The sequence below is a fragment of the Amblyomma mixtum genome, chromosome 4 (genome assembly GCF_055824585.1).
Source record: "Amblyomma mixtum isolate Tamu chromosome 4, ASM5582458v1, whole genome shotgun sequence".
Classification (NCBI taxonomy): domain Eukaryota; kingdom Metazoa; phylum Arthropoda; class Arachnida; order Ixodida; family Ixodidae; genus Amblyomma; species Amblyomma mixtum.
Window position 1 is genome coordinate 59,890,029 of NC_143015.1, and position 72,089 is coordinate 59,962,117.

General features: G+C 45.2%; 1 protein-coding gene across 2 annotated transcripts; it reads left to right on the plus strand.

Moving 5' to 3' along the window:
• The first annotated feature begins 35,385 nt into the window (after nt 1-35,385).
• LOC149346573 (uncharacterized) lies at nt 35,386-45,535 on the plus strand. 2 transcript variants are annotated; one of them, XM_089585419.1, is made up of 5 exons: nt 35,386-35,674; nt 36,935-37,042; nt 40,362-40,409; nt 42,679-42,801; nt 45,437-45,535. In XM_089585419.1, the coding sequence occupies exons 2-5, from the start codon at nt 36,983-36,985 to the stop codon at nt 45,524-45,526; spliced, it is 321 nt and encodes a 106-aa protein (XP_089441545.1). In that variant the 5' UTR covers nt 35,386-35,674; nt 36,935-36,982; the 3' UTR covers nt 45,527-45,535. The 2 variants fall into 2 exon arrangements, with proteins under 2 accessions (XP_089441545.1, XP_089441543.1); XM_089585417.1 differs by lacking the exon at nt 45,437-45,535 and having other exon boundaries at nt 42,679-42,907.
• The last annotated feature ends 26,554 nt before the right edge of the window (nt 45,536-72,089 follow it).

Below are 72,089 nucleotides of genomic sequence, written 5' to 3' on the forward strand. Positions count from 1 at the left end.
GTTCAGGTGTCCACCGAGATGACAGAGAATTACTGCGCCATTTCCTTTCCTCAAAAAGCGTTGCGTTCAAAGGGCAAGGCATCGCGCCGAACGGGTGGTGGCGTTCCGTGGACTCTTGGCAGCGCTACAACGCGCTGTCGCGTTCCACTCCTAAAGGCGGAGCTTAAGCGTCATTAATTAGCAGTTAATTAGTATGCAGGGATTAATCAGTAATTAACAATTAGTGATTTTCCATCACTTAGTAATTAGTACTCAATTATATGTGACACCACCAGTGCCACAGAAACAGCGAAGGTGGTGCGGAAAACGCTTCCGCCTCTACCCACTTTAGACAGTCAAAGTGCCCCCTGAATTTTTCTCTCTCTTCTTTCACACCCACCTTCCTCCCTACCATTACGGCGCGGTTAAGGTTTCCACCGAGATATGTGCGATAGATACTGCGCCATCTCCTTTCCTCAAAAACCAATTACTAATCGACATCATCGCGGTAACTGAACTTTCTGCGCACTACGGTATGGCAGCATCCAGTGCATTTCAGATCAACTGGTTGCAAGTGGTATAAAGCTGTCCGCAGTTATTGCTATATAACGCCGTTGAAAAGAAATTATACACTGAGAGTACTCCGAAGCTGAAAATAAAATTAAAATTGGTGTTTTAAGAAGAGAAATGGCGCAGTATCTGTCTCACATCTAGGCACCCACCGAGATCACCCCTAAATCCTTAACAAAGGAGACAGCCTTCTTTCCACAACGCAGATCAGAGATTTTCGCCACTTTCCCGATTCAATCTCTTGGAGGAAAACTGCTCTCTGCGAGCTCCTCTTTATTTCTTCGAGCGAAATGAGCGGGCAGCCTTTCTCAGCGCATGTAACGAACCATAAAAATTGAGGGCGGAGGGAGGTCTTTGTCTAAAGCGCGTATTGCGAAAGCGTTTTCCGCACCACTTTGAGGCCCTCTGTACCACTGGTGGCGTCACACGAAATTAATTGCTAATTACTAATTATTACAAATGACTAAATAATGACTAACTACTGATTGATGACTAATTAATAATTAACTGCTAATTAATGCCGCTTAAATTTCGCCTTGAGGAGTGGAACGCGACACCTTGTTGTAACGCTGCCAGGGAGTCTACAGAACGCCATCACCCGTTTGGCGCAATGCCTTGCCGGTTGGAAACACGTTTGACCGCAATGCTTTTTGAGGAAAGGAAATGGCACAGTAATTCTCTGTTATCTCGGTGGACACCCGAACCGTACTGTACAGGAAGGCGGGAAGTGAGAGTGAAAGAAGAGATGAGGGTGCCGTGAAAAAGAGAATCAAAATTGTGTTTGAGGAAAGTAAATTACGCAGTAACTGTCTCGCATATATCGGTGGACACACGTCATCCGTTTGTCGACGTCAGCGGTGCTCGTCGATGAGTCACCCCAGGCGTTGGATGTAACGCCGCTGGACGGACGAGAGAATGCGCCATTAAAGGCTCTCGCCTTAAAAAGAGTACGCAAGCAACAGTGCGCCCGCAGGGTAATACATAGCCCGCCCACACCTTGAAACAAATAGCACTTCATGAACCTGGGGCCGTATTGGCACTCGCAGCCTATGAAGACGGCACAGTGGGGGCCGCCGCCACTATCCGAACTAATTCGCCTGCAGAGCGGAAGGAGCCGCCGTCGCACTTGCTCTGGCCCACTCAAACATTGAAAAAACGTAACCGAAATTTGCACATGTTCGTAGACCGCGTACCGCCACTACCTAAAGGGCGTGGCAACATCAGCAACACATCGTATTCTTGCCACAGTCACCTCTCTCGACCGAACGGTCACTCTGTCGTGGGTCCCTGGGAATGCCTCGATCCCCGGTAATGAGCAACGTTACTAGTAACGTTGGTAATGAGCGCGTTCATGTGCTGGCCCGAGAACTCTCCTCCCGGGCCCCGGATGATCAGGCACCCAACCCTGCGAAAGAGGCCCCATCGGTTCTCTCTACATATCAAATCACCACATTCTACAAACTCCGCCGCATGGCACTGCCACCACCCCAGAGTACCTTGTTACCCTTATCCAGCGCCGCAAGGCGACAATTATAGACAGGCTGCTTCATTTCCCCCCGCCGTCTCTCATGCTTTCACCACACCTTTCCTCCTGATTGTAACACCTGTGGCGTGCCCAGATCCACACTTTTCCACTACCTTTGGGAATGTCCTTCCCCAAAGGCAGTACCCCTCATCCCCAATCCCAATCATTCTTGCTGGGGGGCTTCTTTACGGAGCGCTCAGCCCGCCGGCCAGATATGGTTGGTGGATCGGGCTTTACGTGAAGCACAAACCCGTGGTTTCCTGGACCAGTAGGGGACTACCCTGGAAGAAAATTTTTGTGCGTGCGCGTAATAAAGTTGTTTCCATCCATCCGTCTTTCTAGCTGTCTATTTTTCGTTGTCCTTTTCGCGTCTATCCGGTCCTTGTCAGTGATCACTCATACAGGCTATACACGCAGCTTTCAAGCGTCTAGACCATTGGACAGCGGCACCGGGTGTTCGGCGACCGTACCTCGCCATTGGCTTAATTTGGAAGCAATAAGCAGCCACTTATGAGGTACATCGCTGTGCTCTCTTAACAAACATAAGGCAACCGAGCCTGACCACGGCTGCCGTTTGACGCGATATGCGGCGAATAGTGAGGCCTGGTCGCCAACCATCCAATGGCCGGATCGCTTAACACAGCCGCGAGTATATCTGAGTGACCACTGAGAGAGGATTCAATGGAAACAAAATGGACAAGGGAAAATGGACAGCTTGCAGAATACGGTCCTTGGCTCCAACTTTAAGGAAATTCAGATGGATACTCGACTCCGCTATTTGGGCGGGGAACTGAATACGTTGATTCCTCAACGCATTTCTATTAAACCATTATTTGTACTCTCTTTTTCGTCAGGCAGACCTGGAAAGGCTAAAAGCTTAAACTACACTCCCCGAAAGTGCGCCCTACAGATCGTCAACTTCAGCCTCAGCATGTACTTGATTTTTCCTTCCCGAAGAACCATGTATATATCCGTCTGACCTGTTTGATATATCAAGCGACTCACGGCATCGGGAGGTCTGTCGAGTCTGCGTTAAGCAAAGGCCCTCTAACACTTACAGTCAGCCCTAGAGAGTTACATCGCGTTATGAATGCGGAGATTTGCCTATTGCGACGCCAAATTCTGCTCGAATGATGAACGTAGCGTGTAATTAAGGAATAGATGGAGATGTCCAGGTAGCTGCACAACGTTACTCTTTTTTTTGCATGTGGGTAAGAACACTGATCACGTGAAAAAGTTGGCCAGTTGGTGCTGAAGAACTCGTTGCGAAATAGCAAATCGACATAGCAAAATCAAAGGACAGCGAAATGGAAACCACTCGCAACCATAGTTAGCGTACAGTAGTCGGCATGTGTCCGGTCGGCTCCTTTTCGCTATCTGTTGTTTTTTTTTTGCTCTAGATGCAGTTTAGTAACTGAGTAAGAAGGTCATCATGCCTTATTATTGAAACGATCTCCGCAGAACACCTAAACTATGCCACAAAATAGGTGAAAGATCCGAATGGCTTCAGGCTAACAGCATCCCCGTTGAAACGCTTTTGCGATCGGAGCTACCAGCCTCATTATTTTTTGTTCATCGTTATTTTCATATACATATATTCGAGTGCCAAAACAGATTTTTTTTTGGCGTTGGTCATTTATGCATATCGCTGCGCATGAATTTTCGGTTGTACAAATTTTCATTTCTGAAATTCTATCTCCTGACGTCTGCTCTGCTTTGAGCTACAAAAATTTGGAGTGCTAACCTGCAGGGATTGACAAACCGCGGCGTGATAACAGGAGCTCAGCGACAACGAAACATTTGGAGGAATCGCGAATGCATCCAGTGAGAACTTTCACCCGAACGGTAGAACGGCACACTAAATGGCATTTGGAGTAGCTTGACTTCCGTGTTCTCTTTAAGAAAACTTCATGTACGTACAAGGATGATGACCCGTACCTGTCTTTGATTCGATAGTTTCTGTAAAAACTTTAAATGTGCATATTGAAAATGGTTCGTCCAACTAGTTACCATCATGGGACCAGTTAAGTTCGCAATGTCAACTCTCGAAAACTTCCACTGGAAGCCACTGGCGTCAGCAGAAAGGCAACGTTTTTGCTCCGTTCAGAACTCTAAATGCAAAAATTCGGGTGGCAGTTTGGATGACTAAAGTGCTGCAAGGCGAAAGCCTTTCCTTGCGCACTGTTTGGCAGTCATTCCTTTTAATTTTTATTTTTGTTGTTTTTGTAATGTTGTATTTTTATTTTTATTTAGTTTTGTTTTTATTTAGCTTTGTTCTTATTTAGTTTTGTTTACTTGTTAATTTTTCTTTATTTTTTGTAGTTTTTTTATTTTGATTGCCTTTTTATTTCTTTGCTTACTTTATTATTTTCTTTTCATTTTCTCATTACTCCGAATCCGCGCAATCTGTCGTCATAACCGTCTCGACCAACCCAAAAGCGTGACACGTCTGCTGACAAGCTTGAACTGACAACCTTCTGTCGACAACGATGAAGCACTAAAGGCTTTCATCTTATGATCAGAAATAACAACGCAATACTTTTTGAAACGCCGTAGGTTTTACAACGCATATTATATATATCCTGCGGGGAACTTTCAACATCTACAAACATGAATAAAAAGTTATCTGTATAGACTAAACGGAACTAATTTTCCCAACCACGACCTCATTTAGCTACAAAGCTAAAGAAAATGATATTCAAAATCTAGATCTGATGGCACTGAAAGAAGAAAAACGACCTAAGGGAAAGGAATAGACGAAACAATATAAAGCGCCGGCGTGCAGGCTTCAAGGTAACAAAGCGAAATTAAAATACTGCGCTCTAATTTAACTTGAATGAAATTGAAGGAGTATAAGAAAATTTGAGCGGAAGGTACATCTGCTCAAAGCCTGGCGAATTTTGTACACAAAAGCTGGCAACGCACTTGCGAGGACCTGTGGAAAAATACAAATCGGTTGCTCCGCGACTGCGATTGGCGGGGGATAGGCGCCAAAATGGAGAACCGCTCTTTGTTTCCATCACTACTGAAACTTGTGCGGAGGATTTGTTGTAATCTTGCATTCTATATATTTCCTCAGAGAAACTGCGATTAGTAATTCACCAGTGGCGCAGAATATTGAAAAAAAAAAACAGGAATGTTTTATGCGTAGGACACGGCTACCTGTGACTTCCTTCTGGCCTCATACGGCGACGTGGCTGAGAAGATATGAAAATGTCATGAATCGTCAAGGGCTGGCGCCGCGCGATTGTTGGCGTCAGGTCTCATTACAACGGTGCGGCAAAGCGTTTATCGAGCCGGCAGAAACCCGACTTATAATCATCGCTGCTTCCTTCCGTCTTCTGTTCTATGCAGTACGTACTTTATCTTTGATTTTACATCTATTAGATTTCTTTTTTATTTTTCCTTCTCACGCATGGAATACCTTTCACATTTTCTATTCCTTCTGGCTTCGATTTATTCACTCAGCCATCGGCACGCCACCGTCATTTTATTGTTGCTGAGAGTAACGGGCGCGGTTTTAAATTTCCCGCACCTTTGGCACCTTTCGGCGTGCATGGAGTTCCAATCAATACAGTGAGCGTTTCTCTTGAAGGTGTCAGGGGAACAAAGTAAAAGGTCGGACTGACTTGGACGTCTCCTGTCGGCGCCTGCTGCCACAAGCGAACAGCACTTAAATGGCTGCGAAGCTAGCATCGACCTGAGCCTCAGGACTCATATGTAGGGACGTGTCAGTTATGGCTTGAGGGTTTTATAGGTTTGTACCTCCAGTTGGGAATTCAAAGTCTAGTTCGTTCAACTGCCTTCTTTATATTTTGAGCGAAACCGTAGTTTGTGGCCCTGAAAAAAGTACTTGACTTCAAGGCTTTCTGTTCATAAATGTTCTTCTTTCCGCTTATCCAGCTCAAATGAGCTCGCGGTTTTAAGTCCGTGTCTTCTACCTCTTCATATGTTGGCCTGCCTTCATTTACAGCCATGGTCCCAGTTGTATAAATCTTCGTTGCCACATTACAAGCATATGTGCTGCTTTGTGGGCTGTTATATTTCAGAATGTTTAGAGGGGACGCGTAACTGATAAGCTTTGAAAAATTTCTTTGCAGTTCTAAATGAGGATATTTCTTGTGTTGGGACGGCATATTTAAGTGTATTTAAATTGTTAAATGGAAAACGATAGCCACGTCAATGGCAAAGATGTAAACAAAATGTCTCGCAAGGGTGGTTTGTTTTCACGAAGAACAGAAAGAAACAATAAACTCTAATTTTCCTCCAACACGTTAAACCTTTGCAATAGCAATATTTCTAGCCTCCAATAAACAAAAAAGAAAGAATGCGGGCGAAAAAACACGTCAAATCTGCGGTGATAAGACAGCCTTTTTTTTTCTATATTTAACAATACCTCTTGTCGAATGCCCTACATTGGCCAAGATTGCCTTGGTGGCGCTTTTTAGGATCGACACGACCTTGTAGTGATAAAGTTGAAAAGAAATGTAGATTTAGCCTGGGGTGTAAGTGAGAAAACGACGGGGCTCCAGCGAGTTGGAAATTATTCGCCGCGCCGCGTAGTCACTCAGTTCGCTTGCATTCGAAAGAGCCTGAAAACGACGAAGGCCGCACGAGGCACGTGCAAGTGGCACCGCCGTAGTCTTGGACAGTCCACATCTTTTGGAATTTCAGATGCAGCTCTCGAACAGGAAATGACTTCTTCGAGCTCCGTGTTGTTTTCGAGCTTCTCTTGTTCCATCTTTCCGCTTGCAGCATTGTTGACTCCTTCATTCAAACAATGCCTATTCCTGGCGCTCAGGGCGAAAAAAGAACCTAGAGAATAGTAGTTATCCTAGTTGTACTTTCGGGTCGGATTTTGGACGAGTATTTATAGCTAATGTGTAAATGGCAGGTAATGTGAGACGCTATTAATACCATTAATTGGAAGAAAACATTGAGCATGTCACCTTTCCTCTCTGCCGTGATGCCACTAGAAAGGAAACAGTCGCAGAAACATGCAAAATTTTGAATTTAAGCCTTCATTAAAATCTGAATTTTTTGGTGGTAATTTCTCTGTTTGGAAAGAAATGCTGTAAGCTGGTGTCCAAACTCGCCATCCGGCTTTCCTCCCATTCCAGCAGTGGAATGACCATTCACCTTCAACTTAACATTTTAACTTTCACTGTCCTTAGAGCATTTCATATTGTGCTTCTATTTAAGACATGCATTCCTTGCTGCTATCCTCGTTAGCTTCGTACGATTGATTATCGCTTAATTGCAGACAGTACGAACTAATGTAGTCTTGAGCACTAATTCTTATCAGCTGCCGAGCGAAGCAAATCATTGGCAGTGAAAAAAAAAAGTTCATTATTAAGAGAACCTGAAGTGCACAATGGAACGGAACTAAATTGGAGAAACGAATCTGAAATAAAAGCACATTCTTGAGGTCCCCATTCCAAGGGCACGAAACCAGCCATGATTTTTAAATGTGTTAAGTAAGCACGACGTTTCCTAATTAAAAACTTCAACTCCGGAGCGGAAAGAATGTAAAGCTATTTCTCTACGAGGCGACGTTGGCAATCGTTTGGAGTATGAGAAAAGTACATGAGATTAATCAGTCTGTTACCAGAAAGAGGCCTCCTATTAGTGAGGCACATCAGCACTAGACGCACATGCAGAAATTATAAAATAGAGTCACAGCAGTGAGGCCGCCTTTCAAATGAAGTTTGTTCCTTTTGTGGTCCACGTTTTCTATAGCCTCTGTTGCTAGTGGCTCCTAATGAACTTTGGGAATTCTCTTTAAAATTTTTTCATGTACTTGTGGAAATGAAACATACACATGAAAATATGTAGTCTTTTCGAAGTTCACAGTTTTCTCTCATCCGATAAGCAGATAAGCAGATTCAATAATCATGATCTGAAACCGTTTCGTCCAATGATCTCCACCTTTTACTTTTTGTGCTAGCAAAAAACTCAACCTCTCCGCTTCTGGATTCTGATGAGAGCTGCTGTGGCGCTATTCGCGCAGAAGACAATGGCTCTATGGCGCAATCGAAGACTGCTTGAAATTGAAATAGATAATGTGCGCTTCAACTGCTAGCAAAGTGACCTTGTTGAACGCAGAGATATCATCATCATCATAATCCTGACTACATCCACTGCAGGAAAAAGGCCTCTCTCATGCGTCTCTAATTAGCCCTGCCCTTTGCCAGCTGCGGTCCCCGTACCCCCGCAAACTTCTTTATCTCACCCACCCCCCTGACATTCTGACGCTTCCTGCTACCCTTAAGGACCAGAGCTTATCTTCTGTTCTCATTACATGCCCTGCCCAAGCCCATTTCTTTCTCATTTCAAAAAAGATGTCATTTACCCACGTTTGTTTCCTTACCTACTCCGCCCGCTTCCGATCTCTGAACATTACACCTATCATTTTTTTTTCCATACCTAGCTGCGTTGTGCTCAACTTAAGCTGAATCCTTTTTGTCAGCCTCCACGCTTCTGCCCCATAGGTGACTACTGGTAAGATACTGCTGTTATACGCTTTTCTCTTGAGGGCAAACTGCGCTTCATGATCTGGGGGAACCTGCCATGTGCGCTCCACCCCATTCTTAATATTCTAGTTATTTCCCTCTCATGTTCCGGATCAGCAGTCACTATTTGCGCAAAGTAGACGTACTTCTTTACCACTTCCAGCACCTCGCTACCAGCTACTGTGTCATTTCCTATCCCGAAAGTCTAATTTTCGCTATTAAGGCATGACGCAAATGTTCGTCGCTCTGCGTTTCAGGTGGTGTCAAGCTATTTCTACTTGCACATACCATGCAGTTGCTAGTCAAGTTGGAGGCCAGTTCGCGTTAGGGATTCAAATTCAAATTGAATTCTGAGGCAAACAAAATACGACGCGCTGTGCGCTGTGTCTCTCCGTTTCTTCTTCTTGCTCTGTGTGTCTCAGATCGTTCTGTTCGGTTCATCATCCTGCCACACGCAGTTTTTTTTGTATATCTCTGTTAATGAAAAAGAAATCAAGCCTCTATGTCTAAATAAAGCGCACATGACACTTGTTACTGCTTTTAATCCCTGCTGTAAGTTGCGGTCGCTTGCATCCGGCTTGCAGCGTTCGCTTTGACCTGTCTACTTTCTGGGTCGCAAACCAACACTGGTTGGTGTGGAACAGCGGGGATTGGTCGCAACCGATATCGTTCTTTGTGGACGCGGTGGAGTCAATATTCAGGTAACAAGTCAGCTCTGTAGCGTTCTTATTAAACGAAGTCGGAAAGTCAGGGATAGAAGCGTGTTCTAGTGCATGCGCATGAAGGCTGCAATGCGTCCGGATGTCAGTGAATTTTACCATATGATAACGCACCAGTGACGTGAATAATTTTAAGACCACGATTGCGTTTTAGGTAAGTTTCCAATGGTAGGTTTAGAACGCATAGGCTTGAACAATGCTGCTGTTCGGCTGTCTTACAGTGACATACGGTTCACTTGTCTTTTATATTTAATTTTCACGCTATCAATGAACCGTAGTCCTTGGTGAAAGCACTAAATCGCAGCACAATAAGAATAATTTTTGTTTGCAAGAAATCCGCGATCACAACGCCCCTTTCTCTCCATGAAATCGATGTCAACTATAAAAGTGGGCGAAAGAGATGCGTTTCTTGTGGAGAAATTTTGTCTGCAATACTGTTTTCCGTGCCGCGAGAGTAGAGGAGCGTTGTCCAACTTCCTTGCTTCGGCTTTGTGTACAGGAAGCTAAAATATGATGCACTGCGCTATATTACTTTGACTAATAATTGCGACGCGAAGCTAGTGATTAGTAGCTGTCTTCCGTATGATAATCTATACTTTAGAACACCGAACATACTATATCGCACAGCCAGGGCTTTGCACACATCAATAAAAGTTTCTTCTTTCTCTCTGTCCCTGCGTCAAGAAAAAAACAATAAAACTATACGTTTTTCTATGCCTCCGCGTAAACTGCGCCTTCCCGTTAAATAGTGGCATGTTTCTCTCTTTTCGTTCACGTAGAACGGCCCTCTGGCATGCCTATTAATATATATGAGGGTTTCTTCTTACAGGCCCCTCAAAGCCGATTCCAAGCGATGGAAAAGAATTCATTTGAAAGCACAACACCATGCCTAAATAATATTCATTGTTCAATGGTCACGGGATCTTGTGCTGTCTTATGCAAGAGGTCTTTTTCTAGGAATTTTCCCGAGTGCAACATTTACAGGTGAACGCCGCAGCTTTTTGCCTACGTTTTTAGGAACCAGTTATTGCCCTAATGCGCGCAGAAACAGTGCACGCATTATCTTCATCGCCACAGTTCACTTTCCCCTTGGCATGATGATGGCGTATCTAGCTTTGTTACGATGAAGCTGTTACAAACGATTGTTGCAGGTAATAAAAGCCTTCAATATAGTTAGCCGGACAACCCCGTCACACTATGCGCCTTAGACGTGTTGGACAGGTAGCTGGCAATGCAGCTCATTATAGCAATAACGTATCCGTGCACCTTGGTACAACGACGGAACTTGTAGCTCGCTTATGAAAGCCTTCCTTGGACAAGGGATGGCCTTTGTGTGTGCGCTGCTTGGTCCCGAAAGGGAAGAACAAGCTCTCCGTGAGCGCTGTTTCTCAAGCCCGTTGAAGGCGTCCTAAAAGCAAGACGTGATGGAGTGGTGCTTACCGTGTTGGATCGCGATGCTCCTGCTGCTCGTCATTGTAGTCTTTGTTCGTGGAGACAACAAAGACAGAATCGTTTGTTTCCGGAAAGCCTTTGTTTCTACGATTCAGGTGGCTGTCTTCATTATTTGTAAATTTTGTGATGTGAATATTGACAATACTGCAAATGAAATTTTCTAGCATTGATATGTCGCTTGTTTATGATTTGTTAAAGTATATATTAAAATGTATGCCGAGAGGAGCATATGAATGACATGGTGTTCTGCGACACTTATGATTATGCTTTATGGACTAAAGGAACTTAAGTGAGCCTTTCGTCAAAATAGTGAGATCTTCTGATTCGGCTACGGCAGTTCCAAATAGCGAAAGTAAAAGAGATATACGACTTGCGCAGAATTATTTGTATCAAAAATGTTAAAATATGATTTCCAAGAAATTTCCTCTGGATATGTGAACCGCCATGCACAAGCATCAGCGCTCAAAGACAAAAGGGCAAGAAAGACATCAAAGCAATACTTGATCAGATAGCTATTTGTAATGATTTTTGATCTTACGGAGGTCCGTCAAGGAGGCGATCGATTTGCTCAAAATATTGCCACACTGCTAACCGCTCTAGTGGCGCCGTCGCATGACCAAACTTTATTACCTGGCGTTCGGCTCGCTTTAAGCACGCTAGCGGCAAATCAAGTGCCACATGATGCCGTGCTGCCATGGTATTGAATCACTAGAGTTGTTAGTAAGATGGCAATTTTGTCTTTCTATTTCAATCACCCGTTTTTTAAGAATTTCGGGTAGAGCGCGCTGAAACTACAGTTAATTTTACCCCTTTCTCTACAATACGCTTAGACATGGCGACTGCTTACAATCACTATTGATAACCTTGGGGCTATTGTTTTGTCTCGATGAAACATTTTTTCAGTGATGTGGTATTTATTTCCTCAAGGAAATAAACACTGTAAAACAATGATGTGGGCCGTGCCTTGAAGTTTCATTACAGACAGAAATTTTCTTCAAAAAATGCCGCTGCCATGAGGTGCAAAGTTCGTTTTCGGTTTCAACCTGGATATACCCAGAGTAGATGCGTAAGGAACGCTTCCGCTTTCTCAGACTGTCATTCCGAACATCCAAGTGGAAAAGCAAGCCTGCGACGTGAAGCCAGGTATAAGTGACGTCGCAAGAATTTTTTTGCTCATAAAAGTTAATCCAATGGCGCACATACCGAGTACCTAGGTATAAGGCGTCATAAGTAAGGCGTCAGTTGGAATGGTTTTCATCGACATTCCAACTGAACTAGTATCAAAGTTTGGGAACTAAAGCACGCGTCAGTAACATTAACTGGAAATGAAACGCATGGACCGTGGAAGAACCAGCTCGTCACAAGTTTTGAGAGGCCACGCCGCGGTGGCTCAGTGGCTACGGCGCTCGGCTGCTCACCGACATTCCAACTGAACTAGTATCATAGTTTGGGAACTAAAGCACGCGTCAGTAACATTAACTGGAAATGAAACGCATGGACCGTGGAAGAACCAGCTCGTCACAAGTTTTGAGAGGCCACGCCGCGGTGGCTCAGTGGCTACGGCGCTCGGCTGCTGACCTGAAACGATCCCGGCCGTGGCGGCTGAATTTCGATGAAAGCAAAATTCTAGAGGCCCGTGTTCTGTGCGATGTCAGTGCACGTTAAAGAACCCCAGATGGTCGAAATTTCCGGAGCCCTTCACAGCGGCGCCCCTCATAGCCTCCGTTGCTTTGCGACGTTAAACCGCAATAAATTAAACCAAACAAAACAAGTTGTGAAAGCGATGCCCGCGCTTATTGTAGCATCACTAGCAGTCGTAGCTTCGCACACTGCATTCCTCCCTAATGCCCTAGGACGACTGTGTCAGTCTCTGTACAAACGCATTGTGTTGCAAGCTGTGTACTGTCCAATGCTACGCTCTCTGAGTGCGTAGTGTTTTCGCATGCTATCACTCAGTCTGTGTCGGCGCCCACTATGTACAATCTCTAGTTCCACGTTGGCTTTTACCACTACTGGGAAGCCAAGAGCTCCTCAGTCCCAGAGCCCTCAACGGATAAGCCTCTGCGGAATAGCGCGCAACTTCTAAATAATAACACCATTCTACGTGATGCCCAGACCTTCTACTGAGCGTCGGCTCCTTCTGTCTGTTTAATTAATGAAGGTGGCAGTCCAGTGAATGCCGCGACATTCTGTTACCTAAAGTCTTCTTCGCTGGGTTGCCGAAACCCAACCATTACTGCACACAGCCAAAGAGAACTTGGGGTAGGTCATTAATAATAACCCCTATCTGTGCCACAGTGTTTACCCCCTGGATAAATTCATTCTGGTGCATAGCGCTCTGGATTCCGAGAAGGAAATTACCGAGGTCTTAGGAGCTAATTACCTCGCGTTCTTCTCTGCTTCATTGGGAAGAGCTGCGCTTGGAGCTTACACTCGCCGTAGCAATAGTTCTACGTGCTAAGCCACATGGCTAGCTGAGAAGGGCCGTGCCTGCCAGGTGAATCTACCAGGCATGCTTAACAGCGAGTGGAGACTCGACGCTCTATACACGTTAACGCTTTTGGGAAGTTTCGTCTCCCAGTCATAAGCTGTTTTTTGTTAATTGTACGGTCCATCGTTCTGTAACTTCCCGAACTCGACCTAACGTACTTACCATGTCCACAGTGGCCCTGAGAAGAGACGACCACCCTGAAGTTGGCCGTTTGACTTCGAACGAAAGCAACAGTCGGCTAGACGTACACATGCATTTAGCAACCATTCTTACACACCCATGATAATTAGAATATTTGGACAACCACAGAAGTAACCCAACATGGACGTGATATTCCTCGGTTATGTTGTGACACGTAGCTTCTTAAAGGCTAGCCTGCCTTAACGCCTCTGCAGAGATAGGTCCACCATTGGAGCCGTCCGTCAGCCTTTGTGATGTACTGTCGGCGGAAGACAGGTATATAGGACTCGAAATTGCGTGGCTCGCTGCTCCTGTGGCTCCTTTCGGTGTTCGCGCCGATAGATGACAGGCGAGAGAGGAACGGGTCGTACACAGAAATGTATGAGGCGTCATCGTGAAGACACCAGCATATCAGTAAGTCAGCCGGTGACATTATCACTAGGGGTGTGCGAATATTCGAAATTTTCGAATATAATTCGAATATTATATTGTTAGTATTCGAATTCGATTCGAAATCTAAGTATTCGTGTTGTCTCGAATATTCGACCCGACGCGAATATTCGTATCTAGCCGAATATTCAATGTGAGCACCGGCGTTCATTTCGGTCCGCAAGCCCTATTGACAGACATAACAACAAGGCGGCGCCCAGAGCAATGCGCATTCCTTCCTCCAAGGGCCATGCCGTAGCTGACTGCGCTGGTGAGCTTCTTTGTGGCTATACCTGCGAAGCTGGTATAGTCAGAGCTGTGCACGAAGTACCTCGCAATACGTGCCAGTTCAGTGCCAAGTGAGAGGGCATTTTCTGTGGCTGGAGGAGTCGTATCAGCCAGAAGGGAATTACTTCTGCCTGACCATGTGGAGCAGCGGGTTTTCCTTCACGACAACCTTTCATGCTCATCCCAGCAACGCGCGTTCGTGCTGATGGCAAGCTAGCCTTAATCGATGCTGTGTACCAGTCATCTTCTCTTATATTTCCACTCTTCTAAGAATAATGTTCGAGACTGATACTTTTTGTGCAGGAACACACACCTTTTGTGTTCATTTAATCATCGATAGTTGAACTGTGATGTTCTTCGGTGCTCAAATAAATGTTTTCTAGTGGTTAAATGCGTCTGTCCTTGATTATTCAATATTCGATTCGATATTCGGAGCAAAGTATTCGTATTCGATTCGTATTCGAAGAATTTGATATTCGCACACCCCTAATTATCACCGATATGCAACCTGCCTTGGTTTAAGCGAGTAAACACGCTTTTCACAGAGTAATAAATGAAAACGATAACTGTTCTCAACCTTGGGTCCATTAACCATTATGAAAGCATTTCTTTCAGCTGCCATTACTAGACTCAGACAGAAGGACATAGGCAGAGATATGACCTTGATTAACGGCGAGATGCGTTGTGTGTGTCGGACCAGAATTTGTTTGATGGTGGATCAAAGATTCAGACCTTATGTGCAGAGTGTTTGTAGGAGCAAAGCGCAGGTGCAGCAGTGGATAGCTAACAAGAATTTGACGATTAGCGTATGTCTCTTTTGCTCCTATAAGCGGCACGGTTTCAATCTACCTTTGAATTTTCTTTACTTTCCTTCCTTGTGCTTAGCTTCAATACCAACAAACTCTCTGCGGCCCCCGTGTCCACTGGCCCACCGGCCCCAGAGTCGCAACTCCTTCAGCCAAAAGAGAGACCGTCGAAAATACATGCACGGGGAACCTCGGACCACCCACTCGGACCACCCACAAGTCTGTGGGCGGTAGTCCTCACGCTGTCTCCATGAGAGCCACGTGACACTCATGCTGTGGAAGCCATGAAAAACGCTTTAAATATTGAGCTGAGCACACTAAAAAGATAAAACCTGCAGGAGGAGCATTCACTTCGCACACAAGAAGCATGCGGCCCCACCTAGAGATCAAAAATTGCTCTAGTCCTAGCAATTGTTATCTCCACACAAAGAGCATACCTTGAACCGAAAATACAATTGAATGTTCCGAGAACAATGTGCACATTCGGCACGAGATTACGATTTGGAGTAGAGGAATTACTACGCTTTCTTTTCTTATTCGCGGCTCATAGTTCAATCCGCTGACGACACTATGTGATCACAAGCGCTATCGTGCGCCAGTCAACCATGGCCGGCCATGATCCCGGCAACTAAGGCGCAACATGTTCAGACGCAAGAAGGCGTCTATTTCTTCTGCATTAATTAGCGTCAACTAGCAACAAAATACGCCACGGATACGAGCTTGCCCGGCTCACTGGCAGGGTGAAGAGCGAGAATTCGCCCACGCTAGGGTAGGGGACGTTCTAAGGCGGCATGGGACGAGACCGTGGTGCATGATCACGTGAGGCTTCGTACCGTTGGCGAAGAAGTGGGCTGCGCTTAAACGTGGGCGCAAGTTCACTTTTTCTGTTCGAAGACGAAAAGATCCCTCTTCCCCCTTGCCGAAACCGAGACACTGTCTGTGGTGCTTAGTTCTGCTGATACGCAGAAGCCCTGCCTGTACGCTGTAGGGTACCTAGGGAGAATGGGACGTCGCGGGGAGACAAACCTAATTGGAAAGTTGTCATCACCAGTTACAGTCTGACTATATCCACTACAGGACAAAAGCCTCTCCCATATCTTTCTATTCACCCTGTCTTGGGCGAGCTTAGGCCACGCTATCACTGCAAACTCCTTTATCTGATCCGTCCACCTAACTTTCTGCCACCCCCTGCTAGGCTTGCCTTGCCATGAAATTTACTTTGTTCCCTTAAAGAAAATCTGTTACCCTACCTTTGCATTACATGGCCTGCCCAAGCCTATTTCTGTTTCATGATCGCAACTAGTTTATTATTTACTCGCTTTTGTTCCCTGAAACAATCAGCCCTCCTCCTGCCTCTTGACGTTATACCTATCATTTTCCGTTCCATAGTTTGTTGCATTGTCCACAATTTAAATTCAACTATTTCCTTCGGCCTGCATGTTTTGCCGAATAGGTGAGGGCTGGAAAGCTAAAGGTTATATGCTTTTCTCTTTAGCAATATCGATAAAGAGCCAATCAACATCTAAGTCTCGTCTCTGTCCCTGTCTTTTTTCCCTTTTTTGTTGCGATGCCGTACCTCCAAATTTGTACCAACACGCCCAATTTGCCACATGAATCTCAGCGAATCTTCTTAATTGGGGGCCAGCCAATTTTTATTAACCATTATTACTATGCATGGAACATTTCCGTAACCTCAATATTCGGAAGAAGTATATATACCTGCTGAAAATCCGGTTTATTTCTCGCTCGCGCAGTGTTTGTAGTGATATTGTTGCATGATGGCAAGCTGATGACCACGGAATATGAAGGATGGTGATGGCATGATTATAATGGCGGTGTTGGCCTGGCGCGAGCGCTCCCGCCCGCGCCACTGCACAGTGCGTCGCCTTCGTGACAATACCCGCGGCCGCCTAGAGGTCTCACGATGCCGGGTAGTGTCACGATCGAGACGAAGCTGGCAGTCGCTGAGTACGGAGTTCTAGCGCTAGGCCAGCGGCCAATAAATCATCTCTCTGCCATTCATCGCTCCTCATTCTTCGGCTGGGCGCCACGTCGCGGTGGCTCAGTGGTTACGGCGCTCGGCTGCTGGCCCGAAAGACGCAGGTTCGATCCCGACCGCGGCGGCTGGTTTTCGATGGAGGCGAAATTCTAGAGGCCCGTGTAATGTGTGGTACAAGTGCACGTTAAAGAACCCCAGGTGGTCGAAATTTCCGGAGCCCTTCACTACAGCGTCTCTCATAGCCTGAGTTGCTTTTTGACGTTAAACCCCAATAAAACCAAAACCAAAAGCCACATAACAATATATGTTGCGTCACATCTCAAAAATGGCTGATTACACCACACTTGTGGTCAACTTAGAGTACCTGTTGCATTTACAACTTATGTTGTTTCTCACAGAGGCTCATAATGGTGTGTGAAAGATCCTAGGCGTGTAGCAGTGAAAGGGATAACCTTCCGTTCTCCTTACACGTTGAGACAATTTAATCTGTATCAGCATATTCCCCGAACTAAGGGTCGCACTTACTCCCTCAGAGTTTCGTGCTGTTTGTAAATCTTTGGTGAGATTGTTCTTTTGCGGCCAGCTTTAGAGAACGTCCGACAAGCTTCAATAATATCTTTCATTCCCAAACGTTCTTAAGTTTTCTGCTGGATAAAAAGCGACGGACGATTTCTTGAAGTGTGGGCCACATCGCCATCTCTCCGGTAAAGAAAGATTTAGATGACTGGAGCCACATTAGCAACAAGATTGTAATCAGTAACCCCACTAAAACTTTTTATATGCGTGGAACCTTACACTCAGCCCCTGGCGGTTTGCGCCTGCGCCTACAACGCCCACTCGCATGTAACCCCTTTGAAGCGTATTGTAGTCGTGTCTGAAGCCACCATCTCCTGTGCGTATTTTTCATGACGTTAAACTGCAGGCGATGTCACGCACAGCAGCGCGAAGTAACAGACATGCCTTGTTCTTCAACTGCTGCTCACCTTTCTGTAGTTGCAACGAATACGCATTATCACAAGTTTTTTGGGTGGTCTCCGAGAGATGTTAAGATATGTTTTCTGGAATGAAAGTGAAAGGGACGCCAGGAAATGTGGCAGTTTATATTTGCTATTTCGAAAGCCCAGCTGGTGGCGAGGTCCGCACTCGGCGTTTTGAGATACTTCATAGGGATGCCTACATCGGCTGTACGAGATGGAATATAGTTTTGTCTTCTCTTCTTATTTTTATTATAATAAATATGCGAGGAATGAATTATCACTTTCTTGCACTTTTGCATTGTTTAGCACCCCTCATTTTATCGCTGCCCTTCCTGTGGTTCTGAAAAGGATGTTACGCACCAGGGAAAAAACCCACTCGGGATTTTGCTTGGAAAACCGTGTTCTAAAGCTTTCTTGCAGCACGCACAAATATACGTTGAAAATAGCTATGTGAATAAAACATAACAATCATTTCAATCAATATTATCATAGGATACGTTCTCCGTGCGTCAAAGATATATAAATTCAGCTAAGGCCATGAAACCTGCATGCTGTCTCCATCCTTCGTGTTCGCTGTGGTGTTTGCATCATCTACGCCTTTTTTCATGCAATCATTTGATGAATGCAAACAACATATAGCATGATTTATCTTCGAGGCTTTCCAAAAAAAAAACAGTTAAGTCTATAACACCTAAAAAGCGGATATACTGAAGTAAATGTTATCCATGAGAGGGCATTGCGCAGGATTATAACGCGGGACAACGAAGCTAATCGGCTTACAAAAAGCGGATTGGACTCCTATTCCGCAGATCTTAAAATACCGTCCACGCATAAATGTTTCCTAAGCGGCGACAGTTGCTGGAAGCCTTTTAGCTACACATAAGAAATAATAAACTTAATTTCAGTCCCTGTGTCTGCGCTAATATTTTATGCAATTTTCGTGCACCTTCGAGAAAAAAATACGCATGGCGATTTGGCATTCCTAAGCACGAAATACTGTGCGAAAGCATAGTTCTTTCCGGTGGACAACCCCGCCACATATCTGAAAGCACGATTGAGGTGCCCACAGATCATGAGGACCAGTTATGCGCGTCTTCAATTTTTTTCATAGTCAGTGCTCGTGTACCCAATTACACTGGCCGCCTGGTCTCCGGAGCCGTGTTTCTGTCACAACGCATGGAGGGTACATCTGTCCCTACTATCCATTGTTCAGAGTGGGAATATTAGGTTCATAGTAGTATTAGTTCATGAAGAAGATGTGCAATGCACAGCCCGGTAGTGTGTTGCACTTCAACAAGAGGCGTGTTCGAGCATGCGCTTAGAACGGAGGCAGTCTAAATCTGGTGAAGAGGAAACTAGACGTAGGTAAAATCCAGATGCATGCGTTTAGAGACACAGATACCAATGTCATTTGTAATGTGGGCAACATAGCTAAAGTATCTGAAGAGTTATACACAAATATCCCCAGTAGCCAATGTAATCAGAACGTTAACGATAGAGAGAGAGAGTAGAGCCCAGCAATGAGACATCCCCCCAGGAGTGAAAGAGAAAGTAAATAAAGCCTCAGGAGCAATGGAAATTAGGAAAGCAACTGGTGCTGATCAGCAAAACTAGATCTGTTGACAGGCGGACGGGAGATTGCGCTACAGAAACTAGCCACAGCATATACCCAGTGCCTTCTGACGTGATTTAAACACTAGCCTAGACCGCTGCCATATGATGCCTAGCTTAGAACGCAGTCTTTCCGTTATCTTCTTTCCCAGCTATTCTTTTGTCGCACCTACCTTAGTTATTCAGATATTACAATCATTGTTCCCTCCGCTTGGTTATGTGCTTTTCAATGTGTGTGCCCACCTTTATTTCTTATACCTCTCGATGCTTGTCTAGCATGCTGTAGCAAGTGACTGAAGGAGAACCCACGCCGGCCGTGTTTTGTCTGGCGTGCAAGTAGGACATCACATTTACCAGTCACTGCGGTAGCGCCTGCTTTCATGGCAGAGATCTGTCTTCGTAATCATCCACAATTAATTAAAAAAAAAACAAGTTTTTTGAACTGCCCAAAATAAATGCACCCATGCCGTGTTTAAAGAGGAGTTCCTTTTTTTTTACCGTCGCTTATTAATGACACAAACATAGGAATGTCTGCCTCATGAATAGCTTATTATTATCTTTTGAGCCTAAGGTTTGGTTTGCTTTATTGGGCTTTAACGTCCCGAAGAAACTCAGGCTATGAGGGACGCCGTAGTGAAGGGCTCCGGAAATTTCGACCACCTGGGGTTCTTTAACGTGCACTGACATCGCACATCACACAGGCCTCTAGAATTTCGCCTTCATCGAAATTCAGCCGCCGCGGCCGGGATCGAACCCGCGTCTTTCGGGTCAGCAGCCGAGCGCCGTAACCACTGTGCCACCGCGGCAGGCTTTGAGCCTGAGGTTAAGATAACTTGGGATATAGCACTTCTCGTTTGATTTCGTGGCCTCTTATTTTTATTAGATTGTTTTGTCTAGCTCAGGGATAAAAGTGTCGATAGTGGCGCTATCTGGTTACCCAGAATAGCAAATTACGCTTTTTCAGTGTTCACGAAAATAAATGTGAAATTTAGCAAAATTATGGGGTGAGAGCTCCGAGGAAACACTGATATAAAAGCAGGTAATCCAAAGAAGGAAAGAGCAGTTGTTGCTCCGGATCTGTGGGCTGTATTTCAGCACACGCTTTGGTGAGGCTTATGAAACCAAAGCACAAATCAGTTGTGCAAGTTCAGGCGCTAGTGCGAATACGGAAAAGCAAAAGCGCACATTCAGTGCCCTCTATTTCCTCTCCCTCTACCGTCTTATAACTGGGCACATTGGTCGTAGCACATGCGACAGAAACAGACCTTATTGCGCAGGTAGACGGAGCAAACAAGATTGTCTTTGCTAGCATAATATTACAAAACGGCCAGTCTCTGGCTTATGCCTCAGTTTACTTCCGTACGTATCATTTTGATCGCTTCATGGGGACGCTGCTTTTATTATTCTTGGGGTGGGAAATCCAGTGATAGGAAGAAAAAGCGCTGTAAAACGTGAGGAATATTGGAAACGTATTCAAGCACAATAAAGCGTGGCACGCCTTTTGAATGTTTTAAAAACAAAGACAGCTGCAGGTCATTTTTTTTTGCACGCGGCTTGCATTGCCTCGAGCCCGTTATGGTAAGGGATAAAGGCTGATGTCAAACGAAACGCAACTGCATGCATGGACAGCGCCCCTTTTCGCTGCAATTTGCGACCATATGCACACATTACGTCACTAGGCGGCGGTTACTTGACTTATGGTCCTGAAGCTTTCTGAAGCATGCTTTTTACTCGTTCTGTGCTCAAGAGACTATCGCAAAGTAAGTCTACAGTTGCAAGAAGCGACGTAGTACTCCATAAGCGCAAGAAATGCCTATCACTGCTCTGCTCAAGGCAGGACGAAAGTGAACAAACAAAATGCGCAAGGCACTCAAGAAATGATGGTCAAAATTCTCAGAAGGGACGCCACCTTTAGTTACCACCCGCGAAGTGTCGGCATAGAATGGCCAGGTGCCGATGCGGAATTTCACAACAGGTAGAAAAAAAGACCTCGGCAGTGCATGCTACAAATGTGACAATGTCATGCACAGTGCGCACAAGAAGACTTTACGCGAAGGTCTGTGCTTCTTTTCTTTCCTTGTTTTCCTCTGACACGCTGTAAAACATAAGGGACATCATGAAAATTTTCTCTACACTTCAACAGTCGTCAGTGTGCTGCCCTCCGAAAACTTTGCTGCGCTGGTCGTGATTAACCAAACGTCACAAGTAAAGCCGGACGCCTGCAAAGCCTTCAGCAGCAACGAGCAGGTCTAGCGCGACCAGGCAAGTCAAAGCTCGTCGTTCTCACGTCCCCTTTATGGTAGCGTCGCACAAGAGAATGGTAACCATAGCCGGGTGTTTAGTTCTTTGTAGGAATGCCTAGCCTATTTTATGTAGGGATGTTTTTTTTATCCTTAATTCAACGCGGGCACCCTTATGTATGCGTTAGTAGAAAAATCTAGTTCTATTACAGATTTTCACTTTTTTCATGATGTGTGCTCTAATTTAGGTTCGATTCTGTAGTGATAGGAATCCGCAGATAGGAAAAAAAAGTTTGTAGTGGCGATTCCAGTGGCTGTGCTTGATATAATTTTCAAACACGCGAAACTGGAAATGCCACACCCCTTTAACTGTGTCCAGATCTGGAGTGGGGAAATGTTCAGCCTTTTTGAAGCCTCATTAAAAAAAAATGGCGATAACCCTACGCTAGCTGCTTCACGCTAACGCTGTTTCTTGCGGCTATACACGAGAACATGTTAGATACCGGCACCGGCAGGGAATGCGTCACATGCGTCACAAATGCTGGAGTTCATGACAACCACGAGTATAGACCTAGTTTCTTGCACCGTAGCTTTACAGAGTTTTGTCTATGCGCATTTATTGTGGAATCACTGTTTGAAGTCAGCATGGTATAAACGTAAATATTATAAAGGTTTCAGGGTCAATATGAGCCACGCATGGAAAAAAATTCCAATTACGAGAGCACATCGTATCTGCCGTCAAGGTTTCATTTCCTAATCCTTTGTTTTGTAGGATATGTGATTACCAGGTCAAATACAAAATACTAGATTTTAGACATGCAACGCTCGCGTAAACAGGAATCGGCCCCACCACCTAAGTAGTCGATATTGACGAAGTATCTGCGTCGTCGGAACAAATCAAGAGAATCAATCACTATGGAATACTTTAGTGAAGATACCAAAGCGGTACCATTCGCTTCCCGCTTCCTTTTCTTTATCTCCTCACGAACCAGAAAAATGTATCCGCCCTTAGAGTTCTTAAGTCCAGTGGATCGCTCTCGAATTTGTGTGAAGTTAGGCCTCCAAGGAATCAGTGGGGAAGCAAACTGCACGCGTTTCTTTTACTGCATAAGCAATGCCATTGCCACGCCATCAAATTGCCAGTCCGGATGGCCGAAGCCATCCAGCCTCCGTCACCGTCGATCCATCGCCCCAACCCACCCCTGAACACCACGTTCACCCTCCGGGAGCGCCGTCCTCCAGTAACGCACCAAATCTGCCGAAATCACCGGCGCAGTCAAATTCAAAGGCACAGTTCAAATACAAGTAAAGACACAGCAGCACCACCTACGAGCCACCTTGCAAACCCACAGCACTACTAGAGAGCCGCCCAATCTGCTTCCCTCCCGAGCAGCTTCCTGCCTCTCTGCACCCTTCGGCCTCGCATGCCAGCGAAATGGATAAGCGCAGCTTTCAGGCAATGGGATGCGGCAAGAGAGAAAAATGTGAAACAGGAAACCATCATTACAAAAGCGCATTTTGTTTAGACAGTTAATCGTATCGGACCGTCTGTGAGTCTGTAACTTTCCTTTCCACAGTAAAGCGATTTCTTCCTCCAGCTTTGCTCCTCGCCAGCGCCGAGTGCTCGGTTGACCTGGTATTCATCGGCAATGGTAGTCTTTCCGTCATGCCACACTGTCTTACTTTATCGCAATACACAACTTCGAGGGAAGATGGTCCTTTCAGGAGTCGTGCACTTGGGTAAGAAGGCGATGCCCAAGTAGCCGAGTTAGTTTCAGCCTGCGCGTGGCTGGACCTTCTCCACCGTCAGGCTGCAATCGAGCGCCGCTTCGTGCTTTTTCTCCCACCGTGCGGAACACTGAGAGCAGTAGAACATACCAAACCGTCTAGAGTGGTATGACCGCCAGCATCGAAGCAGGGGCGGAAAGGCAACGGGAACGAATGCGATGGCGGAAGTCATAGAAAACCCATCGAGTGTTTCTTTTTGTTCTGATCTGCTTTTTACCACAGAGAGATTGGAAAGCAGAGAAGAGCTTCGCGCAAAGTCAGAAGTATAAACACAAGCGAAGATAGCACAGGAAAAAATGATAACCGAGTAGACTTCGACGATGCCGATGCTTTCTCGCGGGCTCCGGGGTAGAGAGCAACATTGGTTCGTAATCGAAGAGCACAGTTACCTCGCAAGACTCTACGGCAGCGTTCATGCTTTTATGCGTAGCATATTGCAATTACTCAGTTCAGCCCTTGGGCGCGGCCGGGCAGCCACCAAACCACGTGACGGGACGTCACGACAGCCGGAGGAAAAAACCGTAGGTAAAGATGATGGCAATTCTTGGTGAGAATTGCGAACACAGTAAAAAAAGAAAAAAAAGAAGAGAAAAGAGAAGAAAACAAAGAAAAATGAATGCCACCGCCCCGTTTCAAAGGGGGCGCTACGTCACGGAGGAAAAGCTGCTGAGAAAATCGAGTGCCGCCAAGCAATACCTCGTGCAAAAAGACCGCGCAATATGCAACGCATTCTTGGCTTAACCAAGCTAAGCCTGGGCATCTTTTTTTGTTTCTTTCGTACCTTACCTACCGTTCTTATGGAGAACGTGTGGGGGTGTATTTCGATCCCGGCCGCGGCGTTTGAATTTCTTCGGAGGAGAAATTCGAGGCCCGTGTACTGTGCGATGTCGGTGCACGTTAAAGAACCCCAGGTGGTCGAAATTTCCGGAGCCCTCCACTACGGCGTCTCTCATAGCCTCAGTCGCATTGGGACGTTAAACCCCATAAACCAACCAAACCAACCAACCGTATTTCTGCGGATATCGTATTGTTTTTTTTTTGTTTTTTTACTGCTCGAATCCTAATAAAAAAAGGGGGATGAAAATGCTTTTTACCTCATTTTTTCTCATTGTTCCTTTGTTCCTTTATTTTTCTTTCCCTTGGTTTTAGGGGACGTGCTGAATTCGTCGCGGCAGCAGAAGTGGCAAAAGAAAGACAAAGTAGCTGGGTGACGGAGTGAGTGACACTCCTTGTTTTGTTTCTAAGCACGAACTGTCTATGCAGGCGGTGTTTCTCTATTTCTACTGCCTGTGGGATGGGAAAACTATACTTCCTGTACGTTTTCCCCCAACACTCAGCATCCTAGACCTTAAGGCACGAAAGAGCTGCGAGACAGAAGACACTAGAAAAAGCAAACTGCACGTTACAGTGTTCAAATCATCGTGCTCTTCTGTATTCGCCACTAAAAATTTGCAGAACTTTGCCTGTGTTGTGTTCAGTAAAGAATGAAACATGTGACCGATTGAGGTATTAAAAGACAAGAAAGGCTGAGAAGGAGGATCACGATTACAGAATTAGTCTGCGATGCACCTCAGGGAAGGTAAACAAAATGCAATACAAGCTGGTCTTTTTTTACGATGCTTCTCCCGTAGTACCATGAACCAAACTCCGTCGCTGAATAATTGCGGGCCGACAGGCGACCATCTCTAGCATTGCTAGCAGCCGACACTCGTTTCCTTCTCGTGACACATAAATTGCTCTATGCTTAAAGTTGAAAAGAATTCTGAAGGTTCAAAAATAAGGAACGGCTTGTAATCGAAGCAAGATGAGGGCGTTGACGCCAACCTGAATGTAGCCATTCACGGCTGTTACAATTCACGGCTGTTACACACCGCAAGATAAAACAGAACACCGGCTTTTGGTTCATTGCTAAAAGAGGGTCAAGAAGACTCGGTATTTTGCCTCTGCCCAAACAGAGAAACAAAGATCGATAGCTGTGGAAAAAGAATGACAAGTGTTTACAATTGAATTTTTACTTGCCCGCCGCGGTGCCTCAGTGGTTATAGGGCTCGGCTTTTGACCCGAAAGACGCGGGTTTGATCCCGGCCGCGGGGGTTGAATTTCTTTGGAGGAGAAATTCTAGAGGCCCGTGTGCAGTGCGATGTCAGTTCGCGATAAAGAGCCCCTGGTGGTCGAAATTTCCGGAGCCCTCCACTACGGCGTCTCTCATAGCCTGAGTCGCTTTGGGACGTTAAACCCCATAAACCAAACCAAACCAAACCAAACCAAATTTTTACTTAACGCGGTCGCAGTCATAGGCCGTGCTGCAAGAAACCCTATGACACAAAGCAGAGAGCTCATTGATGCAGGACATTCGCACAGATTGCATAAGTGGGGCGCCAAGCACGTGCTACTCATCTTTTACTACTACGTGAAGCCCTTGCTAATAACAATGCTTTCCCACGACCTTCCCTAACAAGGATATGGTGCTTTCGCCAACGAAGCCATCAACGTCCAACCTTCTCATCAAACAGGCTGAGAAGAGATGAAAGCAGAAGCTGCTGTCTTTTGCCGTTCCAGGTTTTTCTACCTCGCTTCCATATAGTACAGCTATTGAGAAAGATTACGTCCCACTTAGGAATTTCCTGAGGGGTTCCCTGTAGTATAGAGCATTTGTTGTTGATAACAGTCGTTTTTCCGTTAACGTAAAGAGCTGAAGCAATATTTGAATATATCATGCTTTCTTCCGAATAGTGTGCTTAGGTTCTCTTATTGTGAAAACTACGCTTCTTAGCCTGGCAAACAGAGAGAATGCTTGTTTTTCTAATCCCGTGGGAAGACTCCTGAACTGTTTGCACACTGTTTCAGAGTCACAGCTTGAAAAAAAATTAAAAGATTGGAAATACCCGGATGGAGAACCTTTCGTTGGAGACAACATAATCTCCTCCTTAGTGTATTATTGTACAAAGCTATTCCTACTTCCTATACTGAGGCGATTCGTTTAGAAAAACCGGCAATGATCAGACCACTTTACATGCCGGAATATTCTCCTTGCACTTGACAATATTTGCTAACAATACATCACTTCTATTCAAATCAAATTTAAAAAGCATAAACCAGCGCTGGATGCACAACCACGGCCTTGTGATTTTCCTAGCACTGCTTCATGCTTTCTGTGTCAGGCCTGTTTGCGGAAATTGTCAGCGCAAGAAATGAAAAGTTTCGCAGGGAAGCTTGTCATGCACCAGCACAGGCTTACGCTGTGGCGACGAAGCGATGTTGGAAGAAGAGCGTACAAAACTACAAAACCGAAAGACAGCTACGCAAAAAGCACGGCTCAATATATCGAGCCAGTTCTTGTACCGCGGTGAGGCAGACCCAGCTGCGAAACGATTTATTGAAACCATCGCGACAACAGTTTTCCTTAAAGTCGCGTTACCTCCGGGCTATTTCTTCTTATATCCCAAGGAGCGCAAAATTTCCCCATACTTTCACTTCGTCCAGGTTTGTGCGAACGCGTTTCGCTAATTTCCAGAAGAACAAAATTGTGTTTTTTAACCAACGGAGGTTTTGTTTTATTTTCTGACAAAGAGGCACGCAAAGAGAACTCATTTTAAAGGCAAAAAACAAGTAACAAGTGAAGGCGGGCTAGTGGGTGGTTGACAATGGAGTGCATATTGCAACCGCGCAAAACGACGCAGGACGAAGAGAGGAAAGCACAGGACAAGACGCGTCTTGACCGCGTCTTGTCCTGTGCTTTCCTCTCTTCGTCCTGCGTCGTTTTGCGCGGTTGCAATATGCACTCCATTAAAAAAACAAGACAGAGAGTGAAATTTTCACAATACCATGTGAGTTTTACTATCGTTCGGAGTAATTCCTCTCATGCATGCCGTACTATACGTGAGAACACTTGCTATTTTTTTGGGAGGGGGGTGAAATGTCACATGGTCTCAAGAAAAAGCCTTTGTGAGTCTCCTATGCGCTCAAAGCACGCAGGTTCGAGCGGGGAAAGGTGGCTGTTGCGCTAATGGCCACTATTACCAGTTCTTAATCTCATTACATATGATTTCCTTCAAGAGCCTGAGAGCGGCGTCACATGAGTAGTAGCTACAAAGGTCACGCTCAGCACGTGTTAACGCAAGAAAATATGACTGGTATGGTTTTCGGCGAAGTTGAGCAAGCGACTGCTGCGCTGTCGTTGGGTAAGTGGTTCAAATATAGCAGCAGGGCAGAGAAAACAAACTGTCCGGGCACGTGCTAGGAAAACACAAAAAACCAGGCCGAGTGCCGTGAAATATGCGGATTGGCGCGACTGCATTGGCTGCAGGGCTGAATAAACAGCGGAAACATTTGTGAAATAAGCAGAAGCGGGCAATGCTGCGAATAAGTGAGAGGCGTAGTCAACACGTTTTAGCATTCAGAGAAAAGTCACTGCTGTCGTATGAAGATAACTGAATGAATCGGTGTTTTGAGCTCATTCAAGAGCACTCCTATGCTGAGAGTGATGCGGCAGTCAAATGGGCTGTGTGTATTCTAATTTTGACCTGACGAGAGGTTTGCATGCTAAGAATTGTAAATTTTCTGGGCCGCGGCGAAGGTAACACCGCAAATGTTCAAGCTTTTTATTAAACCGGAAATTTGAACTAATACGTGGCTTTGGCTTCTAAAAAAAGATGATAAGATCTCCGTTGCGCCTGTAGCGGCACAGTTACGCAGCGTAACATTTGCGCTTGGATGTGAAAGTAAAGTGTTTATTTATACCGCTGCTTTCTTCAGGTAATAACACAGCGAATTCGAAGAATCTGGTTCGAACATCTCGAAGTACTCAGCTTTCGGTTTTAATAGTTTGCCGGCAAATCCCCAATACACCATGTCGCTTTGGGACGTTAAACTCCCAGAATCCACTATTGATAAACTACTTTACCAACCTGCTGTTTAGCACATCTAGCCAGTATTCGACTGACTGCACTGCTGACAATCTGGTCTACTAATTCAAAAACTATATTTTACAAATTCTTGACGGTCTTATGTGAACCACCACGAATAGAGCGTTCTTCAGCGACAAGTCATGTTCCCTGCTTAGAGACTGCAAGGAAGAAATTGTGCGTTGAGATCAAGTATCCAAAATTTCAATGAATGAAGAATACCAGAAAAGAAAAGTATTGAACGAAAGTGCACCAATGGCATGTAGTGATCCTGAAAGAATTTCCAAATCTAGCCAACTTAGGAAAGATCAAAACAAGGAGCGCCTCAGAACTCGTGACACTTTCGAAATTGAATTTTGCGGCTTGGCAGATACATAGAGCTTCTACGTTTTCGCAGCGTGCACTGAACGAGCTGGCTCTGAGAAGATTGCCATTTTTGCTTTTCTTCTTGTTTTATACTCACTAGAGCGCGGTGTAAAACTTTTTCTCTTAGATTGACGTCCCCCGCTTGTTTCTTTCTTAAAGGTCGCAGCCTCCTACCCAGCTGTGGATTTGAAATACGTGGGGCGGTTTCCCAGAAACAGAATGTCGTAAAGTTTACCACACAGTATGACACACTTGAATTGCGTCCAGCGTTTCCGTTCTGCATTTTATTATATTCCCCTCGAAGAATGGCCGGACCACAATTGTACACGATCCGCTGCATCAGAACATGTCTCCTTCTTGCGGTCGAGGTGATAGCGAAAATTATTGTACTGCCCAGAGTAGGAAGGCGGTGGGGGCAGCAAAACATAAAATAGCCAGAAAAAATCGTTTCAAACCTTGGATGATATATTCGTGGCGAGGCAGTTTTAACCGCTGAACTGAAAAAGAAATGCGGCATAATTGAAAAGCAGGTAATGGTCGCGAATCCTTGAAGCATTTTGCTTGCCGTGCAATGTCAGTCGCTTCATACACGTTCATATGAGACGCACCGGAACGCTGGTCTTCGCCAGATTGACTTTTTATCATTAGAGGAAGGAACAGGAAATGATTATATTTAGACCCAAGTTAAATAATTCCAATGAAGAAAAAGAGGTCGCTGTAGATGAGGAGTCTGCTAGGCGATGCGACACAAGCCAAAAGCTCTATGTGAAAAGCGATTGTTGCGAAATTAAGGGCGATTGACACGTTTACAGCTTAAGGTCATCGCTATCATCATCAGTAAGGGGTTAATTGGAGAGTCATGGTAGAGGATTTTGTTCTACAGTGGGCATGGTTTGTGTGCTTCTACTACTGCTGATGAGGGTGTTGAGTGCTTTAGGTAGAGGATTGGAGATGGGGCCTGATGGCTAGTGGCTCACCCAAGGCGATCGAGCTTAGGGCGTCCCCCGCAGAAAACCGGCGCATACAGTGTAGCCTAATCTGGATACTGTGACAGTGCGCCAGATTTGCGGTGTGCTTGCTGGAAGCACTGCGAAGGCGTTCAATCTCGCGATAAAGTGTTCCCGGTAACTATGGTCAACATGGGCTGTTGCTTGGTTTGCGGGGATACACACGGTAACATTCTAAATGCTACTGGCCGACCAAGAAGAGAGTAATACTGCTCCAGAGGAAAATTTCGACTGTATTACTCGTGAAAATCGCACGCGTGCAACTTCATGCCTTAGTGATAAAAATACAAAATTGATTTCGTGGAACCTCAAGCATAAATGAGATCACAATGCAGGCAGTATTGTACAATTTAGAGGCTGCCGGCCGAATTCTTCGCTAAATGGTAATTTATTTTCATCAGACTAAACTTCACAGGGCGCGTGAGATGATATCCGTAGAGAGGATATCGTTTTCTGAAAAGTGATTCCCGCAAGAACCGGAAAGAAAAACGTGTCCTTGTGCCGAACCTGTACCTCTTGAGCGAATGCAAGAGCTGGTTAGGCCAGGCAAATATTAATCGCAAAATGAAAGAAGTCAGGGAAAATGTACTCCCGCGTATACCAGCGCCCATCCGCTCGCATGAGGTCGTGTCTTACCCATTTTTCACTAGAAATGTGCACAAGCAAATGTTTCAAATTTCGAAGTTGAGAAGACTGGTATGTAGTATATAGCCCGACCGAGTGCATTTTGCACTGTACTTGTAGTTCCGGAAACAACCTGAGGTTATTTACGATCATCGTGCACTACTAGTAGAATATTTCAGAATGTTTGGTTACCCCGGAGTGGAAAAAGGGGAATAATTTTCACGACTTCCTACACTGCGGCTAACATGCATTCACATGTTTCATTCCTTAGCATCCTGGTCGATCTGCAGGGGTGCATATCATTCGTTTCGCTTTTTGTGTTTATGGTCACTATGGTCTCGTTGTGTGATATGAACTGATGCTGCCCATAAACAGTGACTGGCTGTGAATTGCAGGTCTTTCTCAGTCGATGTAGCAACACTAACATTTTTGTCTTGACGCGTCAACATGAGCCTGCTGTTTCAGGCGAAGTTGTTTTCTCAAACAAAGACGTTTTAACCGCTACTATTACTGTTAGACTCACCGAGCAGCTAACTTCCCCTGAAAGGAGGACCTTTCGACCTGCTTGCTCAACTGCATAGGAACGTCTCGCATTATGCGTTTATACAATATTCCTCAAGCACACTGCAATACGAAGCGGTCGGTTGTCCGCCGCTGCCGGTCATCACGTCGAAATAGTGCAGTACGAGAAATCGATGAACTAATCGTGGGCAAGGGGCAGCTGCAGGAATCCGCAATTGCTGGCGTCAAGTTTCCTTCACTGATACGAGTTTTTACGCAGTTTTCTGGCCTATTTGTGTACTGTTTTCGCCAACAGTGACATATTTTTTCAATCCTACAACTGTTGCAAATCAATGGAGCTTGACGGAGTGTTCTTCTTTAGCAGTTCATTAGGAGACTCCCTTAGACGGCAATGTTTCTTTTTCCTCTGGGTAAGTTTGAGGAACTGAACACTCTAGTGCCTAGGACCCTTAAGCTGCTATTTCAAAAAGCCTTAATTCTATCAAACCTTGCTCCTGATCTATGGCTGTGAAATTTTTCGACTTTTCTGTTTTCGTAAGTTTAAGAGCCGTAGATATGAAGCCAACCGTACAAAAATAAGACCCAGAAAGTTCAATAATTACAACATCGGCTGAGCATCTGCTTACCACGAATATTTCAACTAAAAGCCGACGCCGTGGTAGCGTTCCCAAAGCTTTTAGACTTTGTCAGGATGCTGCTCATCCATTTACACACTCTTAGCAGGCGGTGGCTCTTTCTACGGTCCTGACACAGATAAGATGGCGTCAAGAATGCAAGCTTCCCTCCTAAGCTTGCAATAGTACCAACCATACTCCACATTCGCCAAGAGATGATGTTTGGTTTGACTACAATTAAAGCTGGTCAGCGCCCCGCCTCACTCTTGACTGTATTCACATTGTTGGGTTTTGCCGTTGACTATGCTTTTTCCGAAGCTCAGCTCACGAGCACGCCCAATATCGGCTACTGAGTGCGGCTGATCCGACGGTGCCGCGTCTTACATGGCAATGAAGCACATGCGTCGAGCGACCCCCACTATGAGTCGCAATGAATGCATGCATGCGGCTACTGGCACGTGAGAAGGGGACTATCTAGACACGTGATACTGTTGGAACACCACCACCTGCTGTGACTCTCAAGCGTCCAACGAAGTACTACAGAGAGCTTAGCTTGCCCGACATCGTTATGAGCCCAAAGAAAGATGAAGCACCCATATGGGAGCACGAGGTGCGCTCATCCCTATTGAAAAAACTCTGCGTGAGTTTGCACGAGAACAGTGATTTTTGTACGATCACGTTCATTTTGCATACGAATGCGCAGAAATTGTGCGTTACCTGTACGCATTCTGTGCGTCCTGTGTGTACATATGCGCGTACTGTGAGCTGATAGACGTTCACGCACACTCTTTGCGTGTAAAAAATCGTGGACTCTCGTGGAGAACTCTCTGTACGTGGACATCTGCGTGCTGAGAGGGGCTTGCCGAAGCTGTGCGTGCTTATGTGCATACTGAGCAAGCTCAGTGAGGCTGCGTGTGGCCATGTGTGCGTTTGCTTGCTTAGTAGCAACTTGTCGAGACTGTAAAGGCCCATTTAGGGTGAAAGCAAACAAAGTTCGAGCATTCAGTTAATGATTACTTCTCAATAATGAGCAATAAGCTCACATTTTGCTGTTTTATAATTTTCGTCTTGGCGTAAGTACCCATTAATCATTTTCAACTTCAGCAAACAAATAACCAAAAAATTATCTTTTAGTGCAAAATGGTTCCCTTCGATACTGCAGGGACCTGTACATGACAACATGCACACTGAGCAAGAACTTGTCAACATTGCAAGTTCATTGTAAAATAATGTAAAAAACAAGCTGCTAATGACTCTTACAGCATCCTTCAGTTCTTCCTTTAACCAATTCTGAAAGTTACAGATATCTTATAGATGCATGATGAAAGCCATCCAGAGCACTTATGTTGTTGCCCGTCATGCAGACAGCCATATTTCGAAATCAGAAGCAACACAACCATTTGTTGCTTGCACTCGAAAGGAGTCAATCAATGGAATAACTCTGAAAGGGCAACAGTGTTTGTTAGGTGCAACAAACAAGCTTGGGGATATAATCAGGTTCAATCAAACATGACGTGCAGAAAGCGAATTGTGAGCTGTAACAGGAATGTTACGAGGCAATTTCCAAAACCACTTCCAAAGCAATTTCCAAAGTCATTAGCATAAATTTACATACACGTAAAAAGGCCATGTAAGCCTACACGAAAAGAGTTTTGAATTCACAGTTGGTGTCAAAAGTTCAGAAATTAGTGCCCTCTCTCAATTTCAGTGACAAATCACAGATCGATTAATTAATTCCCAGTATGGCTCCAGAACAAATCCAATGAATCTCAAATGTGCGAAGTATACATACCACACATGTTGCCTGATTAGCACCAGCATTGCATGATGCATGACGAAGTATCACACTCTTCATTCTTCTTCAATCTGTTTTGAAATTTGCACTACCACAAAGACCATCTGGATGGACTATGATTCCATCATATTGCTGAGAGTCACATTCGGAGACCAAGAGCAACACAACAGTGTGCTGCACATGAGTGGATATAATGCACTGGGACAACTGTGCACAGTAAGGAACGCTTGTAAGGCGTCAGGTATTTGCTTGGGGAATGTAATCAAGTTCAGTCATGTTTCATGTGTAGAAAGGAAGATAAAAGTTGTAGCAGAACTATGAAATCCAACATACAATACTGAACTTCCCCAGGTGATCTACACACACATAAAAAGCACGAAAGGATAAGCTCAGCGGTACTGTTAAGTTTGATGCCCTTTGAGGTTTGACTTGCGCGTCTGTATGCAACCATCAGATACCATCTTGAAGTTACCAGAATGCCCAAAACAACTTTGTTGAACTGTTCTACTCTAAACTGAAATACTTTTCCTGAAAACATTTTTTTTTTGCGACATGCTGTGTAGCTAATTATAAAATAAAGAAAAGAAGCTGATAAAATTTTCTCATCTCAAACATACTGATAAGTACACAAATCTGAGTGCTTTCAAGAGAGGTGACGCACCCGGTATTCAGTGTCCAGAAGCATACATAATGCTGCAGAATCCTATAGCAAGAAAATTTCTTTTAGTTGACAGATGGCTATGTCTGGTTACAAAGTCAATACCATGTAAGGCGCATATCCTAACCTGCAATTACATGAAGCTGCACGTGCTTCATAGGCTGTAACTCCGCCAATAACTGCTACATATTTCCCACCTCTAGCACGAGTGCGGAATCAATATACAGCATGGAAACAGCAGTTTTGTTGCTTTAGCTTCTTTACTATGCTGTTTAGGCAAGAGACGAGTTGAAATATTTGCATGGGCAGTTCTCGATTGAAGTAACGTAAAAAACATCCGCACTCCTTTCTGCTGAAGCGACTGGTGGACCACTTTTGCATGTCGCATCTCGTATGACTTGCTAAGGGTCCAGACTGACACACGCACTTGGTCAAACCTTCACAGAAAACACTCTTCGCTTTTGCTATAAGCTCCGGCCACAGGCAGTAAGTGTCCCGTCACCGTTCACATCGCAAAAGAAGGCAGCGCTCGCAGGCGGGCAGTTTGAGCTGACAGCGACAGGCGTTGCAGGCACACCGCCGACTAAGTTTCCAAGGAAGCCACACTGTAGAAGGGCGCCGTCTTGTAATCGAAACACACCACAGAAACAATGGCCACTGTCACTGCTTATGAGCCAGGCATTTTTGCAACGAAGTTAGCAGTGCAATAGGCCGAAAGGTTCGACTCATCAAACGACGGCACCGCACTGCTGACCTCATTATCGTTGTCGACCAGACATCCATAACACATATGCCCCGACGGATCGCTTAACTACCACTCTTGGATGAGAGCGCGCCCACCGGCAGCACACACCGGTAATCCTTCTTCTTTTGCGATTCCAGCACAGTAACAGCGGCGCGCAAGACCGCCCAGCAGCAGCACAAGAAAACAAGCGAAGCTCACGGCGGTGATCTCAGAAACCATGCCGCATGTCGGATAGGCTTTGGATTTGACGCGCTAGACCATGCCCACTCACGCACGCACTCACGCACGCACAAATGTACCGACACGCATATTAATGCGTCCATGCGTCACAAATTTCTCAAGTTTTTAATGCTAATATGTGCACAAGAACTTAATTATTTTTGTAACGAAAGTTTCATTTGGTTTTAGTCCTTTGCTATCGCACTGCCCAAAAGCATAGAGCCCGAAAGAAACGACCTGGAGGAATGCCTGGAGGCGATGCCTTTCTAAACGGGCCGAAGGAAGCCGGAACTGGCCGAAGCGCTAGCCAACGAACGCAGCGTCTGGGGAGGGACAGCATGGCGGTGAGAGTTACTACGTTTGTCGTGGTCCTTTGTGGTGCCGAGGGCATGAACCGTCGCTGGCATGAGCATTTGTCACTCTTCCGATATGTGATGTGCCGACAGCAGTGAAATTCGCTGGTGCGATGTACGAAAACGTGGTAAGGTGCTGAGTAAACCTGTGTTTATAGCGTGCGTCAGCGGGCTCGACGGATAGCGCGTCGTCCTTTGCGCGCCTTCACTGGAAACGCTATGCTGACGGTGGGGCTCATTTCCTCCATGGCGGAGCAGCTGGTGGGAGACCACTACCCGGGTGACATCTCGCATCTTGGGGGTAAGTTAATTTTCTTCGAACCTGTTCATTATTTCAAAGCCTTTGCGCACAGCTGGCCACGTCAACACAGCTAGTACAGAGACGCGTAAACGCAGTGCCTATCGCGGCAGCACGCAGCGCTGAAAGGTTGTTTGCTGGCGGCACACGGGCATGAATGCGCGTGTAGTGTCAGTGGTCACACGGTCATGGTCAGTATGCCATGCAAATATGCACAGCTGATCCGATCGCGGGGTGCACGATATCGGCGCCGTACTGCCGCCGTACTGCCATTCATCTCTCGCCGAGAATGGAATATGTGCCCACCAATAGATCTTCGGCCCGGGCTTTACATTCTCGCCGCATGTTACGCTGTAATTGAAGTAACAGCGCTCGAGCAGTTTAACTACGTAGACTGCGATTCAGCTGTATGCGTTAGGATTGAGCTTCCTCCTCTTTCACTTGTATTTCACTTGAACTTTTATAAATTGTGTATTTAAGGTACGAAGCTGCATATGATCCAGCTGCGTTCGTACTTATAGCCGAGCCAGTGTAGTCGAGCCTTGAATAGCAGAACGGTGAGATAAAAACAAATTGCTCTGAAGTTTTCCGCCTCTATTTTGGCATTCGCTTTTTCATACTTTGGCTCGGAGCTGAAATGGTACAAACAACTGCAAAATGCACACAGGTGCCCTAGCTCCATTTGCCCTAAATCCCGAAGTTGCAGTGAAATTTAAGGGTAATTGAGCCTTTAATATGTACGAAGAATAAACTTGATTGTTTCATGATTGTAACCAATGGCGCAAATAAATCTGACTTTGACTTAAATATGCTGAGGTACCTCTCCAATACCTTATTTGATGTTAAAGGAAAAAGTGTGGTTTTTCTGCAATTGGCACTATTAATTCATCATACCTGTGAGAATGTGAAATCAGTGCTAATCATGCCAGATTTCAAATTGAGGGACGCATGAAGAATTTGAAGCAAACCAGCCTTCTACTGAAAATATCGTTCTGCTGTGGTCTGTTCTTTTGAATGGTGGCATGTATTGTAGAAACGATGCTGGATATCGATATGCAAGTGATGTCTCGTCTGAGGCTAGCTTGTGAATGACTGCCGTGGTTATGAATTTCTTGTTGCCTGGCCCACTTCGAAATGTGGTTAAACAGTTGTGTTCCATTCTGCGACCGGCTCCTTTTTGTGCCTTGCACTTTGCCTTACATGCTTGATTCTAGTCCATTTTTTGCACTGTGCTGCTGTTAAATGTGTCTTTTTACCTTGCAGCAATCTCCACATAGCTTTACCAGCAATGCCTCTTCCAAGCTCTCCAGTATGGCTGTGCCAGCCTTTCACTTGGTGCTAGGATGCCCAGCAAGCAAGCAGGCTTTTGAGGTAAGCACTGAAGACATCTTCCGACACAAGTAGCTTTTATTTTCCTAGTCCACTGCTACTTGTGTGACCCCTCGTTATGTTGATTTTGGCAAGTTAGGTTGCCTATTAAGGGCTCTCTTTTGTTTTTCACCTGCTGCTGTGGCCTACTGCATTGGTGTTCGGCTACTGACCCAAAGACGCGGGATTGAATTGTGGTGGCTTCGTTTCGACAAGGCGAAATGCATATTTGCTCGTGTGTTATGCAGTGTCAGTGCATGTTAAAGAATCTTTGGTGGTCGAAATTTATGCACAGCCCTCCTCTATGAATGGAGCTATTGTTCAACTTTGAGGCATTAAAGGGACACTGATGGCAAGCTGAAGTTGACCTGTGATGATGAAGTTCCGCATCCTAATCACAAAGACGACACTTTTTCTGAAAGTGGAGCTTTATAAGCCAGAGAAAGCAAAACATACAATTTTCATCAGCACCGGCTGATTTTGGAAGTAAATTGCGATGCGCTGACTCCGTTTTTTTTTGGCACAGATTCCAGAGGCTAGGCTGAACTGCCATTCACCTCAGAACGGTTATCATGGAGTCCTTTGTGTAGACTTCATGAGTTCAAATCGAGTGGCGGGAAAATTTTTAAATGTAATTTTTGCGCCAATCATTGTGTTGATGGCCTTTGCGCTGCTGTTAAAACCGGGATAGCAGTATGGTATCCCATAAAACTAGGTTCAGGACTTGCAGGAAGTGGTTTATCACATTCCGCTAGCTTGTGCAAGAAACTACTTCAGGGATATGTGCAGGTGTCTTTAATGTGTTCCTGAGTGAGCACTAATTTGTTAGGGGGAAAGCAGCTTCTAATCTGGCACTACAGTGCCAATGTCGTGAGTGTAAATCATAAGATGACCCATCAGAGTGTACGCCTGATTTCTGTGACACTTCAGTGGTGTATAGAAGTGGTAAACAAATCTGTAAGGTATTTGATGCATATCTCCAAGGCAACGGCTGTATGAGTAGCGAAGCCATTAGTCAATCTTCAACGGAAAGAATTTTCTCTTTTAGATGACGTGCTTGTATATCAGTGACAGTTATTTGTTGTCCTGCCTTTCGCTGGTGTGGGTCATGTGTGGCGCATCTTCATGCGAGCCTTCTTTTCCTTTACAAAAAATTCAATTGATAGTCCAACCTGTTTTCTTCTCTTTTCCTGTGTTGCATCTTTTGGCTGGTTTTAAATCTGTAACTGAGCTCAGACCGTGATAATTACTGCCGGTAAACAGAGCTACTGAATGTGAGCTTGGCATACATGCGTACTGTATATGTGAAAGTGCAGTTTACAATATTCAGAAATGCTTGATAGCCTTAAAAGAATCTAAAATTTTGTTGGAATTCCTATTTGTTCTCTGTTCAAGTGTCGAGAGTTTTTCCGCTTCATCGTGTGATTAGAGCCACTTTGGTACTTAAGCTGAAATCTTTTCTTTAGCCTGCATGTTTCTCACTTTTGGGACAGAAACTTGGAGGCTAATGAAGAGAGTTCAGCTTAAAAGAGTATAGACACCTAATCTTGGTGGCATGTTTTCTTCTCTATAATGGTGCGGAAGACACTACTATGCATGAATCACCATCTGGTATTCGCGTGAGACCGCTAAATAATTTATAATCAACTTTTTCTGCCATCCTGTTTCGGTGAACAATTTGACTATGGCTATGACATCAAAGAGAGGTTATAGGTCACGTGAGGCGTGGGAAAACTGCACTTATAATCGCTGCTTCATCATTTTAATTCGCTACAGCGCTGACGCCAGCATTCCTTAAGAGCCAGAAGTACCAATTGTATTGCAGTTTTTCATGCCTCACGTGACCAATAACCTCGCTTTGACGTCACAGCCATCATTCAGCTGTTGAAACCGAAACAAATACAGCAGGAGAAAGAAATTTGATTATAAATTATTTAGCGGTCATAGGAGGATGCCATGTGGTAATCCTTGTATAATACTTTATGCCTTATTACAAAGAAAAAAACACGTGCCAAACGATAAGGACAGCAAAGTGAGCTATGGAAAGAAAAATGATAAGTCTAACATTAAGAGACCAAAAGGGGGCGGAGTGGGTGAGGGAACAAACGCGGGTTAATGACATGCTACTTGAAATTAAGAGGAAGAAAAGGGCCTGGGCGGGGCTTGTAATGGGAAGACAACATAACCGCTGGTCCTTAAGGGTAATGGAGTGGATTCCAAGAGAAGTCAAGCGTAGCAGGGGGCGGCAGAAAGTTAGATGGGCGGATGAGATTAAGAAGTTTGCGGGGATATGGTGGCCACACCTAGCAAAGGACAGGGTTAATGTGGAGACATGGGTGAGTCCTTTGCCCTGCAGTGGGCCTAGTCAGGCTGATGATGATGGTATGTGTCGCACCTGCTGCTTCGTGCTATCAGCTGGCCCATGCTTGGCCGACCAGACTAGCCAAATTTGTGATGTGGGTTTTCTATTGCACCTGCATTTGTGTACACAGAGGACTTGAATGGTAGCAGGCGATGCTGTGCATGTGTTCACGCCACAGCACACATGACCCACACTGAAAGCTTCTCTGCCTTTAGTAAGACAGCTGCATCAGTCTGGGACATAAGGTATCCCAGTGCTAGAGTATGAGTAAATTGCTCTGGAATTTTAATCTGGTATCAGGTAGCATAGTGCAAAAGAAGGCTAGCGCGGCTGCCTAATATTCTCTTGGGCAGCTGTGTTGGATTTTCAGTGCCTGTTAGTGTAATCCGTGAAAGTTCACTGTAACCCATTCGTTTCGATGTAAATTAGGAAGTCCTAAGAGCCCTGTACTTTTTAATGATAATAACAAGGTAATGCAGTAATTCAGTTGTACCTGTTCTCTTTCAACACAGTAGAGTGCTGCTGGGTCGAGATCACAGTTTTACTTTGTAGGTGTGCTCAGGCTGTCATCATCATCATCAGCAGCAGCAGCAGCAGCAGCAGCAGCCTGACTACACCCACTGCAGGGCAAAGCCTCTCCCATGTCTCTCCAATTAACCCTGTCCTTTGCCACTTGCGGCCACTGTATCCCCACAAACTTCTTAATCTCATCCACCCACCATTTTTTCCTGTGTGTGTGTCTTTTCGCCATTCTGAAATTCTATCATACAAATGGATTGATGCACGTAGTGTCAGGTGCGTAATGTGATACCACCAGCTCACCCCAAGCTGTGCTCAGATTTGCCTCATTGCTGCAGGAGCAATAAGGCAGGCTTGAGGCTGAGTGGTTCAAAAACATGATTTTTCAAGAATGTCTCTGTGGAAATTGCAATTAATCATGTGAATTTGCTTTCATTTTAGGAGCTGCTCACAAGCTGTGCGCCTTTCCATGCTGATCATGCTGGCCAGGTACGCTTATGGTTACATTACTAGGTTGTTTTCATAATGGCAGTTGTGGATTTCTGTGTGGTTTTAAAACATAAATTGTATAAGTATTTGGCCTGCCACAAAAGTATAGTGGTGCATTCAAGGCCAGTGTTACAAAGGGATGTTTTGATTGCTGCAAGAACTTGAAGGCCCCTGTGTGGTCACTGTGGAAGGCCCCCTCCCTACTTAGGAATTGCTATTTGGGTTACTCAGTCATTTGGCAGAGGAATAGTGTATAGAGATAAGGGATGGAAGAATGCTTCCAACTAAAGAAAAAAATCCAGCAAGCAGTCATAGAAGCAGAAGTACAAAAATGGCAAGGCTTTCTCTAATTTACATCGAATCTTTTTCACTTAGACTTCTTATTGCATACAACGGCTGATGCTTGGCTTACACACATATTTTCTTTAGGTATGCAGTAGGTCTCACATTCTTGTATGATATGGTCACGGTGCCAAAAAATGATGGTGGTGTTAGAAAACTCGGAATATAGAGGAATTTTATTGCTGACCTTATGGAGAACTATGGTAGCTGTGCAGTCGTTATAAATATCTTCCAATATTTTCACATAACACTCTTCTACACCCTGATTCCACAATGCCTGCTTGGCAGCTGTGGTTCCACCGAGTCAATTGCTGTCTGGTAGTCAATGAAGGCTATATATTGGGGTTGGTTATATTCTGCCCATTTCTCTATCACCTGATTGATTGCATGAATGTGGTCTCTTGTTGAGTATCATTTACGAAAGCCTGCCTGATCATTTGGTTGATTGAATTCGAAGGTTGTCCTGACTCTATTAGTGATTACCTTAGTAAATACCTTGTAGGCAATCGATAGTAAGCTGATCGGTCTGTAAATCTTCAAGTCCTTGACATCTTCTTTCTTATGAATTAAAATAATGTTCGCATTCTTCCAAGCTCCTGATACGCTCGTGGTCACGAGGCAAGCGTGTACAGGGTGGCTAGTTTCTCTAGCACAATCTCTCCTCCGTCCTTCAACAAATCTGCTGTTACCTGATCCTCACCAGCTGCTTTGCCCCTTTGCATTGCTCCTGAGGCTTTCTTTACTTCCTCCCTCGTTACTGGCGGGATGTCCCATTGCTATGCTCTACTGCCTCTCTCCGTAACGTTCTGATTACATTCACTACTGTAGAGATTTGTGCAGAACTCTTCGGCTACTTTAACTATCTTATCCATATTGCTTATGACATTGCCCTCTTTGTCTTTTAGCGCATACATCTGGTTTTTATCTGTGATTAGTTTTCTCTTCACTGATTTTAGGCTACCTCCATGCTTTAGAGCATGCTAGGTTTTCTCCATGTTAAACTTTCTTATGTTGGCTACCTTGCACTTATAAATAACTTCGATAGCTCTCCTAGTTCTATTCTATCTCTGAAGTTAGACGTCCTCATGCTTTGGCGTTTCTTCATCAGATTTTTCGTCTCCTGAGATAGCTTGCAGGTATCCTCTCGAATGATCTGACCACCTACTTCTGCAGCACGCTCCAATGAATTTAAATATGTGTTTAAAGATAACAGTTGAGGTGGGAGATTGAGCTTCGAGATTTGCACTTCAACTCGGGAGTTATGCCACTGCTACACAGAATACTTGATCACCGTAGAGATATTTCATCATCTCGCACCAAGCTGCTGTGGCGCCACTGTCACAGTTGATAATTTTGCTGGGAAGCTGTTGTAGCGCTCACACAGTTTTGAAAAGGTGGTATTCATTGTTTTTGTGCTATTGGCAACAGTAATAATATGCTTGCTGTAGTGTTTTGTGGCTAGCCTTCTTTTTTTTTAGTGAAATAAGTTGTACATTTCATGTTGAGTATTCTTTGAGCGATTAAATTGCTTTGATTTTATTCCTTCGTGTAGAGTTGCGAGTGCTCCATGTCTGAGTGCAAATTTCTACCACTGAAAAGCCTTCAAAATCTTAATAGATGTCCACACTGTTCTAGGGACTCAGTGGCTATTGGAAATGCCCATTTTGCTGTATTCAAGTGCCACTGAGTTAATAGCCATTTGAAAGCCTTCAAAATGCCTGTGTGACACGGTTATTAGATTTTGTGCAGGTTTGATGCTGAGCAGTCTGCGTGCTTGAGTCGGGTTTTCCAGTGTCTGTATTTCAAACCTGAAACTTTTCGAAATCATCATTAGTTCATTAATGGAAGAAGTACTTGTGCCCTTTTCTCGAATTTCCAGAAAACAGATTAACTGAATTTTTTTGCATATACTCCTACCTTTTTGCAGGTGCTGCATAGTGAGAACCTGTATCAAGACGCCAACCTGCTGGACTTGGAGAAACTGAAGAAATTGTTTAGCCACTGTGTGGCACCCATCATGAGGGATGTGGCATTAATAAAGCCAGTTAAGGTGACCTTATCTATGTCCTTTTGCAAGCATGCTACACACATGAGAACCATCCCACGAAGCACCGTTTCTGCAAAGCTTGTTATCTCACAACATGCATGCTGAATGAGGCAGTGACAGACAGATGGGGAGGCCTTAATGCAGTACATTAGCGTACCGTGTTGAGCAGTGATGTAGGAGCCTTGCAGCCATGCAAGGTATTATCGGCATCATGATGGTAACTCCATTAGACACTGTCTAGTGCTCTGTGAGCCAGACTCGGCTCTTGAACATTCTGAGACTCACCCTTGGCTCTCGGACATTCTGGAAGCCTCACCCGGCTTGCGCATATTACGCGAGGATGTCTCCTGCTGTACGAGCCTTACGCGGCTTGCGCACTTAAGTGAGAGATGTCTCGCGTTTGCGAGCTTGCTCAGCTTGCGCAAATAATGTGAAATATGTCTCGCGTTCTGCGACCTCGTTCAATCGTCGCATTTTGCGTGGCAATAAACACGCAAAGATAGGCACGCAGAATTCACGCTCAATATTTTCAATAGGGATGCTGAGGTGAATACGTTATCTGAAACGAGAGTTTCGGACACGCAGGTCCTGGGGCCCCCGCACGACCGAATTGCACTCAAACATTCTTTTTCAGTTATGGTATGCGTGGCCCATTACGTGTGGCGTCCATATTACCGCTTTTTGCTTGAAAAAGCTACGCAGAGTTCCTTACATTGCCTTCAGTTTCATAATATATTCCAGTACAAAAGCGGTTTTCTGGTAGAGAAAATTGCAGCTATCTTAAAAGTTTAAAACTCTTTCAGCCTCGTTGCCGGCGAGACCGGCGTGTGCTGGGATCCACATGCTCGCCTGCTCCTCATTACCTCGGGGTGCTGCGGGCGCCTCCACAACATCATCTAAAAGCAAAGAAAGTATTGGTACGTTTAGGGATGTAACCGAAGATCTAAAGAAAGACCGGAGGATATATCCGCCACCGGATAGATCCCTGAGTAAAAAGGAGTCGTACGACTGGAAAAGACTCCAAGCTCGAAATTTCTTCTCGCCCCTATGGAGGAGTTGGACGGGTGCCAGAGGGCGGAAGAGGGACGGTGCAGAAACCGAAATTTGTTAATTTTGCGGCCACGTGGCAACATTAGATAACATAATTTGGAGATGCCTTCGTGCCCTGGGGCACGAACGCATCTCCAACAACTCCGTAGCTTATTAGTTTGTTCACCACAGAGTAATCGCCATGAATGAAAACCAGAGCTTTAGTGTTCAACCAAGGACGCTTTCCATGAAAAACACTACTTTTTGACCTCCTTGCGCCGTCACATTTTGCGTGGCGACGACCCTGGTCAGGAAACTGGAAAGTGAAGCTTGTGTGCACACTTTAATGGGACCTGCTGCAAGGCCTGTTAGTACTCCATGTTTGTAACTTTTCTGTTCAAAGTATTTTGCAGTGATTTTTTTGCACGCTCAGTATAAGGATCGCTTCAGTGCGTTAAGTATAAAGGGTGTTAGCAGATATCTGGCATTGGGGACTTGTACACCGGTGACCTGCGAGTTAAACAACATAAAGGGTGGTAGATCTTGGAGGGTTATAACTTGCAGCATTGCTTCGGTAAATAACTTTCTTCGCTGATATTGCACGCTACTAATAGAAATATGTTCTTTAAACTAGTGTCCCCTTGCTAAGCCGCATATTACTCTCAGTAAGTTAGCTTAAACTGTGCTTCATTAATATAAGGTACCCCACCGCGGTGGCTCAGTGGTGACGGCGCTCGGCTGCTGGCCCGAAAGACGCGGGTTCGATTTCGGCCTCGGCGACCGAATTTCGATGCAGGCGATATCCTTGAGGCGCGTCTAATGTGCGGTGTCAGTGCACGTTAAAGAAGCCCTAGTGGTCGAAATTTCCGCAGCCCTTCACCGCGGCATCTCTCACAGCCGGAGTCGCTTTGGGACGTTAAATCCTAATAAACCAAAATACCAAATTACTTGAAAGCGGCTTTCCTGACTTCGAGATATGGCAGAGCAGGATGCTAGGCAAATGTTACCGACAAGAGACTAATTTTGCGTAACCTAATGTCACGTTGCGGGGTGACCATACGGACGCACTGGACAGCAAACGATGTCGTAGAAATCAATCTGGTCTGTGTACGAATGGTTGGTTGGTTTATGGGGTTTAACGTCCCAAAGCGACTAAGGCTATGAGAGACGCCGTAGTGGAGGGCTCCGGAAATTTCGACCACCTGGGGTTCTTTAACGTGCACTGACATCGCACAGTACACGGGCCTCGAATTTCTCCTCCAGAGAAATTCAGCCGCCACGGCCGGGATCGATCCCGCGTCTTTCGGGTCAGCAGCCGAGCACCATAACCACTGTGCCACCGCGGCGGCTGTGTACGAATCAATTCTCCCGTAGGAATTGAACACCATGGACAGCAAATATGCTCATTGGTCGTCGAAGATAAAATCACCGCCCCTATCAGCAACGCTCGGCTTAAAGATAACTTATTCCTTTCAAGATAAGACAAAAAAATGTATCAAATGCTATCTCGAACGTCATAGATACTGATATATAAAAGAGCGATATGTAAAACTGAGATGTAAGACATAGTAGTAGTAGTAGAAGACCTTTGTTCGACCATAATTTACAGGCCGAGCATGTCGACCGCCTGGGAGACCAGAAGTCGCTGTTCTTCCTCCCCTTCAGCGCCAAGCCAGTCGAGCCAGGTGGTGATGGATAAAGAAAGTGGGGGGTAGGAACCCTACTGCTGAGCAGCCGGGCAATATAAGAGGCAATGGGTCAGGTCCGCATAGATACAGGGGCAGTTGGAACAGGAAGGGTCCGATTGAGAGCGATAGAGAAAGAGGCGGGACGCGGGGATGACGGCATTCATTTTATGTAAGCGATATGTAAAAGAGCCAGCAACGATGAAAGAAGAAACATGAGAAAACAAACATAACGTTTCGCGCAAGTACATGACACCTATGTGTCGTGAAATGCATACAATACTCTTCAGTTCGTTCCTCAAATGATGACGCAGTGTTTGCACACGCTATTGCTTATTATTCTCCCTCCATATGCACAAGCGTAAAAATGACTTACCCTGGTGTGTGCTAACCCCCTTGACATTTGTGCTGACCACCATAAATTTTCCCGCGTAAAATTCCTGACAAGTGCACTGATATCCGCCCATATCAAGGACGAGGATACGCCGACTTGCCTCGAGAGAACCACATGCTTGTGGTAAGCCTCAATGTTTAGAATAGCCATCGGCATCTGTCCTTTTCTATTCTTTACACCAGCGGTGTGCATCATAACAGATTTAATACTCATAAGGAGAGGAAAAACATATAAAGTGGTTCTCATAATATCGCTGCCCTTTGGGATAAATGACACTCTGTGAGCACCATGCCTTAGTGAATTCTTAGTCGAATTTTTGGAGCATGTTTTTAGAAGATCACGTCATGTAAAAGTTTCTTAACGAACTTCTGGAGTTCACTTTCATCCTTTGCTCTCATGACATTTATAGTATGAAGCAATTATAACACCTTCTGCAGGTAGTCTTTAAAGATTATTGCCCGTTCTATATCCTCTATGTTGAATGCGCCGCTTTTCAGGCGAATGAACGGTAATAGCTTTAATGTCCCTAGGTTTGCTGGTGTTGCCGAGACCAAATCCATAGCTTTGTTCAACTATTATACATAATATTATGTCATCTCAGTAATCACATACACCAAGAAGGCAGGTATTCTTTTCGCCCATTAGGCCCTAATACTTCGTTTTTTTTTTTAAATATTTAACCGCATATAACACTTTGAAAACACGGATACAAAAATACAAATCCAGGAGCACTTTGACAGTTGCCAAAAAATGCAGGGATGTGGATTTGCAACAGATTTCTTTTTTAGTGGTTCGTGTGAATGCATGCCTAAAAGGTTAGGCAAAAGATTTTGAGAATCAGCTATATTTACCCTCTGTTCACAAGAATGGCATTGCATTTTCTATACGGCATATTTGATAGCATGGCCACAGGGCCTGAAGGCGTTTTAACACAGCACGTCTCAAACAAGAATGAGCAACCTCGTCTATGGTTAAGTGTTGAGAAGACGCCACGGAAGGCACTGTGAGCACATTCAACCCAAGTTTCTTTCCCTTTGCGAAATGATAGAAACTTTAACGCGATAGAAGCATTGCAGAATTGAATACAGCAGGTATTACTAAGTTTGTTTTCAGTTTTTTTATCAGTGCTGCATTTCCTGAAGCTGACATTCCTGAAGCTGACATAGACAAAAAACCTACAACGGCAACCCCACAAATTCACTTTCGGATGTTGATTAGATCCGGCGGCCCAGTTACTGCGCAAGACGCAAACAAAAACCATTTTAGGAAAAGTATGGTTACAAGTCCAAGCACGCGCCTAGAATCAACAAGGGTTAGGCCAATATCTCATTTCTCTCTAGATATGCGAAATTGATAGTACAACTTTTGATCATTTAGGATAGCGCAGTTTTTATTTTCCTTAGATTTACAGCCTAGCATTCGAGAACGAGAGGCGAAAGACAAACAAAGACAAGAAGTTTGCGCAAAAAAAGAAGAGAGAAGAGAAAAGAGAAGCAACTGTATCCAAGGTCTTCGCTTGGACGACAAGGACGTCCCTCGGCTACCGAGTTTGTCGCTAATGCTCAAGTTCATTTTCTGTCATACGCAATCTAAGCGAATCAAAGAACCCACGATGAACATCACAGCGGCCACCCCTGCTCCTCTTGGGACGACAAAAGTAGAAAGAAGGATGGGCCTAAAGAAGTTAGCGAAGCATCCTGGCCGTTTCTACTTTCCTAATTGACTTTGGTCTACAATGCAGCTGTGACGTATACATCCAATAATGTCCTCATCGCCTCCAGGCCTGAGAACATGCAGGAAATGGACGGCAGAAAAATAAAGTACACCTTTCACCGCACTTCACCAGGTGACAAGGCAGAATCCTTGCACTGTGCCTTTCTTGTGCAAACCTTAGACAGTCATTTTGTCCTCGATTAATGCTTTGCACGCTACTGCTTGCGCAATGCGGGTACAATCATGGGTCCTACGACATTTCCTCTTTCATTCGACCTGCAGTGTAAGAAAACCTTACCCGGCAAATTACTCTTGGATAAAGGTGTCTGTGCGTTTCAGCTAGGGACAAAGAAAAAAGGAAGCTACAGAGATAACTGTCAGATATTCAATACCAGCTGATTGCACTGGGATTCCATAGTTCTCTTTAAAAATGTAGACATTTGTTCGTCTATGTTTCCTTTTAATTTATTTTCTTCCCGCTTTTCTCCATCTGCTCTTCTGTGCACAAAAGCAGCCAAAGTAAATAAGAGAAGTGGAACTAGGAAGAAAACAAAAAGAAATAGAATAAAAGATTTGTTCATAGATATATTGGAATGCTACCGTCAGCGATTAGTTCTCTAACTTTTTGCTTTTCGTAATAAATGCGAGCCGTCTTTTCGTTTATCTGAAACTAAGCTCGTGAATTCGCATTCTTTTATTTCCAACGTTAGTATACCACGAGAGTATTTTTTTTTAGTTCGGAAACAGGGGCCACTATACGAGCCCTAAGACCAAATTCTTTTCTCCTTATTGGGCCAACAAATATAGAAACACTATAGCCAAACGGGCGAGTTGGTGGTACATATTGAATGCCAACAGCGCAAACGACGCAGACAAAGTAGAAGAAAACACAGGACAAGCGCTGTTCCGTGTTTTCTTCTACTTTGTCTGCGTCGTTTGCGCTGTTGGCATTAAATATAGAAAGGCAAATGCGCACTCGTTATTCAATTTTCTGGCTCATGGTTTTACTCAGCTTCCTTAGGCGCTAATGTCAGGACCTTTATTCGAATTATGCCGTTATAACTAGCTATTGTTTTGCTAAAGCAAAACGTCAAATTACTGACTAGTGCGTCCTGTGAAGCAGCCCACTACTAGCCAAAGTACATATTCGACCGAATGCGGCGTCCCGTAAAAGACGGCTGAATCTTTAACAAGGTGCTGCAGTATCATACTTGTGCGTATACATGCTGCCACAAACATGTGTTCACAAAGGCACTGAAATCATGTACTTATGTATTTTGTACCCAAGCAACTTAGTTGTGCAACTGTTCAGACCGTAAAGCCTTACTCTCATCCGTGTAGAATGGTGCTTAGGGCTTCTGTGAAGCTGCCAATGTCGCGAGAGTTGAGAACGAGAGGCCACCTTCGAAGGTTTATAGCGTTCTAGGTGCGGTGGCTCAGTGGTTATGGCTCTGGGCTGCTGGCACGAAAGACGAGGTTTCGATTCCAGTCCCGGCGATCGAATTTCGATGGAGGCCAAATTGTAGAGGCCCGTGTACTGTGCGATGTCAGTGCACGCTACTTTAAGAACCCCAGGTGGTCGAAATTTCCGGAGCCTTTCACTACGGCGTCTCTCATAGCCTTAGTTGCTTTGGGACGTTAAACCCCATAAACCAAACCAAACCAGACAGGGATGCAGCGCAAGAAATGTCATTTCGATTAAAAGTATTATTTCTCGATTTGCGATATACTAGTCCCTTATAATATTAAGGAAGCCGTGCTGCTAGTTTAGTCGTGATCTGTGCACTAGACACGTAGAAAATCGAGAGTTTTCCTCGGAACCGCGGCGCGCCAGGTGTCGACGGCATTGAACACAAAATTCGTTTACAACGTGTTTCGGTGCCGGAGATAGACGTGTCGTGGTTCATTCTTTTCTTTTGGTCCTTTCTGGTCTGTTGACACATCTTTCATGCCTGTAGGATAAGGGCGATAAAAACATGAATATAAGCGTCGCAATTTACGAACCAAATTTGGTAGGCAATGGAGAAATAAATTTGTGACAAGCGCGAACGCAGCTTGCGGGCTTTTAAGAGGAATTTACAACCTTTGCTCACCATAATAGCGCATATATATATATATATATCGCAGCATGCTTCTCTCATATTTAGTTATGACCATTTTATGACCTTAGATAAATTGGGCCGAACGAGTGGTTATGTTCTCACAATCCGAGTTTGAGTTAGAAGCGTGAGAACTTCGCAGCTGTGTGAACTGGGAGATCGGTTGCTGCGAAACTTTCATGCGATGAGGAAATAATAAAAGAGTGAGCTGAAGTTAAGCGAATTTGAAAGGCAAGGTATTCAACCATGAGCTCTCGGGTGTTTCACGTTTCTCGTTGAGTAGTAGCTCCGAGGTAATCCGTATAAACACACTGGGGATACACAGGAATATTTATTACAGTTCCTCATGTGTGAGAGTTTTTCGCACTGCATAGTTTACTGTCCTCGCAGTTTCTGTCGACCAGTTGGTTACACTACAGTGTATTATAGTTTACAAAAGGTCGCAAGGCATGTGCAGTACTATATTGACCACCTCATACGTACACGTGATACTAAATGGGCCTCCTTGTTCCTTTTACAGTGGCTGAGGAGGAACTGATCTCAAAAGGAGAAGTAATCATTGACCGGAAGTAACCCTTCCGTTGAGAAGTAAACCTTAGGGTATCCAGACTCGGCTCCTAACATCTTCGGCTGTTCATCTCAATAGTTCACTCTACCATAGCGTTATTTCATGTTGTTGGCTCCCCTTATTGCATTTTCGCAGAGACTCCCTCGTAAGGAGAAGAGCCGTTATGGCGCCTGGGGCACATTTTTTTTGGTGAACACTCCTTTGCTGAGGTTGCAGTATGAGCTAAGCATCCTGCTTTTGTTTTAAAACGCCACCAAAATGCATATGAGTGCAATATTAAAATATGCGTGTGAGGATCTACCCAAATTCTTGGCGATAGACACTATCTAAGAAAAAATAATAGTTTATTGTTGTGCAGCCTAATGTAAGAACTTATTCGCGCAATGTGCAGTAATTTGTTGGATGAAAATATATCAACTTACAGCAGCTATTGTGAAGATTTTTAAAACTTAAGCGCTGAGCGCTTCGCTCACATTTTCATCTTAGTAAACTATATAACACTTTACGATGAATTAGACGAACTCAAACATGAGTATTTTTTTTATTTTACGGAGATTGCACATGTCTAGGCAATTTCCGCTCCCTGCTTTCTCCCTTATCATGCGGTACTGTAAGATTCAAAAACACAGAAAGTAATCAATTTAGCTAAATACTTTTAGCTAAATACTTATTTGACATCACATCAGACAGAAATTCATTTACACTTGTCAAACCATATTCACGTGATGTAAAGGTGACAATGCGATATTGTTTATTTAAAATGAGAAACAATTTCGGCTATTATAACGCCGACGCTACATCCCCACGAAACAAAAAATTGCTATAAAATCGAAGTACCAAACAGTTATAGTAGGTATATGAAATCGGTCGACAAGGAGGATCTTGCAGCGCTTTATACTCAGCATTACCTTCCTTTATCACGTCCTTCACCTCCCTAATTCGGCACGCAATGTACAATAGGCCTTCGGCATCTCATTTCGCCTTTTATTTCTACTGCGCAAAAAAGACCCTTTCTGAAGCTAAAAAAAGTAGCTCTTATACTCGGAATAAATCAAATGCTCTAAAGAAGAGAACATAACAACAGAAGAATGACAACCTAATGAAACAAGCAAAGGTTCTCGGGTGTCAGCTCAAGGCCAACTTTATTGACTTCAGTATATCAACTGCTATCACTTGTTCTGTCCAAAGGATTTCGACAACCATACAGAGCCCCAGGCTTTCGGAACGAGTCGGATGTCTAAAGCACGGAAAATTCACGAGCACCTCGCCTCATCTATACATGCGTCATACATTCGGTATACAGTTTGATACTAAAATCCAATGGCAGTCCCACTTTGTAATAAGTGACGCGCTTACACAAATGCATTTTTAGTGCTCTAGCTGTCCTGGCCGTGGTGAGCAATTTCAGTGATCAGTTTGTGATCCTTCTTCATTACAATAACAGATAAAAATCGAAAGCAAAAACCTCCGCGAGTCGAATTCGAACCCTAGAATTTCTCGTGGCTAGACAGTGCGGAGAGTGATATCCACGACGAGTCCAGAGGCAAGTTTTTCCGCATTTTGCGTCCAAAAATCCACGGCCGCTCTGAAGAACTCATCATAGCGCCCTAATCTTCTCTGCTTCTCGGCGGCTCCTATGATTTGTTCACTTCGCACAGGCATGGTGACAGTAAGGAGGCATTGTATTTTCTTTTCCTCAATTTTGTCTGCTTTTCAAAACGAATAAAAGAAACGCTAAGTAAGCACTACCCTGTACCGCCGAAGACGTCACACAAAGTTTGCACTGTTTCACATTAGTCCTTTTAATGTATCCTGTAACCGCCGACACCCGTCGCAGAGTAATGATAGCTGCTCCTTACTCTCGGTGATGGTACGCTCCTTCAAGATCAAACGAAAGCATTTATGCACATCCAGTCTAGGCTATCGGCTCTTATTGCCTCTGTAAGCGAGCACAATAAACACTAGCCTCCCTCTCTGCCACGGAAGCTTGGTTCATTGGTATGAATTGATGCATCGAAGTTTAAAACAACTCTTTATTGTCGCTGCACTAAAGGAAATAATGCACCAGATAACGGTCGATTGCTGCGAGGTTGAGATGGAAAAAGAAGTCAAAGCGATAAGTAGATAGATGTATTAGAAGGCACTAAGTGTGAAATGAACTTAAGCAACAAAAACAGCCAACACTTTCCGTTCATGAAATTGCGTTTAGTTAATAAAGTTGCTCTGCTTAGAAACTAACCGTTAATCTCATCGCGACAGATTGTTCTGCAGTGCTTTGGATGGTGCTTCCTGTGTGACGATCAATACAGCCGAGATCCTTGAGCAAAGGGCACCTTGCCATTGTTACTGGGTTTCTCAACACTGCGCTCTCCAAACAGAGTGTCGTTTGCACAGGGCATCGTTCAAACATCAGCGCGGCCCAAGTTAAACAAAGGATCTGTAACCGCTGCTCAATCGTGCTGTACGCCAGTTCAATCTAACTCGGGCAGCGTTTGAACACTTGTTTACCTGCGGGTTCAGGTTCCAGCAGTGTAGAGAGCGGTTAAACAGTGTCCTGTTGCGGGTGGCTGCAGAGTAACGCACGCAAACTGTTCAGACAGAACACGACTCTCATTTGTGTTTCTTTTCATTAGAAACAAGCCCAAAAAGACGCATCACACCTTAGCCAGGCCTCAACTGAAACACTTTGTGGGAGTGTTTTTCCTCGTCTGAGTAAAAACTAACGCGTCAAACTTGAGTATGTACGCAGCTTTTTCTTGTTTCATCACATTCGGCTTGTACGTTGCAAGCATGTGAATTTTATTAATAGCGCGTGAGTCTGAAATACGTGTATTACATGGCTCAGAAATCATTTTAAATGCAGGTTTTGAAAGCTCAGAAATTAGGTTGATATTTTGTTTTGATCAAGAAAAATAAATAATCAGACGTTCACCATTAGTTTGAAGATGGTAGTGCCGAATGGTATACTAGATCGGGCGTAAAGCTTCTGCGAAGTAGTTCCGTAGTATATCTATGTAATCGCTGTAATTTAAAGCCTTTGTAAACAAATGATTGTCGATTTGCGTAGTTATTCCAAATTTGCATTGTTTATAGTCTACCTGCCACCTAGGTCATGTGGCGTCGTGACGTCATCATATGCACGCGCCTTGGTTTCTGTGACAGCTTCGCAATAAAGCAGGGATAACGGGCCCCTCTTTCACGTTCTTCTATCTGCTCATCCGCTTAACGAGGGCCTCGGTTTTGGCAATCTTGATGCTATACGTAGCATAAGAGACTTTTCGCACAACTTCCGCTCTTACCGTTCGATCACATTGTTAATACAGGAGGCACAAGGCCACCGCTTAAAGCCCTGCCTCGCATAAAATCTGCCGTTTTATGCAAAAAAAGAAAAAAAAGGCTTTACAAAGCATGAGGTGCACCACTTCGCGCTTTTTAAGAATATTTAAAATTTCAAAAACATTCGAGATTTTGCATATCGCATCTTGAAGAATTTGAGAAATGTTAATTGAAACGCTCGCTGCAGTGAACAACAACAAAACTTCCGTGCTCAGTCCCGTAAGAAGCAGGTATGGTGAATCGGCTCAACAATTTAAGGTGCCTGATGCTTCGCACATAATTTAAAAGCATAGGGAGAGCCACACTGAGTCTCTCGGGTAGACACTGTTAGCACTTTTTCGCAACTACCGAGACCTGCAAATGTTTTGTCTGCCTGCAGCTCTTTGACTCGCTCCATCGGACACTTTCCGGAGATGTTTGGTTTTCAAGAGACCGTCTTTTAGCTTCTACGCTGTAAACAATGGTAAGAAAGCCGCTCCTGTTTGGCGTTGTGTTCTTGAGAAACAAGGGTATGCTCCGGTAGTCTAGTTGTTTTCCCTTTTGGGTGGCTGCACTTTCTATCCGTTCAGGCCGAAAAAAGCGTGGCGTGGAATGCCTTTTTTCACTGCACAGCACACCGATTCCTGCCTTGTCTCAATGTCAGACACGTGGCGGTCAGCAGAGAGCAACTGCCTGCAGCGACTCGTGAGGCGGAAAAGTATGGAAATGATGGAATTGAAAAGCTTCGACGGTTGCTTTCGCTTTCTCTCTCTGACAAAAATATCGGTGAGAACAGCCGTGCCTTGTAAAAATCTACAGCAAAACAGTAAGTCAACAAGGCTCGAGAAAGCTAAAACAAAAGAAAAAAAAGGCGCCTAGCCCAAGACATTATCTCTCCAGAGGCGTCTGGAAACATTCAAGATGGGTTCGTAATCGGTTCAGGCAGTTATCTCGTCAGCTTGGAGGGTGCCTTTTGTAGCTTTTCTCTTTCCTTGTTCTTCTCGGTACTACACTTGTGCAGGCGGACTTCTGCTGGCCTACTACGTTGCCTGCATTCGCGCTTCTTTCGCTACCTCTTGCTTCCAAATAAATGATGAAGGCGTGTTCTTGAGGCATATTCCCACCATCACTTCTATATTAAACGACCAGTTCCTAGAGTATGATATACAAAAAAAGACTTCGAAAACTACACGGTCTACTCAAATTGTGAGTACGAGCATCGTGCTTGTGAAGTTGTGAGGTACATATCTCCAAATTGCCCTTCAGTGCTCCGAAATTGTTCCGACATAAGCTTAGCGGCAACAAAACACGCACTGCTTCGGTATCCCTTTGACAGGAGGCAGCACAAATATACTAAAAGCCTTCTTTAAAACCGGCTTTCAAGCGCTGGAGCTCTGGGTTTGCTATGAATTCCACGCACAACGGATACCTTGGTGCTTTAACCACAGCTGAAGACATTCACGGCAAGCTTGCTTCAGTCCTATTATCCCTCTACTATCTTCTTACGATGGGGAGCATCAAGAGCGCTTTCATAGCGAGCACCTTAGAGCGCGTGCAATGCAGGACTTTCCCGTGGGAAGCCGGCAGGTGCTCACTGGTAAAGAAGGAAAGTTGTTGTCCATGGCCAGCACTCGCATGCTTCTTTATGCAGGTTTTCGGAACGCATAGCACAATCTGAAACCTGTGTCGAAGCTCGCCTTTAAGGTTATTGTGTTCCAGTTGCATTCATCTCTTTTACTCTTTACAGTTTTAACCTCCGTTCAAAGTTTCGAGATTGCACGGTCTTTTAGCAGACCTCACTTTCGAAATATTTCTAGTTCGTTGAGTGTAATGCCATGGAAGATTTGCGATATAAATCCTTCATGCCAGCGCGTTGATAGCCTTTTTCGATGTAGTGGCGTAGTGTGAAGCATGGGAATAGAAAGCAATCCTGAACACATGTCGTTTCAGCATTGCCGGGAAAGCATCAGAACTCCAGAGTCCCTTCATTACCAACTGGTGTTGACATTTAACCTCACCCATTTTTCCTGGATGGATCTTGAAGACTGCAATTTCGTACAAGCCCTCATTTCCTGAAATCCATTAAAATGTTAAGAACTCTAAAAATCCGTTGATGAACATGCAAAATGTATAAAAAAACAGGTGGATTGCTTACTACATAAACTTAACGACATCTGTAGGCCCGAAAAAAAATTGAAAATCGTTTCCTTGGTTCTTTCCTACAGGATAAATATGGATCGACACATAGTGAAGCGTATTTATTAACAGATCATACTGCCTGCCTGACCGAAGCTGCCCTTCACGGCATAAAGGCCATGTCATGAAGTGATGGCGTAATTTCTGTTTCGGCTGAAAGATAACATTTCACTGCGTCTAAAAAAAACAAAAGCTTCGTTGCTTCTTCATGTATCCTGGAAATTCAAACAGGCGTAAGTTGCCTGATTCACGGTGGTATTTGCGAAGTTCTTTGGAAGACGACAGAAATAAAGAGGGTTGATGTTTTTGTAGGAAGTCGGGAAAGACAATGCCAAGAGCTTCGCCGTATGTCGAGGTAGACAGTATGCGTATGACTTGAACAGCGATTTTCACTTTGTGTTCCCAAGCTCGCAATTACCTCAAGTTCACGACTGAACAAAACGTCTCCATCGTTCCATAACAGATTAAAGATGGTGACTTCTCTGGACTTCACCGCTTTTAAAGAGCACACACGCGTGTATTAAGCAGATGCACCCCTGCGGCATCCTCTGATGGGGTGAACATGCCGACCGGCCATCGCGTAGTCCGGGCAGTGTGGTTTGGCGCTACCTGTGCAGCCGGTTGTTCGATGTAATCATGGAGAGTTCCTTTGGTTACTCTTAACGGGTGTCAAACATCCCTGTAATTCAGTTGGAGGCCGAGACCTCAAAGTAGACTCAACGGCCTGGTAAGAACCTCCGCAGATCAAGGCTAATGAAACGCAACTATTTTTATTTCCCTAGGCACCTAGGTCGGTGAATTTAATCACACATCAGCAACACATATGTCTGATATTGCACAGTCCTACAACAGTTCCAGGCTGCATTTTCTTAGTTTGTGTGAAAATTTCACAGAAAGCAACGGCGAAAACTTTTAAATCATGGCCTTTACCATTTTCATTCAGTTCCACAGTTGAAGCGTAGATTGATCTTCGGTAAAACCAGGTTATTGCGGAGTGAAAGCAGTGTTCTGACGGGGCTACTCAAGTAGGGGTGGTACGCAAAAAAATATCAGTTCCGCTTTTGTGGGGGTAACCTCGGTACGGTGAGCCCAGAGACAAGGAAAGCAGCTTACCTAGTGGCCGCAGAGGAGGAAGTTCTCTCCACCTTGAGAGGTGGAACAGAGATCCGCACACTCGATTTCCCTGAAGCTTACCGGCAGCTATAAGCTCCGGAGACTACAGCATAGCTCTTAACCCTCAACATAATAGTAGTAGTAGTAGTAAAGACTTTTAATCGACCATAATTTACAGGCCGAGCATTTCGACCGCCTGGGCGACCAGAAGCCGCTGTTCTTCTTCCCCTTCAGCGCCAAGCCAGTCGAGCCAGGTGGTGATGGATAGAGAGGGTGGGGGGAAGGAACCCGACTGCTGAGCAGCCGGGCAATAGAAGAGGCAATGGGCCAGGTCCGCATAGATACAGGGGCAGTTGGGACAGGAAGGGTCCGATCGATAGCGATAGAGGAAAAGGCGGGACGGGATGATAACTGCATTCATCTGAATGTGCCGAAGAAGGAGAGACTCCGGCACCGTGAGTGATGGATGAGGGGGAGGGTAAAGGCGTTTGTCGAGGCGGAGCTCAAGGTAGACCTCTTTTATGGTGCGGCGAAGGGTGAGTCTCCCACCGTCCTCCGAGGGCTTGGGCCAGGGGATCAACGGTGCCCGGAAAAGTGTGTCGCGGGCGAGCTGATGGGCCAGCTCATTGCCGTCAATCCCTGAATGCCCAGGGACCCAGCGGAGGAAAACGATGGAAGGCTGCAGTGCGGAGACCGCTCGTTCGACCTCCTGTTGGAGAGAAGGGGTCAGGGTGCGTTTCTGTATGTGGTGTATAGCGGCTTGTGAGTCCAAATAGACTGTGTACTCTTGGAGAGAGGGAAGAAGGGAAAATGACTGGAGGGCATGCGCAATGGCGAGGACCTCGAGGGACAATGCGTCTGGAGGGTGTAGATACGGCCCGCTGGTGTGGGTTTCAGGAGCAGGGAGGTGTGGATGGTACAGGGCGTAGCCGCAGGAACCTCGAGGAGCCACGAAGGAGGCATCCGTGTAAGCTACACCCTGGGTATCAGAGAGGGGAATGGTGCTGTGCGGCCGCATGGCGACGTCCGGCGTGCAGGACGGGGGACATGTTGGTCGGGAGGGGAAGGATACGAAGATTGGGGGCGGGGGTGGGAATAGGAGAGGTAAACGGGGAGATTGGAATGGGCGAGATACCCGCTTGAGTCAATAACCACTGACCCTGACGGGTAAGGGAAAGCCGGGCAAGCTGCGAGTCACGATGGAGACTGAGAAGAGAACGAAGAGGATGGAAGAGGCCTGTGGCAAAGAGCTTAGTGGTAGAGGTAGTGATAGGGAGGTTGAGAGCTGCCTTGTAGAGGCCCACAAGGGCAGTCTCGAGAGCGTTAAGTTGAGTCTGAGTGAAGGAAGCGTAGGGTGCAAAGTACAAGACCTTGTTGAGGGCCAGCGCGTGGGCAACTCGGCACGCGTGAGCCTCGTGGAGACCTGAGCGTCGAGTGACCACGCGCCGCAGGAGGTGAGTTACAGAGTGGCAGGTGGTGACAGCGCGGTGAAGGGATTGCACATTCTTAGCCGCATGCAAAGGGAAGCCAAGAACTTTGCACTGTGTGACGACAGGAATGGGAGAGCCAGAAAGGTGGAGAGAGACGAAGTGGTTGTGTGAGCGCTGGTAGGAGGAATGGTTGAGAAGGAGAAGTTCGGATTTCTCAGGAGCAGGAGAGAGGCCAGCGGTGGTGAGAAAGGAGTCGATGAGATCTAGGCCACGTTGCAGGGTGTCCTGTACGTGACCGGGAGAGCCAGATGAACACCAGAGAGTGATGTCATCGGCGTAAAATATATGATGCAGGTCGGGAATTTCAGCTAGCTGGGAGGCGAGAGGGGCCATAGCGAGATTGAAAAGGGTAGGAGAGAGAACAGCACCTTGAGGAGAGCCACGGGTGAGGTGGTGTGGGTTAGACAAGTGGGTATCTACTCGAAAGCGAGCCACACGTTTAGAGAGGAATGAGCGGATATAGGAGTACATGCGGGAGCCACAATCCAAAGAGGCGAGTTGAGAAAGGATGTGATCGTGGCAAACACCGTCAAAGGCCTTGCGAACATCGACGGTCACAAGTGCGTAAATTTGAGTAGGTGTAGGGGACAGGAACGTTTGCTGGAGAATCAGAAACATGTCCTGTGCACAGACGCGGCGTCGGAAGCCAATGAGAGAATGGGGGAAGAACTCCTGTGCCTCAAGAAAATCAGAGAGGCGAGTCAGAGCCATTCGCTCAAGGGTCTTACCAACGCACGACGTCAGGAAGATTGGGCGGAGGAGGCCTCCTCCTCCTCCTCCTCCTCCTCCTCTAATCGTGAATCTCCATCATCTCCGATCACGTCACCACCAGGATCCTACGCCGCCATAGTTAAAGGATCCTCGGTGCCAGCGTCCCTCTCTTCCACTACACCACCCTCTACATCCTTGACTGACGAGAACCGCTCCTTCGACCTCCGGCTCGAAATGCTGGAACGCCAGCAGCGAGAGCAGCAGCGCATTTCCCACGATCTACAACAGCAGATACATGCCTTGACTCAAACCCTCCAGACAACCACCTCCTCTCTTACCTCCCAGCTTAGCAAGCTAAATGAGCACCTTGCCACGTTCACTACTCCTTCCTCCAGCGCCCAGGTCGCCCCTTTGGCTCACCTTGTAGAAACCACCACACAGGCACATCACACTCGCTTGGTTCAGCTGGAAACTTCGGTTCTCCAGATCCTTACCACCCTCCAAGCACAATCAAAGCAATTGGAATCCTTCGCATCAATGCTCGAATCCGTCCATGAGTCACTGCCCCCGGCAAAAAAGAAGGAACGCGTACCATCGCGTTCCTCTCCACTATCATAATGGCGTTTGGCGAGGACCTCGAGATTGTGCAGTGGAACTGCCGAAATCTTTGCCACAATAAGACCCCCCTCCACCAGTATCTACTCACCCGCCCCTCCCTACCTCATTTTCTCCTTCTCCAGGAGACCCGGACGGCCCGCAATGTCCCAGGCTACCGCGCCTACCATGCCACTACGGCCACACCACTTGCGTCTATTTATGTACGCAGTGACGTGCTCGTAGAGCAAATTGACATCCCCTCCACCTTCCTTAAATATTTAGTTGGTGTGGTTTATTACCACCCTTCTTCCCGCATCTCACTCGTCCTTTTGTCTTTTTACAACCCCCCTGTCACTTCCTCTTTATTCTCTGCTCTGGGCAAATTCCTTCACTCTCTTTCTTCTACCTCCCATCTCCTCTTTGGTGGTGACTTTAATGCCCCTCACACACTCTGGGGCTACCCACAAACCCTCAAACCCGGCCGCCTCCTCCATTGTCTGGCCCAGGAACGCCACCTCACCCTTCTTAATACTCCTGGCTCTCCTACTCGAGCGGGCACTGCCTCACAACGCCCTACGACACCCGACCTCACTTTCTCTCGGGGTTCACTTTCCTTTCACTGGCAGGTGACAGCCGAAACTCTTCTAAGTGACCACTTTCTCATCCATATCACCACCTCTCTCTCCCACATCCCTCGCTGTCATCCGATTATTCACACTGACTGGCATGCTTTTCGCACTAATCTCGCCTCCGACTCCTTTCAATCCTACGACGACTGGACGTCGCGCATCTCTGCAGCGCTCACGTCCAGTAGCCGTCGCGTTCGCTCTCGTTACCCAATCCAAGACCCAGATCCTCACCTTCTCCGTTTATGGCGTCGCCGTAAACGTCTTCAACGCTCCTTTCGCTCCCAAGCACACAATGCCCAACTTTCCTCCCGGATCACTGCTTTGCGGGCCGAGATCGTCGCCCACTGCGCCTCCCTCGAGCACTCTCGTTGGAGTGCTCTTTGTGATGGCCTTGATTCTGCATTGCACTCGCGATCCGCATGGTCTCTCTTTAATTCCCTCCTTGGCACTAAGCCTGCCCTTGCTCCCACTCTAGCTAAAGCCCTCGCTCAGAGGACTCCCTCCGAAGTTTTTGATCAACTCGCCTCTCTCTACCTCCCGCCCCCTCTGGCACCCTCCTACCCGGTGTACTCGGGTGGACCTAACCCCGATCTGGACCAATGCTTCACTCTCCGGGAGCTCGAATCTGCTCTGGCTGCTAATTCTACACGCTCGGCTCCCGGTGAGGATGCCATTACATACACCACACTTCGCAACCTTCCTGACTGCGCCAAAGAATTCCTCCTTCAAACCTACAATGATGCCTGGGAGAGCGGCTGCTTGCCGAGCTCCTGGACATCCTCCCTTATTTCTATGATTCCAAAACCGGGCAAACCTCAACATAATCAAGACATTGTACAAATCGAATAATTGGTAATTCTAAGATGAATTTTTACTCTCACATTGTATGCCTGCATATCACAGGACACGCGCGCATTACTAAAATTGTACAAAATAGAATATTAATGAAATGCCACTATCTCAACATAAACATGCATATCAACAGCAGTTAATGAAAAGTTAATTACTCCATTTGGTTAATTAGTGATACTAAAATGACAATTATACGCCTAGTCCACGTACGTCTAACCGCATATCTCTTTTACAAAAGCAAGTTTTCTGTGTGCTTTTTGTATTTTTTGAATCCCGAAAGTCAAACTTTACACACCCTGCAGAACAATACGGAAGAGTCTGGCTGCTCAAAAAAATATTTTGCGCGCATATTTAGGACGCTTCCTTGCGTTAAACCATTGCTCTACGATAGTGCTCTCCAGCAGTTCCGCTCAGCGCCGTCAGATGGCGCTACTAAACCCCATTCCCACCGTTCAGCGGGCGATCTTCATACCAGTTTACACAGCTTGCCTTTAAGCTTGATGCCGTGCACAATGCTTTTCCTGCGCTTGCATAGAGGCAACCCTTCATCTCCTTGAATGGCCGTACTATTCGTAATCGCCATTTTTTTTCGCACTCCATCGAAGACCATATGATTGCAGGTATTTACGGGTTCAGGGAGCAGAATGTGCTCCATAAGGAAAAGGCTCGTGACGCCATTGATGGCAGCCCATCAAGTTGGTAGGCTGTGAGCAGATAGCTGTTCGACATAGCATGTGGATCTTGATTCCAGAAGATGGAAACGCCTAACATCGGTATTAATAAAAGTACTATCGACCTGGTACTTCGAGTCCCGCTGTCATCACCATAAAACCTTAGCTAGAAATAACTTCTTATAACAGACAGAACTGATGGCAAGCGACATATAATACAGCATATAATAGGAAACCCTAATACATGAACTTGCCACTGCTCACTTCTCCTATGATTGGTGAGCTGATGATTCCCGTTGCTTTCAGTTCAAAAAAATCTAATGTGAGCATCGTCTAAACGCTCAGATGTCCTCTTGAATGTAACCCGTTTTGCTAAAAGCAGTTCACACTTATTATTAATCCCAATCATAGTTCTAAACTCCATCTGCATGAAAGAAATTAAAGTTTTCGTATCAATCTTTGAAGTGCCCTTGGAGTTCGCATAAATATGTTATATTTGAAAAGCATGCCAAATATGTACAAGTACAAGTGCTGCCGCTCACGTGGCAAAGTGGGGGTTAACGTGGACTAGCGCAGCCAACGACACTTCAGTGCACCCCATCCACGAAGAATATTTCCCAGCTGTTCCTCCAACATCTAGTCAGCGGATTTCATTCGCATGATACCACCATTTTCCAACAATCGTTCAGAACAAAGATTGCGGCCAGTGAGCAGTTAACGAAATATCTTTACAGTCGAATTTTAGGTTGAATGCTAATTTGCGCTTTGAATTGCGACCTGTAAGTAAAGGCTGAGAATAGAGTTTGTCGCATTATTTATGTGCACATCTTGTATGCCACACTTGATGGAAGAGCAAAAGTTTATTGCAGGTATAAGCAAGCAAACTTCAGGCTGTTTTTATTACTGCGCCCACATAAAGGGTATTTGGATGCGCCCTTGTATTTAATCTCAACAAATCAGTTTTCGCTTTGTGATGCTGAGAAAGTCTGACAACTCTCACAATTCCAGCTACTCAGGCCAAGCGTAGACGCGAGCGACCTTAGACACGAGAAGAAAAGACACGCACTCTTTTGTGGCAAGACTTGCCCTCTTTAAAAACCAGGACGCAAAAGTCTTCCTATCATTCTTGACGGCTACCTTGAATCTCGCTTCCTAGACTGTCGTCAGTGGTCAGCGCGCGGAGGATGCTTAACCATGAACCTAGTCGACAAAAAATAAAAATGGCATCTGAATGCATGCAGTGCTTGGTTCCTAAATATTCCTCCAAACAATATGATTCCTATCAAAACAGTCACAGCTAAGGACGCATATATGACCATGATAATCAAGATTCATCTTTTAAATTACGGCGGCTTGAACTCAGGCGACTGCATACTTAGCGTTATGGGAATTTTCGCCACAGGCAAGGCGGCTTTATGTGCATTCTACTCCTTCATGTGCGCTGTAAATGCAGTGTTTATCATGTTCGCGATCTTCGGTTTCCAGTTCATGCCAAGAAAACCGACTGGTTACGGCACATTACCTAATTATACGGCCTTTCGTACTATGTATTGCGGATAATGTTTCAAATGCAAATTATTGAGCTCGGTGTTGTTCATCTTTCCTTATCTGTGTCATGAGCTTCTCTCATAATTCAAGCTGCTGAAGCCGTATAAAAACAGTTGCAACATGTGGCCACACTTTCGACGATTTTGAGCCGGGATGTTGGATTAGTTTTAATTTGGAAAACAAATTTTTCTCTAAAAAGCAGGAACGCTATTTTCTAAACATACATCATGCAGAGAATTCGATATTTCATATTAGTTTCACTTCTAAGGCTGCGATTTATTTACTACGGAGTTTGCACGGGAAAAAAAGATTAAACTTAGTTCTCCGTAAAGCATTCATCCCAGAAATTAACCACGAGGAAGTTCTTAGCGAGTTTGAATGAATTTCGGAAGCTGTTGTTACAACAATGATGTGGAAGTGATGTGACTGGAAGATAAGGTTAATTTCGTGACTAACTTCATTTTAGCCTGTTACTACTTTTCGAATGCTAGACGATACTCACTGCTGGTCCGTTTCATCTCTCTTCAAAAAAAAAAAAAAACATTACACACTATTTATGCATGTACGGCGGGGATTGCAGTCGACCAACTTATAACGGGCCTGAAGGTCACGCGGAAAGCGTTCGTTTTATTCGAGGTTCGTTATTCGAAGTTAAGTGCAGCTCTCATGTAACAGTAAAAAAACACAAAGTCGCACAGTGTAAGCCCTCTATGCGCGTCTGCTTATTTGAACTAGACCCTATTTCGGCGCTTTCCAATCTTCCAAGCGCACTCGCATGCACAATCCTCGCCGACATCCTTGCGACTAACAAACTGGTTTATGGACTCGAGACCACTAATCGGGGTGGAAGCACTCACAGTAGACAGTGGTAGGTCGGCCTCCTCGTCACTGTCTTCGTCAGATTTCAAGCAGTGCACGGCTTTCCAATGTAGCAGTCGTCATCCGCATCAACCGACTGTCTCCATGCGACATGAGGTCGGGCCAACTGTGCACCGACGACGCGTTGCCACAGATCCACATCTGTCCGCTATAGCGTCGTGTTCGACAGACTCCTCCACTGTTCTGGGGTTCCCAAACGCTACTTATAACAGCAATCCCTGATGCACTCTGCAGTCGGATCCATCCGCGTCACATTATCATTCCACAGATAGGCGCAGAGGTATTCGACTGGGAACGTCGCAGTATCTGGTCTGTCAATTGCTATCAGTATTTACTGGTGACGCGCCGCCGACGGGACATCTTTAGCACGTGAATTATGGTTATGTCAAGTGGCTGGTCTCGCTTGTAGCGTTCTTTGACGTAAGAGCGCGGTCACCGCGGTTAGAGAAGGCAGCACTTGGTCCTCCGCGCAGTTGTCGAGCACGACAAGGACCTTTCACTTTTCTTTTTTGAAATTCAACCGTAAAACATGATAAGCCGCTTGGCGAACAAGTTTTCTTTTCATACCCATGCCCCCTCCAAACTTGTACCTATTGATACTCGTCGGTTAAAAAAAAAAAAGTCGAGCAACATTCCTGCCTTTCTGTCGTGCGTATAGTGTACGAGAACTTTGGTTCCAAAACACAGCGCTTTGCGAGTCCTCCCGGTGAAAAACGGCGACCACCGGCCACTGCCGTTCGTGCTTCTCTACAGAAACTCACTAACTCGGAGCATACCGCACTTTCCACCAGAGCTAAGTGTCGCCTTTCAAGGCATGCGTTTTTGACGCCCGAATGTGGTAAAATGTTTTTGATATTTCTTATTTGTTAAATATTTTATTGGTTATGTTTCTTTGGGCCCTCGCGTTATTTCCGAAGGACGGGGTGACACGGTGGTAAAAAGACAATCTTCGCCCTACGCTCCAGCAAGAAGCGATAGCTACCGACTACGGGACCGAGTTTACAGTACCTCCTCGTCCGCCGGAACCGAATTTCCTTGCTCCTAAGAAGGAGATAACTGACTGCCTCCAAGTAGGATTCTTCTTTTTAGCTGAAGATCAGCATATCCATTATCGCTCTGACCGTGGTAAACCGCTTATTTATAACAATGGATAGCGTCTTGCCAGTCTCCGTGGCTGCTAGACGGGCCGCTATATTCGCCTGCTTCGGTTTTTCGCTTCGGACAGCGCGCTCTCTCTCGTTACCAGCTTGGGTTTTACGTGCTGGTTTGTTCAAAGGCTTTGGCATTTCATATTTGGCAGCCTGCTTATCGTTGTATGCGCTTTTGTCGCTCGAAGAAGGGCAGTGTTCGTCCACATTTCTTCAACCTTGGTTAATATTTTGGCCGCTTTTACCACCTCTTCACCCTTCAGGTAGCTGATTGATAGCTCCTTACTATATTTTTTTGTCCACGAAGAGCAATTCAAAAGCATCATAACGAACAAAAGTACATTTTTAAAAGTACGGCAGTATTTATCCTTACGGTCAAACGCCCACTTTCCATTTACTCTTCGCTATCGCATATTTCAAACTCTGCGACCTTTTCCAAATTCGTTCGGCCTCCATCTGAATATTGCACTCGGTCGCACACTTTCCCATCGATTTAGTGGCGCAAACGTGCAGATTTGGTGAACGCCCGAGATTATAACTCTGCAACGCCATCAGTGGATGAACAGAGGGAAGGAAATGCGCCCTTCGAGGCATGTGGATCAATGCAGGGATGTGAGTGTCGGCATCGGGTAGGTGGAAGGTTAAAAGTGGCAAAAGTTGAACCGATAACAAATGAACTCGGGCCACATTTATATGGTGGTATATCACAGATCTTATGTTTAAGACATGAAGCTCGAAAAGCGTTTCAGCATTACTAAATAAGAATGTGAGCAAGAAGTGATTGACGATAATGACAAATAGTCCTACTTCGCTCTATTAGTTGAAGAAGACAGTGTCTTCAAGAAGAAGGCAGTGTCATTTGAGTACAGTAAATTATGAGCTATATCAACTATATCGCAATCAATCTGGATTGCCTATCGCCTAGCGCCAACACAAAATCGTAGTAATGCTTGGAATATGAAATGTTATCCCTTACATGAACGCAATCACTATGCCCACTTATTTCCACTGCCATTGTTGCTGAAAATACGGTCATCAAACCTGCAGGCAGCCGTCTCGTACTGCCTCATCCATTTGGCACAGTTGCGCCGTGGTGTTGTGCGGGATTATCTAAGGGGGACTGCAGCGACACGTACAGCGCGAGCATCTTTTGAGGTGAAGATAAGCTTAAAGTGACGGACTGCGCCTACTGGAGCACCTGCTCCCCGAATGTAGATTTTATTGGCGTCCTCCCCTATAAAATCGTGCCTACCTTGAGAGCGTGATGCCAAGTCGAAGCTTCTTCTCAGTATTTTTTATTATGAGAATGAATTTTGTCTTTTTTTCCACGACCTTCAAAATTCTAAACTTTGCCATCCCTTACGACTACTGGGTAAACAAAAATTGCTCTAGTGGACGAAATTTACAGCAATGTCGTCTGGGCTGCAAGTACTAATTTAGACCGTACTGAAGGCATATTTTGTAGGTTACTTCGTGTGGCAGCTTTTTCTACTCGTCTTCTGTAGAACAAAAATTAACTTGCTTGAATAGCATGGATAACAGCCTCGCAAAAAAGGGTGAAATTCTTCGCGGAAATCAAAATAGCTGCTGGTTTTAGTTTCCATAGAATGTGAACATGTTGACGGCGTTCGGCGCCGTTTTCTTTTTTGGTCGCTTATTTATTTGTATCCAAAATCCACTATTTGTACATACCGGTTATTAAAACCGTTAGAGGGCTGTTTTAAGAAAAGCTTTCGCTCCCTCATGTGCTAATTCTCTAGGCACCACTTAGAGATGCTTAGAGATAAATCATTTCAGGCACAAAGGCTAAAACACGGACACGAAGGTATGCTGCCGAAACGAGTGCAGTAAAAACCGGGAGGGCGCCAGAAAATTGGAACAGATCATATCGCGACACCGATGTGTCAAAATTCGTGCCAAGCGAAGAACAATAAGAGAGAGAGAAATAAATTTTAATGACGGGAGAGTAGGAGAGGTCAGCCGACGGTAACATGGCCCTGGCCTGCTACTCAGCGTCAATAACGCGAAGACAAACATTTAGGTTGTGAGGTTAATCCGCAGGGCTGGTTTAAGACCTCACGAGACCTTAAGGGACAGGCTGAAAAAATTAGCTCAAGGAGGTTTGCTAGGAGGGCTGTGGAGTTAACCGAGGCAAGAATTTCTCTTCCAGAAAAATTAAACGACAAGGAAGGGCAAAAAAAAATACTAGCGATACTGTCGTCGCAGTATTAGCTATTGGCGAGTTGCCTGACCTTGACATGGGGACAGGGGAAGCGCGCTAGTGTCAGGTTAACTTAGAAACATGTAGGCTCACACCTGTTGTTTTTGTGTGGCAGCGATTAATGGGAACGAATATCTGTTTATTCAGTAAAAGTGCGTGAGCGCCCAAAACGCTGCTCGCATCGCGAAGGTGGCTACGGCAGCGTCGGAAGAAAACCTTTGCGGAAGTCGCTTGAGCAGCTCCCCTGCCCCCACCCCTTGCCCCTCTCCACCTCCCCCCCCCCCCCCCCATCAAAAAAAAATTGGAGAATGGTGGCAATTAAGAAATGCTTAGTCTGAATCTGGGCGTGGTCTGTGGCAAGGTTTCTAGGGTTCCCACGCGGAGGCGCCGTGTGAAAGGGGGGGGGGGGGCTTTCTCCAGAGCAGTACAACTTTTCTTCCTCCCGTGATTAGTCTGCTTAGAGAAGCGAGCGTTTCCGCTGAATACGCGAATGACGTCGTAGCGGGTGAACATCTGAATTCATAACAAATCAGAGCGTACCATTGTGACAAATGGCGCTTACACAATGCTTAGAAGGCGATAGGATATGAGAGCTCTAAGTGTCTCGGCTAAAAAACTTTGCACTATTAAGCCTCACGGATGCTGCAGTCGAAAATAGGTGCAGAGCAACACTGATAGTAAAGGATGTTCAATGGGCTCCACTCCTGCTGCTTCGGACCCTCAATAAATTCAGAGTTATTTATTTATTTATTTCATTATTTATTTATTTATTTACAATTCTGCCAGTCCCATCAGGGACCATAACAGGTGGGCGAACAAAAATGACAGACATGATAAAACTTTGAGCAGTGCACTCTGGAATTCATCAAAAAAAGTGAATACAAATAAAACATAGGTGAACAGAAAGGAACAAGCAAAATAAAAGAAAAGGTAAACATTAGCAAGGAAAAAGAAAAATACAAGTCTTGGAGTAAGGTGGAGCATTTTCATAAGGAATTCAATGAGAGCACATGGGAACACAGGAGCGGAAAAAAAAAACCAACAAAAATACAAGGAGACTTTCTACACGATAAATTAACAATCTAATGAAGTGTTAAGAGGCGATTGCGTATATCAGCGAAACTTCATTATTGGTTAATTGATAAGGATTCTATCCGTGACGTGAACTGAGATAATGTGGCTGCAGTTATGATTGAGGGATCAAGGCGATTCCATTCTCTGATCACGAGGGGAAAGTAGGAATACAAGAACGTGTCGTTATGGCATGAGTATTCTGATATTGCGCGTGCGTGTTTATGCCTCGACGAACGTGATTGTGAGAAAGATATGTATTTTGATACGTCTATCTTGTAGTAGTTGTGCCTCAGGTGAAATAAAAATTTGAGTCGTGCTTGTTTCGCTGTTGATGATAGCGGCGCTAAACCCGAAATAGCCGCGAGGTTAGTTGGTGAATCAGTGCGCTTATATTTGTTGTATATAAACCTCAATGCATTACGCTGTACTTTTTCCAGTTTTGTTACATTAGTCACTGAATGGGAATACATTAGCCACTGAAGATTTAATATATCTTTGCATGTCGTGATGCTGACACAGGTTTTAGCAGTAGTGCTATTTCGCCGACATTTTTTTTTCGTCAACGTCAATTTTTCCCGTTCATTCTTTGAGGATGTCTGAAGGAAAAAATGGTATAATATCTTGAGATGTAGTGAGTTATCTCCTTGGCTTCGGTCTACTTTCTATAGCGGTTTTGAACCCAGCACAGCAGAACTGCTTGGTCTCGTATTCGCTGTTTAGAACGCCACTTCATTAGCTTTGAAGTTGGCTTGTTGATTGCCGCATATAACTTTTTCCGACTGTTAACCTAACCGAGATCACCATTGCGTATCATATAGAGCACATTTTAGGAAAAATTTAACTAGCTAATATAACCAGCTACTAGAAGGTTTTGTTTTGTATAGAATGCGGTTGGAAAAGCATAATGTAATCGTTAACGCATTACCATCTCATTTCGGTATGGTCTATTTCGTTTGTCGCTTCCAGTTCATTCTAAGTTACTGGCAAGTGCTAAGTGACTACGATCACTGGTGAGGGCGAACCAGAATCTGTAATGAAGAACGGAAGCAAAGACAGTTCTTCTGTATCCAAACTGCATGCTTGCGGCAACTGAAGTGTTCATAATGTGCGGAACGTGCTGCTCGGAAATGCAGCTTCAACCTCGTGCTAAGGTCCAGAACGCCACTATATACAGCCTGGTCAGTGTGTGCGTAATATTAGGAACAAAACTAGGGTTTACCTAATTGAGTGAGTCCTCTGCATGGTGGCACATAAGAGACTTAAAAAAAAGTTCACGTATAGCATGTTCAATCATTAACGATTATTTTGCTGTCGTCGGGGAAGAAGTTTTTAGCTAAAGTGCAAGAGGCTCTTCTCCGGGAAGCAATTTCGCCGAAGTGCTGCGGCTTTGACGCACAGGAAACAAATACTGTAACCAGCACTACCACTACAAGAGGCGCACGGGCTAGCGTGTAGAGCACTGAATAGAAGTCAAGACTATGCTTAAAGCACAAAGCACAGTGACACAGGGAGAAATCCGCTTAGAGGAGGGAATAATAAAAGGGCTTTGTGAGTTCCATGCATAATGTCCCGAGGTCACGTCAACTTCACGGTAAAGGCGACAGCTCGACACCTGGGACAGGCTTATGGAGAAGACGCGCTGGCAGCCCGCCTTATATGTGATCGAATGTGGCGGTCTAGACGTGCGTGTCCTTTTTTGCTAGCTCCAAAAGGGGCCAACAAAAGGAGGCCTCCACAACGCGGCTGCCACCACACGAAAGTGACCCAGGGGTGCGTAGTCTAAGAAAATTCACAGCACACGAAAAACTGCATGAAAGTAAGGGTCAAACGCATTGCACCGGAGGTTATCTGAGCATGCCAATACTTCTGAACGCGTACGACGTCATAAAACATAAAGTGAAAGTGCCCGCTTTCTGAAACGCAGTGTAAACACGTACGCTATGCGGCCCCACTGCACAACAAACTGCGATCTAAAATGAAGCCGCGCCTCTTTCATACCAGTTTTTTTTTTTTTTTTTTAGCCGAAGACATGTGAATGTGCGACGCAGCCGGGGACAATGACCGTGTAGGTCCTCAAGGACCGAGGGGCCGGAGGGTATAAAATGATGGCTTTTCATTTGCTGCTGGAAAAGGCCTGTGCCGAGAGAATCACACGTCAATGTTCCTGTTCGACTGCATTGGTGTCACGGTTCCTGGCTTTCTATTGCACAGGCCCACCGCAGGGTGAACTTTTTGATCTCAATGAGAGCCAGGTTATTTCCCGAAAGTGTGTAGTTAAACCTTCCATCTAGCATTTCTTGTGCCTTCTCAGTGCCAGCTTTCCTTGTCCCCAAAAACAAGTTCTCGAGAAACAGTAGCAGGCACGTTAGGACTGTATGTCTGTATTAAGTTCTGAGTATGCTTCCTTCACAAAATAGTCTTTGAAACAAAGTTGCACCTAAGAATAAGTAGTCCGGAAAAGAAGGGAATAATTTTGTAGTCCTCGTTTAGCTAGAGATCGCTGCTGCTCCGACTGACTGTTTAGTGCGTTAATGTTACCTTGGAGGTTTTATTGTTTTAGGAGACACAAGTATAGCGCCAACTAAAGAGACCGAACACAGAGAGGACGAACACTGTGTTCGTCCTTCTTCTCTTCCTGCTTCTTTTCTTTGGCCGTGTGCCGCTGCGCTGAAAAAGTATGACTGTAAGGCTTTATGCCGTGCGGGTATATGCATCCATGCACCAAGCCTCTTAACGTAGGCGCAGTGCGAGACGCATTTTTCTCCCTAAAGAATGCGATTTTTAAACTAACTGTCCTATCCTTACTAGAGCGCTTTCCGGCTTTCACAGAGGATTGGTTCAAGCATAGGTGCAGGCTGTTACTTGTAAAATTTCGGCTTCCGGGATGTGAAGGCATTTGAATTTCGGGCTTCCTGGTTATGCAGCCCTGTAATCTAGGATGGAAAAGAGTTACTTCTAATTTTAAACATCAATTTGTGTTGCAAGCTTCGAAGTGTTGGAAATTACCAATAAATGAAACTTATATATTGGACATAACTGAAGTTCTTGTAGCGAAAATGGCAGCTGTGTTGTATCTGGCGCATTTTATTTTATACTTAATGCAGTCCATTTTCTCTCTTTTAAACTACTGCCATATTAGGAACGTCGTCCGCGTTACTATGTAGTAAAATAAAATTGCACGTTAACCTGCTGGACGATTTTGAATTATCTATGTTCAGGAAAAAATGCAGATAAAGAATGCGTCTACAATTATCATTAATAATGAACGCTTTTGATAAGTGCAGATTTGTATGCTTTTGTCATTTACTCTTTAACTCTTTTAGTAGAAATGAAAACACTCTACCTGCAGCTATCTGGCT

Bases quoted from the DNA above. Each gene is read 5' to 3' on its own strand.
- LOC149346573 (XM_089585417.1), top strand. From the start codon at position 36,983: ATGGCTGTGCCAGCCTTTCACTTGGTGCTAGGATGCCCAGCAAGCAAG. The intron at 37,043-40,361 runs GTAAGCACTGAA...CTTTCATTTTAG, and splicing joins CAAGCAAGCAGGCTTTTGAG to GAGCTGCTCACAAGCTGTGC. The intron at 40,410-42,678 runs GTACGCTTATGG...ACCTTTTTGCAG, and splicing joins ATGCTGATCATGCTGGCCAG to GTGCTGCATAGTGAGAACCT.